Source organism: Chanos chanos, chromosome 13, assembly GCF_902362185.1.
Source record: "Chanos chanos chromosome 13, fChaCha1.1, whole genome shotgun sequence".
In the NCBI taxonomy this organism is placed as follows: domain Eukaryota; kingdom Metazoa; phylum Chordata; class Actinopteri; order Gonorynchiformes; family Chanidae; genus Chanos; species Chanos chanos.
In genome coordinates this window covers 12,891,678-12,963,766 of record NC_044507.1, presented here as the reverse complement: position 1 = coordinate 12,963,766, position 72,089 = coordinate 12,891,678, and the positions used below count along the sequence as shown (strand labels likewise).

At 40.3% G+C, this 72,089-nt stretch overlaps 1 protein-coding gene across 1 annotated transcript; it reads left to right on the top strand.

The window, feature by feature from the left end:
* Positions 1-16,701: 16,701 nt before the first annotated feature.
* On the top strand, positions 16,702-62,369 carry LOC115826964 (shisa family member 6). Its single transcript, XM_030790918.1, has 8 exons — positions 16,702-17,249; positions 22,815-22,969; positions 29,677-29,769; positions 30,977-31,045; positions 55,645-55,707; positions 56,835-56,855; positions 57,941-58,066; positions 61,750-62,369. The coding sequence occupies exons 1-8, from the start codon at positions 16,702-16,704 to the stop codon at positions 62,367-62,369; spliced, it is 1,695 nt and encodes a 564-aa protein (XP_030646778.1).
* The last annotated feature ends 9,720 nt before the right edge of the window (positions 62,370-72,089 follow it).

Below are 72,089 nucleotides of genomic sequence, written 5' to 3'. Positions count from 1 at the left end.
AGGCGCATACACCACTTTAACACATTTGTGTTGTGAGCAGGCTAATTGTGATTGTAGGAAGCACACACATGTGTGTGCAAACCTCCACACACACACTCACACTCACACACACACACACACACACACACACACACACACACACACACACACACACACACACACACAGACACCCACAGGCACAAAACAAAACTCATTTACACTACCTGGATGGTGGACAGTAGAAACAGTGTGCTTTATTAGCATTCTTCGACAGTTCCCTGTCTTTTGTAAAGATGTGTGTCTGAACAATGGTGGATGGTGTTATTATGCAGAAACCTTGAAGCCCTATGTCTTGAATGAGTGTGTGGTAAAGCTGTGGTTCCCTGTATGGAGTTAAACAGAGTCATTGTATTAGCTGCAGTAGTTGAGCCAACACTGCTCAAAAGCCTTAATTAAATGGAGTATCGGACCCATTCCAGCACATTGTCTTTGTCCGTTCTTTTTTTTTTCCCCAATGTTCTTTTGTCATTCATCAGCAATAGTTTTTTTTTTTTTTTTTGAAGTTTCCATGTAACCAGCAGGGACTGTGAGCAGAGTTTTGTGAAGAAGAGATTTGTTTTATGTGTATGTGTGTGTTTAAAAGTGAAGTTTATGAAATAAACAAATAGTCACATGCACACATATGCACACACACACACACACACACACACACGCAGTCAGACAGACTGAGAGGGAATCATTCATTATAAACTATTGTCATGCAAGTTCATTCTCACCTTCCATTATTTAACGTAAGGTGCTCTGTCATCTGTCAATGAATAAATCAAGCTGCTGTTTAATGGTGGGTTTGTGAGGCTGTCAGAGGGCCCCTGTCTCTTTTACCACAGTGGTGATCTTCCAAACACAGCAGTCAGTGATGCACAAGAGCTCATTGTTTAAATATGAATCTCAGTCTGCTTCTCCAAACTCTGCACCCAGCAGAGGGACTTTACTGAAGACACTGTGGTGTCATAAAGTGCTGGTACATGAATGAGGCATCATGTGTGAATGCAAGACTGATGTATTGAATTTTCCCCTGATGCCACTCTGCAGTATTAAAAGGACCAGATGAAGGCCATGTAGAGCCCTGTATGTGTGTGTGTGTGTGTATGAACATGCAAGTCATTGAGGCAGGAAAAATGAATAGTTGGATGTGGTTGAAAGATAGTAACATTTGTGAGAATATTAACTAGCTATATGTAATCATGCAAAAGCTGTGTGTGTGTGTGTGTGTGTGTGTGCTTGTGCGCCTGTGCATTTGTGTTTGTGTTTGTGTGTGTGTGTGTGTGTGTGTGTGTGAGTGTGTGCCTCTCTCTCTCTCTCTCTCTCTCTCTCTCATACACACACACACACACACACACACACACACACACTCACAGTGAAAAATTACCAGTGCCCGACCACAATACATCTAATCTCACCTTGTATTGTACAGCACTGGAGGAGAGTTAAGTTATGAAAGCCTAGTCTGCTGATAATTATATTATATTAACCCTGCAGACTTTCATTAACCTTATAAGCAGGTGTTGGCACAGACATTTTAATATCCTCTTCCATTTTTCCTGCATTGGTACTGGACAATTACAGCTACCAAATTACTAGTTATGAGGGATCAAATGACAGAAAGGACCAGTCTCTGCAATTTTGGTGTTTGTTCACACGAAACAAACTAAGAGCTACAGAGAGAGAGAGAGAGAGAGAGAGAGAGAGAGAGAGAGAGAGAGAAAATGGAGGATGAACTGAATGTGTCTGTCCTGGTTCTGCCAGCTACCAGTGATGAGAAGCCACATTAATCAACCAAGTCCAGCAGACAGGGGAAGAGGCCAAAATTAACACCTCCCTAAATTTAGCCCTGCTGCAGCTAGTGTGAGGCTACCTCCCACTTACCCCCTTTCACAGGACTACCCTGCCCCAATTTTCATCTCTCTCTTTCACGCACACTCTCTCACTCTCATTCTCTCTCTCTTTTTTTTTTTTTTTCCCCTCGGCGTTTGTGTACCCGTCTGTCAAAATCTCAGCCGTGTAACTGAGCCTGTGCCTTATCCGTCCTCTCTACACGCTTTGAGACGTTTTCATCTGTTACTGTTAATGTTAAGTCAAATGGAATTTCATGAGCTGGTTAATATTCCGACAATTCCCAGATAAGAAAAATACATAATTCTGGAGAGTGCATGTCAACTGGAAGCGAGAGGTTACCGCTGGATTGGCTGATTGCAGCTGGTTAGATAAGCACGAAAGCTGCCATGCAGTAGACGACCAGTGTTCTCACAAAGACACAATGAAGCTGACAGCATTGATTTAGTATTGATTCAGGAAGGCAGACAGCAAAGATCTCTACTGTGACTTCTCTCTTAACAGGGAGTGTGTTGAAGAAGGCAGATAATATTGTTAGAGAGAGAGAGAGAGAGAGAAGGAGAGAGAGACAGAGGGAGAGAGAGAGAGAGAGAGGGAGTGAGACAGCCAGATAACGACATTGGGAAAAGAATGGAGGAGAGGATTTCTACGCTGCAGTCATGATATTTCTCCTTTTCTCGTCCACACGTTCTATGCCCCCTTCTCCGGCGTTCATATTAGAAGTTATTCAGTCACGGTAGATTGAGAATGTGTCTGTCTCCCTACGGGTTGCTCTTGCTCTCAGATAGATAGGGAAAGAAAATGTGGCCGTTTATCAGCTTGGCTGATCTCTGAAATGAGAACATAGCGCCAGGTGCTCGAGCAGCGTGAGAGGATTATGGCTGTAAATCGGCCAGAGTTGTGGACCTGAATCAAATCTGCTCTGTACTGGCCCCGGAGCAGGGAGGCTGTAAGGACTCATGTATGCGGCATGTCATCTGTGAACCTCGTGCTTGACAGATATTCTCTCCATTCGTGGACAGCAACATTCTATCAACCGCACGACTCCGACATTCATCCATGAGAACTAACAGCTGAGTGAAATGAGAGCTAATCCTAAACTGCTAATTTTACATGCCAGGGTTATGCGAGATCTTTTTATCTGTAGCAATACCCCCATCAAACACAAGGGACACCACAAAACAGTGCAATTTAGCCATCAGTGCAATGACAGGATCTTTCTTATTGTCTAATATAGAGCTAATTCTTATTCTCCCCAAAACCTCACTTGATGGTGGACCACGCTGTCTTGGCTTTAACATAAAGGAAGTGACAGTCTGGCTGATTAATTTATAACTGTAATGTCAAGTGCAAATGCAGAATCATACATTACCTTCATGGAGACAAGAATAATAGTGTCTGGTTGTGGGGTATAAATTATATTTGCTTGGATACAAAGGTAGATGGATCACCACTGTTCTCCAACAGTAAATTAAAATGCAGTAGATCTTGCCTCGCAAGTGCCTCCTCTGCAAAAACCTGTGATTAGAGCAGTCAGCAGGACGGAATTATAAATCGCCCTCTTGGGTGTTTTGTTAAGACTCATTAAGGGTTTTCTATAGAGTCCAGGGCCCAGTGTAGACCCGTGCCCCTGAAAAGTAGAGAAAACAAATATTGTGCCCCATCCATTTTTCTCCCCCCCTCATCTAACCAGGTCTTATATTAATGAGAGTGGGGGTGTGGAGCAATCAGTGCAGCAGTGACGCTAGCCACAAGCTGAAAGCTATTAGAAAGTGTGTTGCACAGCAATTAGGAAGAGAGTGGAACAGACAGATGATTGTGGCTCTGTTGGGTTTCAGTGAGACTGTACTCTGGATGTGCTGGGGAATGATTTAGGATGCTTATAATGAAGCCCAGCTTTGAGTTTCCTCCTGAGAAACCTGTCTGGTTGTTGCCAAGTCCTTTCAGCGGAGTTTTAGCGGGTGTGCTGGGAATCTCCTTCCAGGTGGCAGTGTAATGATGAAAGTCTGATCGGTGAGTTTGGGGGAACAAATGTAAGACAGCAAAAGTCAATAAGACATCCTGTTACATTTGGTAGGGGCTGACAAGAAATGATCTCCGACTTTCACGCCACTGTCGCTAATGATCCACGTGTGTTCTTTTTTTTGTTGTTGTTGTTGTTTGTTTTGTTCTTTTGTACAGTCGGCTGAAGATGAAGCACCACAGTTTGAACCACCACTAGCCCCTTTGGCCAGATCCATTATTTCAAGTCACAGGGAACGTGGTTTTATTGCAGTCTTTTACGAGCTTATTAACAACGGCTCGCTGTATTCCCTCTTCCTTTGAACCCAGTTCTCCTCAAAGCCATCACAAATCTGAAAGGTGTCAGCAGGTCACGGCACTCCGTGGGAAGGAAAAGTGAACACTCCCCATGTCATCACTAATGGCCAACAAACATGGATTTCAGCTCTGAGCATTACAGTAAAGGAGGGCCACCATTAGCTTCATGACTGACAGCTGTCTTGAAGCCTCTACTAAACGGCATTTGTAACTTTCGTACTATATTCAAAATGTATATATATATATATATACACACATATATATATACACACCTGCCTGGATGTGGAGGGTTTATGAAAATTGATGCGGACTCAGGAGGAGTTGCTTTATATTATCATGTCATTATTATATTATGTCTTGATGTCAGTCGTTCAAATGAAATCCTCTATTTCCATTAGGTTGTAAATGCAAACATTTAGCATGAATCACAATGCTAAAAAACAACTTTTGAATTGTTGGAAAAAAGTCTGAGAATAAAGTTTGTTTGTTTTTTTACCTTTTTTCTAAAAGCTTCTTTTTTTAAAGGCTAGGTTGCTCACGTTTGGGGGGTTTTTTCTCGCTAAGACAAAGCCGTGGACCTGAGGAGACATGGCTTCTCCCTCAGTGTGAATGAAATACATTTCCCCCCAGCACCAGGGGAGGAAACTGAAGGAGGGAGCTTGACCTCCAGTGATCCTTAATGGCTGTGTCATTCATTTAAAAACGTCTCACAGATAATTTTTATTCAATACTCTTCCCACTCGTCTCAATATTCTTCCCACTTGCCACGCTACTTGCTCCTGGCGATTTCATTTCCTTACCATCCGACTGTCACCAGTGAACTGTAACACTGAAACATTGCAATTTGTGCATTGAGAAACATGCAAGAGCTGCCTGCCCTCTCTGCGGGCCATTTCTCTCTCCTTTTTCATCTTCCCTGCGTGTGTGTGTGTGTGTGTGTGTCTGTGTTTATGTGTATGGCTGTAGATCAGTGGATGGGTATGTGAGTATATATACAATATGTTACTGTTCAGAGTTTGTCCTCTCTCTGTGCATTGTATCCTCTGTACTGTGTGTCTATGTGACTGTGTCCTCTCTATGTGAGAGTTTGTGATTGTGTATTCTGTATGTGTGTATATAGGTACTGTGTGTCTATGTGACTGTGTCCTCTCTATGTGAGAGTTTGTGACTGTGTATTCTGTATGTGTGTATATAGGTACTGTGTGTCTATGTGACTGTGTCCTCTCTATGTGGGAGTTTGTGATTGTGTATTCTGTATGTGTGTATATAGGTATTTGTCTCCTCTCTACATGTGTAGGTGCATTTTGTCCTGTGTTGATTGTTTAACCCTAATATCTCACGTTTGTGCAAACAGCACGCAATATGTTTGCGCCTGTGTGTGTGTGCGTGTGTGTGTGCGCACGCACGCGTGTGTTTATGTGTAGATGTGTGTGCATGATTTTTCTTTGTGTTTGAATGCTCAGAATTAAAGGAGAGAGCCCAGAGATAAGAGTACAGAGGGTCACAGCTCTACAGATTGCATCACAGAGCAGCCTTTCAAAAGGAGGACCAATAGAATAAAAATGTGCATCTGATAAAAGGCAGAGAATCCGACATCTATATGGCTTATCTTAAGAACGGAGATAAAGGGATACCAATGCTAAATGCAGACACAGCCAAATATATAACCTTCATATTATTATACACTGAGAAGCATAAGACTGTGTAGAATCTCACACACACACACACACACACACACACACACACACACACACGCACATTGTTGATTTACTTCAGACTTCAGTTTGTATGATTAGAGTAATATTTATTATTAGAGTAATATTAGAATACGATTTGCATTTTCATTAGCATTAGAAAACACCAAATGCACCTTCAAGGATTTTGTCTTTCTCCATGATTTATGTGATCGACCGAACGTGAACTGGGCTGAAGAAATATGGGTAATCTCCGGTGAATGGTCTTGGTGAACACAGAGAAAACAGTCTTTCTCTGAATGAAAGCCATCAGAGACTGGAACAAAAAGCAAGGCGATTCTATCCTTTAACAGAAGCTCCATGGTTGACACACAGGATTGAGTAACTGCCAGTCAATATCCTGAGAAATCCTGACCAATCCTGTCACTGAGTGATGAATGACGGTCCAATCAGGGGACGTAACCCTTTGACCTCCGTTCTTTCACTACCCCCCACCCTCACCCCCACCCCCACTCCCACAATCCTCCTCTCCTTTCCTCTCCTCTCCTTGTCCCCTTAGTTTGCTTTCTCTTTCTGCTTTTCTTTGAAAAGAGAAAAGGCTCCGTCAGAGGAGCCCGAGACGGTTGTCAGCGCTCGGTTACTTTTTTATTGGCCTTCTTCATCCTCTGCCTCACTTAAGCCACACTGAAGAGCATTGGAGAGCCAACAGGGCTTCAATGGCGTACACACTGCCGTGTTGGGGTACCTAGATGAAAAGGAAGAGGCTGATTCTGACTTATTTCCCATGTGGTGTGAGGATTAATGATTTATGGCTCAGCTACTGCTCCTCTCTTCTTGTCCCTCATTTTGAACGAAGGGGAGAAAAGCTCGCTGTTTAACACGAGCGGCCGGGTTTCTGAACGCGGCACTCAAACATTTCTCGAGACGCGAGGAGCGAGCTAGCGAGAGAGCTGTGCTATAGGCAGATGTGACCCATTTCAGCCATCCAGACCAAGGGGTAGGCTCAGAGGAGAAGACAGGCAGTGACAGCTGGAGAAACAGCCCTCAGAGAGATGCAGAAACGATCTGTTGCTGTTGGCTAAATGTAGGGCCTTTTAGTGAAACACCCAGTTCAGTCATCACCAGGCTACCACACTGTAGTCTCCTTTCATGGCGTAATGATGCCTCTTTTTTTTTAATTTGACTTTGAAGGACAAATTGACACGCTTGGAAGCGGATGACACGCAGGTATCTCCTCTGAAGCGTTTCTGTCCTTGATTCTTCTTCGATCTGGGCTCTTTTTATTTTTTTTTTTTTTGTTACCCCCAAATCAGCCACTCGACCGTTAGGTTAGGCAGTATTTAAAATTAATTTCCCACAGAAGCTGATAACCATCCTAATCATTCAGAGTCATTAGTCTCGAATCAATTAGTTTCAAAGGAAGCCGTCCTCTTCTTTTCCTCTCTCCTTGAGCTGTCAGGCAATTCTCTCTCTCTCTCTCTCTCTCTCTCTGCTAATTTTCCCCCTCTTTGTCCCTTTGCAGTGTTCTGCCTTTCATCACAGGTTCATGAAGCATCAGAGATTAGAGCCTTTGAACGACTGGCCCTCTGTGCATGGCTGTTTTGTTTGTGTGCTCTGTTTTTTTTTTTCTTTTTTCTTCTTCTTCTTTTCTCTTCAACCCAACGTTTGAGTTTAAGGTCTGGGAGACGGCAGCATGGAGATGTCAGCTGTGCTGTGAAAACCTCTTAGTGTCTCCTTGTAACTATCATAAGGAAAGACTGTAAAGGTTGTTTATCCGTACTTTCTCTCCATTACTCTTCATTAAGTTTAGTTCTATCTTACTCGGAAAAGAGAAGTGGACACAGAGAAACAGAGAGAGAGAGAGAGAGAGAGAGAGGATGAGAGATGAATGAATAGGTGCCTATATAAAGTGATAAATGGATGCACTCTCTTTCCCTCTGCAGTGGCTGATGCAGGGACACACACTGATACTGATATTGGGGTACTGAAGCATTTTTTTTCTGAACAAAACCACAGTGAAAAACTACAGTCTCTTCTATACATACTGAAAACTCGTCTGTTAAAGCGTAACTGAAATCACAGGTCATTTGTGTAAGTGTGAAACAGAAGCCACAATAATGCCACAGTATATTGCCCTATGAATCACACTTAAATGCGACCCAGGTCCAGTTCTTATTGTGTACAAAATGGATTCTTTCTGTATCCTGTAAAATATTTGACATGTCAAATTTTCATGAGTTCGGTTCCTCTATTTATTTCTCCTGCCATGCGAAAACAAAACGTGTCACTTCCTCTCAAGTAAGACGATCAATACGAATTTTGGCTATGACAGATCTCAGAGGTGTAAGGCAGAATGACTGATAGAGCTCTGTAAACACTGAAATTACACCTCCAGGTACAGTGAGAGAAAATAGCAACGTGTGTTTGATACTTGGTAATACAAGACAAGAAGAGGGTGGAAGATACAGAAAGAGAGAACCTACAAGAGTGTATGACAGTGTTTATAGAGGCTTGGATGGTTTTAGTGCTTTTCTAAACAAACAATGACAATCCAATTTAACAACAATCCATCATAACAACTTTAGAACATCCACTGAAAGAACGTGGGCCTAATGGCTGATTAAAGCAACTTTTTTAACTGGCACTTATGGAATAGTGGTGGTGACATGAGTGAACTGGCAGGTGTTGGAGGAGCGCTACAACATAATGTTAGTGTTCAGATACGTTGCTATTGATTTAAGCAGTAGGGACATCTCTTTCGGCACTGGGAACAGAGCTGTTATCCTGCCAGGATATCTGCTGTGTTTTCTGCTGTGTTTAGCATGTGGTGTGTTTTTCTACAGCACTAGTTTACATTGCCTCCCGCTGAGTGTGTGCCTGAGCGCTGTGTTACCCACACTCTCTAGAACTCAGACGCGTATACACACACACACACACACACACACACACACACACACAAACATGCATGCACGCGCGCGCGCACACACACACACACACACACACACACACACACACATTCACTCACACACACACAAACACGCATGCACGCGCACACACAAACATGCATGCACGCGCGCGCACACACACACACACACACACACACACACACACACATTCACTCACACACACAAATGTGAATACACACTGGTAACCTGAAACACAGGGATCAGAGTGCATATAAAAGCTTGGGATAGGCAGTACCTCTCTCACTCTCTCTCTCACTCTCTCTCTCTCTCTCTCTCTGTGTAATTTGGGTTTGTCAGAGTCCGAGTGGAATTGGGTCGCTGGCGCTAGCTGAGCTACGTGATGTGAGTGGAGAGAAGCTTATTGAGTCTGTGCAACTTTACTTTCCCCCTGTATTTCAGTAAAAATGTAGCCTTATGGAGTCTGTGCAACTTTACTTTCCCCTTGTACTTCAGTAAAAATACAGCCTTATGGAGTCTGTGCAACTTTACTTTCCCCCTGTACTTCAGTAAAAATGCAGCCTTGGAGACTTCTACAGCGTCTAACTTTACAACACATGGGGATGACATGATTCCAGTTTCATTTGATGGTACTGTCACATCCACTGTGGGGAGTCTCTGTGTTGCTGTCTCTATCTAAACTTACCCATTCCAGAAAAGTGTCAGAGCTCTCTGCTTTATGAAACCATTTACTGCTTGACTTAAGGGCAGAGCAGCGCTTGAATTTCAAACCCAAGAGCAGCTGCAGGGAGTCATTTCATTTATAATCAAGAGCTTGATTGCTTTTTGGACTATCAATAATGTCTTCATTGCTCTTTGGTCCAAAGTCTGTTATCACTCATGCTCACAACTCACCAGTCACCCTCAGGTGCAACTTTCAGAAAACACATGCTGTGACTAGGCTGGTCTCAAAGACAAAGAAAATAACAAAACAAAACAAACAAACAAATAAACCAACAAATAAAAAAAACTTGGTAACACCTCTCTTGAAGCTTACAGTTGCCTTTTTTATAAATATATACAATATTTGTATAGTAAAGATGTTGTAATCTGCTCTTTGAGTGTTTCTTAGTAATCACAGACGTGCTGATAATAGCACAAAATCATTAGCTTATAACAAGTATTATGATACACTATGACTGTCTTGAAGTATATTATATACTTTTCCTGCAACTCTTGTCACTGTCTTATTCTTCATAACCAGTTAAGATCACTCTGATCTCTTCCTGACAGACATCTAATATACAAATAACTCCATTAAAATCCTTTCTGCTCTCGCTTTCCCTTTTGAAAATGGTCTGGTCATATTAACAGTCCAGACTCTAATGGGGATCGGTCATCCAAAACCATGACATTTGAGTCCAAATGTTAATTGATTGGCGAAACAGTCAACCTCTACAAAAGCACAAATTGACAACCTCTCTCTCTGGAGATGTTATTTGTTTTGCAGCTCAAACGTGCTTTTCTTTTTTGTTGTTCTTTGTGTTAGCTGAATGCCAGTTCTTTCCATCCTCTGTTTGACTACTTCAGAGAGGTCACAGGGCCCCAGGTAATGTGGGGAAAAAGCAGTGAAATAAAGAGTTGAGTGGTAGCATCACCAACTGGCTAGCCACCTGTGCTAATACTCTGCCTCAGTGCTCACATCTGTATTGATTGTCCACTGAGGGAGAAATAAGCATCTGAGCTGGCGCAGCCGACTGCGTCCCTGTCAAATGTTGTCATCGGTGGAGGAGGGAGCAGAGCAAGTGAAGCTAACACAATGGAAGCAGATTCGGGCACTAATCTTACATGGATGTTTGCTTAATGGGCATTGACCTAGTGAGGCATGGGCTGAAAACCCCCAAGCAGCCTGACTATCACCCTCCATAGACTATCACCTCCCATCACCTCCTATTACTGTAATGTAGTGATATGAGATCATAAAAAAGATACATATATAAATGATAGAGGTCAAATCTGACACTTCTTATGAGAGAGAGAGGGGGGGAGGGGAGAGAGAGACAGAGAGAGAGAGAGAGAGAGAGAGAGAGAGAGAGAGAATGGCTTCTTTGGTATATTTTCCAGTTTTGTTCTGGCTTAGGTTTGTGTTTTTCAGTGTTTAGATACACTTCGGGTGAGATTAGTCTATGACTGCCTCTTTCCACAGATCGAGTGTCTACCCTAATGACCCTGGAGCTCTGTGTTCTGCTGAAGCCTCATGATGCCCCTGAAGCAGTTTAAGGAGGATGTAATGCCAGTTGAAGGCGAAGGATTTTTGGTTACTATTCACAGCAGGAGCAAGTCTATTTTATACATTTTTGAACAGAAAAATGCCATTTAAATACCATCAGATGTGTGCTTGACGCCCTATTTTAGCCACAAAAAGACATTAAACTATGCCCATGCATTGATGACCATTTAAATTGTAGCCTCAAGACTAGACCAGTCACCTTTCAAAAGCCTCCTACATTTTCTGCATAATCTGTAGTCAAAATCATGCTTATGTTCCACATTTACATGCATATCTGGCCTGACCCAGGCTGTTTTGTATGTGGTAATGTGAGAGAGAGAGAGAGAGAGAGAGAGAGGGAGAGGGAGAGAGAGTGTGTAAGGGGAGATGCCCTCAAATAGCTTTTGAATCAGGACTTCTTGTTTTAATTTGAATTTTTCCATGGTCAGAATAACTAAACTGATCGCTGAGCTTTTGATATTAGCTGGCTAACAGTCTCATATGAAACACTTGGATTGTAAGCAAAGATGAGTTCTGTTACTTGAGTCTTTATTCACTGATACTGACCACTCAATGTTTCCACCCACAACTTCTTCAGGAGTGTGAGCAAATGTAATTTTAGTCACTCTGTAAGTCCTTTTTAAGGTATGTTCCATCAGTTTAATGCCTGTGTTTCACTATGTCTGTCCTTTACTTTTACATAGACAGTTAAATGGAGCTCACTAATCCAGTCAGACACTGAATGTTTTGCAATATTTGTATTATGTGAATTTCTGGCCACATAACTGCTCACCAAAAACTACTGTAAGATTCTGGAGTATTCCTTAAGTTTGCCCTTTGTTGGACAAGCCTAGGAGAAAAAAAAAGCCACATTGTGATGAATTAGAGCATTTTCATGATTGGGACCCTCGAGTCTGTTTCATTTTGTTACAGAATGTTTGAGGAGATTTTTTTTTATCACCGTTTGAACTGCGTCACGTCACGTCACATGTAGCTGAAACTTTCCACAATAGCAGAGAATTACTCAGAGCGCAAACTGACGCAGCTCTGCCGACTAAGGGAGAGTTGATGTGTTTCAGAGAGATAAGAGTTTTGCCATTAACCACTAACAGTGAAGCACACGACCGAGTTCTGCTTTTCAGAGAGCTGTCGTACCCCGCCTCAACATGGACGCAGCAGCTTAGACTGAGCTGATAAAAGAGAGTAGTGCTGTAGAGTCTCTACCGTTCTCCACTGCTCTTGCTCTCTCCCTCTCCCTCTCTCTCTCTCTCTCTCTCTCTCTCTCTCTCTGTCTCTGTTTGTCTGTCTCTCTCTGTCTCTCCCTCTCTCTCTCTCTCTCTCTCTCTCTCTCTCTCTCTGTCTCTGTTTGTCTGTCTCTCTCTGCTCTCCCTCTCTGTCTCTCCCTCTCTCTCTGTCTCTCTCTCTCTGTCTCTGTTTGTCTGTCTCTCTCTCTCTGTCTCTGTTTGTCTGTCTCTCTCTGCTCTCCCCTCAGTTCCCAATTCCTCGTCCATATGAATTATACAGACACTCCTGCTTGTTTTAAATCTCATCTGATGCAAGGTTTGGACAAAACCTTGGATCTTTTAAGAAGATGAACTGACCTTGCACCCTTTAAGCAACTGATGGGTCATACTGAAATGTGAAAATGTATTAATGGTTAAGTTCAGGGCTTTCATCGGGGTTTTCATAATAACTTTCTAACTTTTCATAAGACTATTTTAGTGATAGCTCATTGTGTGGTATTTTTTCAGCATTTTTTATAACTTGTGAAAGGATTAAAGAGTTGAAGGCTTGTGCCATCCTTCCAGGAACAACTTTTAATCAAATTTATAGATCAAATTTTTATGTAGATTTTTTTTTTTTCTGTGGACAATAGCCAGCTCTATAACATGTCCATGGTCTAGTTTACCTCAGCACATTCAACACCCAGCTGCAAAGAAAAAATAAACCTACTGAGAAGTCATATGAGAATAGACAAATGCCACACTGTGCAATTACAATTCAGCAACAGATCTGCACAAATGCACCGTATACGTTGTGAGAATCAGTAAATTCTTATGAACCCAGACAAAAGTCACAGGTGGGCAATGGGTAAATGTTCTGTTGTGCCCTTACTCCCTCCTTGACTATAGTTATTGGTTAAACAGCACAAAACACACACATGTTTCCTTTCAGTCTACTACCTGTGATTAAACCATGAATCAGGCATACCATATGAAACTACTATCAAAATCTTCACTCAACAGCTGAATGAATTTGCCTCCCTCCTGTTCTCACATGTAGCACTCAGAGTCAGAGTCAGCACTGTAGAGTAAGAGTCAGCACTGTAGAATCAGATGCTCTATAGTTCACTCATTATATTGGGGGTCTACATTTTGAGAATATAGTTTAGGCGATGATGATGATGATGATGATGATGATGAAATTATTATTGTCATCTGGATATCAGGCTGTTGGTCATAACAATATATCTCACCACCAAGCTACCCTTAAAATGTAATTTCTTGTTACTACTCTTAAAATGAAATTTCTTGTTACTACCCTTAAAATTTCAATTTCTTGTCGCTACCTTGGGTGCTCCAATTCAGTACTTTGGTCCAGAGTCAGCGTGTATTAGTAGGGAGAGTATGCTTGTTACATATACACTGACTATTTGAGCTCTTCCTGTATTAGGAAAAGATATCAGATTTAACCCAGACGTTTCAATTTGCATAACATTATTATTTTTTCTCTTGTGCTGGAAAATACGCCCCCTCAGTGCCAGGGAGCCTGACGCCTCTGTGTTTACCCCTGTTTCTTTCTTCCATCGCTTTTGAAAGGCACACACCTGTTCTGGGATAATGGGGCCAAGAGGAAGGTGGTACAACTAGCATACAGTGTTTTAAGCTCATTCAGGACTGTGGATTTCCTACTTTAGTGAAGCTGTGCTTTGACAGGTCCATTACAACAACCTCCAAAATGGCTCTGTGAGATGTAAACACTATTTTAATTTACTTGAGAACGAGGGCAGGTGTTTTGGCACAGTTAAGAGCTCACTTAGAAAAGAAAAACAGCCTCTTACCTTGAGACAGTCACACAGAGAAATCTTTCAAAATGCACACAATAACATTATTTTTGTGACACCTGTAATCATAACGCGTACGGCAAAGGAACGGCAAACAAATATCCAGCAAAGAAACCTACTCCATTCCGCCATGATTAAAACATTTACAGAATTATAATATGGTATATGTACACAGAACGTGACATCCAAATACACTGATCAAGGTCTTTCGCCTAAAACATACAGCACAAGCTGCAGTGTCTTGAACAGGAAAATTCCTATAGTGTGAATTATTTCTTTTCTTCTGTGGGGCAAATACAGTCTCATTATTCCTGAGCCAATGTCAGCTCTGTCATTACCTGTCAATGCTTTTTGCTGAGGCTGCCTTTCTCTGCTATAAGCTGTTAAACACTAATGGACAATCCTTCTTCCCTTTGTGCTCTTCCATCTAACATGCCATTCTGAGCGACAGGAAGACAGGGGCTAATTTGCAAAATGCTGTGGTCTGTAGCACTCCATGAGGAGACGTATTCATCAAACAAGCTTGTGTCCTTACTTTGCTTGTCATATTTGCTCCCCAGGACCCTGAACACTTTTAAATATTTTTTAACCAATGTAGTCCACAGTGTGTGTGTCTCGTTTATGCCAAAACATTTTGTTCTTTGTCTCTGGGGAACAACTTCTCTTTCTGTGTTTGTCTCTGATTCTTCTGATTCTTCTCTCTCTCTCTCTCTCTCTCTCTCTCTGTCTCTCTCTATCTTTATCTCTCCCCCTCCCTTTAAAGTTTCATCAAAGTTTCACCAAAGTTGAAGTGTATGATGCCTTTCTGATAAATCCTTTTGACCTTTTAATCACAATGTCATAGAAACGCTCTAAGAAACTCTCTCTCTCTCTCTCTCCCCTCAGTGAATTGCTTTTAATAACAACTTTAGTGTTGAAAGCACAGCAGTAAAGGCACTGAGGTGTCTAATCCTAAGATGCAGAACATCTCCTGTCTAATAGACTCTACTACAGGCACTGCATAAACTATGTAAGTCCCATGCACATTTACATCTAGGCTAAGAATAGTGCTGTGTGTATCATCCAGAATATGGCACTAACAGCTCTGCTCACAGAGATGCTCTAAACACACACACACACACACACACACACACACACACACACACACACACACACAGTCAAGCTACTTTACAAACACTGCAGTGCCCTGAGATGGACCTCATTTACTATTCCCAACACATCTGCTGAACTGCTGTCACTTCACTGGGAATCTGAAAAAGGACAAGCATTTGGGGATGAATATATTATTTTATGCGAACTGAGTTTCGTTTTGTGAGTTTTTGTTAATATCAGTGACAACTTGATATGCATACCAAACGCTTTGAACTCGACACTTTCCAAAACTTGCAGCAGGCAATCCCACAATTGGACTGTGTTCTATTTTGTGTAACAAAAAAGCACATCGCTGACGTTTGCCTCTGAAAAGGGGTCGTTTAATGCAGCCATTGAGAAGTCCGCTTTTACTGAGTGTAGCATGCAAGCGTGACCATTCGCTAAGCTGTTGGACACCGATTTGTAATTAACTAAGGTACCTGGTGTATTGGTGACGTAGACGCGGCTGTAGCGCTGGGGGAGTGAGAGCAATGTAGGCGGGTCGGAGCGGGGTCTCTTTCTGCGCTGCGAGCTTCTTTGATTTAAAGGCACTGCTGGATCACTCCGTGTCCGGACAGAAAAGACGAGTAAGTGCTCCGTCTAACACTTTCATGTCATCTCATTCCATGTCATTTCATCTGATTTTAGCAACGGAAATTTCTGTTAGCAGAGAAACTGTCTGAGCTAACATATTACCTAAAATCTGATGTTTAATGTAAAAACATATATGTAGTTAATATAATTGTTGAGAATATTTTTGACGTGACATTTTAATTTGTAGTAGTTCTGAATAGGAAGTTATAAGTAATAAGTAAGTAAAAAATTTAATTTGATGGAAATCATCTCTCATATTGGCTATGAGCGACGGCAGTAGGGCTTTCTTGTTTCGGCCGTTGTCCTTAGTGCGCTGACCATGGTGCTGAATTTGAAACATCTTCCCGGAATGCATTGAAGCGTGGAAATTACTCCTTTATCTTTGATTGGTATCGACTGACGATTGTAACTTACTTATTTCAGAAAAATTACCGTTTTCCCACTGATATATCTCTTTCTAGGAAAACCTTCCTCAAAGATAAAGTGAGAGGAATCCTCGCTGACCACTGAAAAGACTTTTCACGACTTTCCACGGTGATTTCAAACGACACAACTTGTTCAAGTCTGCTTCGCTCTACTGCTATCCGATGGTACCAGACCTGATCTGATCGAGCACTATGTATGTCAAAACGATCCCAGTGTAAAAGAACTGACATTACAAGTGTCCGTCGCGAAGTCAGAGTATGCCATTCTTACCAGCGGACAACAAGGGAAAGGCATTGACAATGAACCTCGACTGGCAGGCGCAGGACTCGGTAAGGTCTGTCATAAAAATATCAGTTTTCCAGTAAACAAATAACAACGACAAAAGTGGGGGGAAGCAATCGCAAGAAGGGACAAACAAAACCTCAGATCATGGGGATACAACATCTGCTGTTGCTGTTGATATACTTGGACCCGTTGAATGTACTGAGTGCAGCTACGGGCAAGAAAAACAAACAACTACCGAGGAGACCTCCATCGAGGGTAAAAGAAGTCAACAGCACTATGGCACCAACGGTCGTTCCAAGAAGGATCACTCAAGTCCAAGCGCCAGTTGTGGGAGATCATGACACTTGTCTGGGCTACTACGACGTGAGCGGCAGTTTCGACAAAGAATTCGCCTGCAACAATACAGACCACCGGTACTGCTGTGGAAGTTGTTTCTTGCGCTTCTGCTGTCCCGTCAAAGCCAAACGCTTAGATCAAAAAGCTTGCACGAATTACAACACACCGGACTGGATCAAAACGCAGCCGCCTTCTCCGGCGCCAACAGGTGAAACTTATGATCCTGCCTTGGATCAAACGAACACGACTGTGTACATCACCTGTGGCGTTATAGCTTTCATCATCGCCCTAGGAATTTCTGCAAAAGTTGCGTACGACAAAGCAACTCGACCACCACAGGAGATGAATGTCCACAGGTGAGTATAGAACATATTTCATTCTTTGTACTGAGCGAACTATAAAAATGTCAGTTATCCATGCAAAGGTTTACCGTATGAAGTGAACGCGCCATGTTAATAAGTCTGGCTTTTATTTTAGTTTGCCGATTAATGCTCAAGGCTTTTCAAGATTTTTAGTGTCCCCAAAAAAGTAATTTGAAAGATTGAAAAGACCAACTATGTGAAAGTAAAACTTTAAAACTTTCAAGATTACTTGGAACTTAAATGGGCCGTGGGAACAAGTTATCCACAAATTATTATATTATATTATATTATATTATATTATATTATATTATAAGCATATAACTGGTAGAATATTCCACCTAAGTGATCATGTTTGTTTTCATGTTTTTTGCAAATAAGATTTACTTAAAATTTGTAACCATCAGGGTGACAAACAGGCAGAAATTGGTGCATATTTCTCACTATCAGCACATTAAAGATATTTTTTATCTTTGGCCCTGAGTATCAGTTCTGCCATTACCTTTGTTCTTAATCCGTGCTGCTGAAAAAATGCATTCCCCATGGCCTGCTAGACATAATGAAAACATTTAGGTATGCTATATTACACAACCTTGAATTAAAGTCATATGAACCTGTGTCAGTATACGATGGTGCAAAATATTTCCCAAGGGGCCATTACATAAGCCTCCATGTGAGGGGACAGGTGTGAATCTTTCCTGTGGTCAGGTCTAGGGACACTGAAGGAGAACCCATGCTACGTCAAGGGCAGGAAAAGGGGAGGGAAAGATATTTCATCAGTATGGAAGTGCATTCATCTTATTCCATAGGGACTCTACTTATATCCTCAGAAGTCTCTCTCTCTCTCTCTCTCTCTCTCTCTCTCTCTCTCTCTCTCTCTCTCTCTCTTTGTCTCCCAGTCTCTCTGTGGCATCTTTTAAAGAGATATCAAGCGTTCATGGTAGACAAGCCACATGTCAATCAATCTTTCTCTATTAGTCCATTACAGCACAGGGGCACTGTTTTCTGTAAGTGCAGGTAAGAGCTTGATTAAACAACATGGAGAGGCTAAATTTGTCTTCATAGAGAGTGCTTCATGTTGTTACAGTTCCCGTTCCACATGGCAAACAGAGATATAGATGAAAAGGCAAAATGAACAGAGATATAGATGAAAAGATGAACAGCTGATGATCCCTTGAACGTTTCCTGAGCAGATCCTAATATAGGGCCCTTCCTATGAACCAGGCTAATTCTCCTTATATGTAATGGCTGTTTGTTCGGTGCGGCTCATCATAAAAGACTGGCTATTGAAGGTATATATGGAGTATATAGAGAGAGCTAAACTGAGAATTGTGCTGTTTTGCATTGGTGAGAGATAGGCCTGGATGAGCTTTGGGATGAGCTATATTTGTCATACCAGTGGCCATTTTCCAAAGAACCTCTGTGAGAATGGCACTGATTGAGTTCACATGGGGTATTTAGAGTGAGAGAACTAATAGACATTTGCACAATATATGGCTTATGGTTATGACTGTTATGAATTGCTTTGGTTCTACTGCATTGAAGAATTGTCAGGTTTTCTTAAATACCACTAATTGTGGCCAAGAGTTCTTCCATAGTAAACAAATTACCTACAGTAGCCTTTTGCTAAGAGGAGACTTCATACAATAATTAGGTGATTAATGTTGAAAAAAAAAGAAATTACACCAATACACAAAGGTACTTTCATCTCAGTCATGTCGGTAAAGAAAAACTAAGCCAATCTAATGGAGATGTTTCTGTCTCACAGAAAGGTTATGAACTGCTTAAACCTTAAAGACAGTTTAGTTGCAGAAGAGCTTTAGACATGTCACATTTATATTTCTGATCTTTAACAGCACCATAAGGCATCTTGAGGAATGTCTAGGGCTGTAATTGAGTCTCATGGTCTAGTGATGATGACATAACCATGCATGTGTCTCAGCTGGAACGTCTCTGCTGAGTGTCCTGAGTACAACTCGTCTCTGATCAGATAGCTTTTCCCCGATGGCTCGCTCTGTGCTGCGGAACCAGAGGCTCCTGCTGTGTCTCGGCGAGCTCCTCATCTTTGTTTAAATATTGATCCGCATTTGATATTTCAAACATATTCCGAGGTGTACAGCGTGTGAACTGCCTTTGGGAAATGAAGTGAAACAAGGATTCTGGAGAGCTGCTTTGTGGCTATGCCTGTGGTAAAAGAGAGAGAGAGAGAGAGAGAGTGCAAAAAAAAGATCTAATCAAATAAAGCGGAGTTCCATTTTGTGCAGAAAAAGAAAGACAGAAGATTTAGAAAGCTTTAGAAATGATTTAACGGCTTTGTGACTCAGTGAGTTCACAAGAAACCACTGGAGGTCTTGAGACTTGTTTGTTTGGGATAATGTGAGAATGTCATTTTGAAATTGTTCTGTTAGGGACTTGCCTGTTCATTACCTCCATTAAATTTGGAGAGATTACACAGCTCTCAGTGGTACCTTGATCAATGACTAATCAGTGCAGATGAAAGAGTGTGTCCTATGCTTGCTGTCATTTAACCTTTGAACCTTGCCCAAATATGAGATGGATTATTATATTTCTAATTCAGAGACCTTCAAATAGAGTAAAGAACTGTTACTGCGTGCCACTGAGCTATGATAGCTACATAATGTGCATTTCAGACGTCACAAAGTAGCACACAATTATCTTACAGCCACAAAAAGTTCAAACAGAAAGTCAGACAATTTCAACTCAGTGACTTCAGCTCTGTTCTGTAGCCTATCCAGTCAGCTCTTAACACATTTTGGCTTTACATATTCAGAGGATTTCTCTGTGCTGACTTGAGGGAACCATTTTGTTCAAACCTTCACATTCCTGTCACTGCCAAACAAAAGAGGGCATGACGGGGTATGGTGACAGAGAGAGCACGGGATGACTTTAAAAAGAATGTCCATGGTGACATCTAGAAGGGCTTCTGGAAATTTCTTCCTCACACTTTTAGGAGGCCCAGAGTCATCAGAATGAGCTTCACTGCAGAAATGTTGGGTGAAAGCTCCAGACATCAACTGACAAGCATGAGAGCCAAGTTTGACTGGAACATGGGATTATATGCCTGCTTGGCAACCAACACTCCTAAAAGTCTTTTTTTTTTGGTACATTTTATGACTCTCTTGAGTACTGGAGTAGCTCTAGTCTTTCAGTACTTGGAGTAAAGGACCCATAAGTAGGGAAGAGAATACTGAGATGTTGGCAGACCTCTACTGGCTCATCTGTGACCTTCAAAAAGACATGAGAAAACTCGGATGAAAGCCGCAGTTGGTCATCTGAGTAGTCTGTATTGATCAGAACAAATTCAGATGCAATTTGAGCTCAGCCTGACGCAAGAGCAGAGTGCTTTACTTAGACAGGGCATTCGCTTATATCTGCTTTCAAATATGGGAAATTTACTGGCCTGCTGCTTTTGACTCTCAGCTAATTATATCATTCTTTAAAGACATGAGAATACTAAAATAAAACAGCTGCAGTGGCCTGGCACAGTGTCTTTCCTCCGTCTATGGAGGATTTAAGGAAAGTACTCAAGGGATGAGTGGTGTGCCAAAATTGGGCAAATATTTACACTTTTACTCTGATTATTGATGAGTCGCCTGCACAGATGTTAGGAATCCTTTTGTTCAAACCTGAGGATCAGGACAAACCTTTGAGGATTAAATATACTGTCCTAAGCATACCGTACAGTATTTTGCTCACATGTCAGTATGTACTGTCATTTATAACTAGCAGTATGGTGTCTTAGCTCATTGTAAGGTTACATCTAAGAGTGATTCTCATGTGAATGTTATCTTGGCTAAAATAGTCTCATTGACATGGTGCAAGTTGAGTTGCTCATCATACTGATATGTAATAAAAGCGTTAAAGAGGTTGGCATGGTGTACAATCTATTCATTGGTGAGCTACTGTTTCTGCCATTTTGCCATCTACTTCAGGTTTCTCAAATTCATTTTTCTGTGAAGGAACCTGCTTTTGGGAATTTACACAATTCTGTTCCTTTTAGTACTTTTTCATATTTGATTCTCTGTGCTGATTTGGTTTCATTTTAATAACAAATGAAAGTCTCCTGAAAGTGACCTCTGTCACTAATAAAAAACATTTTTACACTTTTTATTTAATACACACTCAACTTAGGATGAAGTTCAGCTTCATTAAAAAACAAAAACAAAAAAAAAAACATATTCAAAGACATGAATACAAAGCACTTGCAAGTTTGTGAAATAACTAAAGTAGCATGTTTGAGTGATAGCTGTTTGATCACCATCCTACATGGCTGACAGCATCATTAAATATGTGCAAAACAATCACATTAATGAATATTTCAACATGATAATGTGAATATGCTTTGGTGTGAAAAGCAGCATGCTTCATGAAACAGCATTAAGTATTGTCATTTACATCAAAACATTAGAAATTTCCAGAGCTTGTAAATCTCAGCTTCATATAAAAGTGTAATAATAACCGTGGTATAAAAAAAAAATTCCAGGATAGATCTCTTGTAAATCTGTGGTCCAGAACGGAGTATCCCAGAACTCTCATGCTTGTTAGAGTCTTGCTGGTTCCTTTCTGTACAGTGTTGGGTGTAGTAAGTTGCTCTCTCCATGTAAGACTCAGCATCCAACTGGGGCAGTGGAAACCAGGTCGCCTCTGTCTGTGCAGATGATATGTTAAAAAAGGACTTATCCTGCAAGGGAAAGGCTATTAATATATTTTCCCAAAGTCACACGCAAGCTCTTATGGAAAGATATGGACCTCATGGTTGTGTGAGTACATTGACATTGACACACTTAAGATGCCATTTGGTTACCTTTGATCAGCCAAAATGATCTCTGCTCTGTCCAGGGGCTGGAGCGCAAGTGTTGTCACTTGGTGTTGTATAGATATTTCCCTAAAAACAGAACTCAGTTTCCTGATATTAATGAGTCTAAAACCATAACAATTTTACGTAACATAAACATACTTTTAAGTGGTAGATAAGTTACCTCTGGCCACAAAACAATATTTTTTGGAAAAAAGGCAGATGCTCACAAAAGTTTTTTTTTTTCAGTGCTCTTGACAAACACAGCCAATTGTTTGTCTGTGTTTGCCTGACCAGTTTTTGACTTTGTCCTTGAGCAGCTGGTGTTGAGGTTAATTTCCACAACTCTTGATCACCATCCCTTTGGAAGTTATAACACGTACAGCTTTGTAGCCTGAAAGAGGCTGGAAATCCCATTTGAGAAACATAGGCAGGAGTAAGGAAGTGTTAAAGCATGTTGCATCGAAACATTGACAAGTTGCATTTCTTTGCCTCCGTGGCACTGGGATTTAAAGTCCATATGTACCCAGAGTGAGTCAGTGCTGAAGTTCTGAGAATGTGCAACCTGATATATAATCACTGCATCCTGTATAGAGTACTTGGCCCTGTTACCCATTCAAAAACACACATCTGTGACTGTACCAAAGCCAATCAGATTTTGAGTGGGATGGAAGGTGAATGCATTTGTTTGTACTACCAAAGATCCACTGTGAATTTTTTTTTATGTGTGTGTGTTATGTTTCCAGAGCTCTGGCAGACATTCTGCGACAGCAAGGTCCCATTCCAATATCACAGTATGAACATGAAAACATCTCAGTGATGAATGGCTCTCCAAAGGACAACACTCCCATCCGAACCTCCAAGAACCACTACACCCCTGTCCACAACAAAGCCAACCACGGTGAGAGACCTTCAGATTCTCGCCCTCATCTCTCTCTGCTCAGAGCTCTCTTGTGAAGATGAGACAGTTCTGAACATTTCTTTAAATGTCAGATCTCTCGACACCATACTGCAATGCACCAAGGGATCTCCTCGGATTGATAGAGGTCTGGATTTCATCCGACAGTCATATCAAAGAGATTGGGGTTACTATGGTAACAGGGCGTATGATAAATGGCAAGTCCGAGTTAAGGGTTCTGAGTCTCTGTCAACTCCACCACAAATAAAACACATCTGGATTTGGCCAGAGCACAAACAAACAAACAAACAAACAAACAGTCCCATTGTGCATGACTGAGATTTTGCTTCTTCTTTCCCTGGGAGAAGCTGCACATTATAATATATTATATTTCATGAACAGAAAACACATCGTCATAGTCTCATGGAGGAAACTTGAAGTTTTATGTCTGTATTCAGCTCACCAGGCTGTGAGCTAAAGATTAACATTAATCTCATTTTTCATTGTACTGCAACCAGCATGATACACTTCAGTATATGCCACAGTATTTCTTATGAGTAGTAACATTCAATTTAATCTAACATTTAAACTGCACTATTTTATCATTAATTAAATGCAAATATCTTCATTTGGCACTTTCCCATGTAACTCAGTGCCATTCGGGTTGCCAATTACTGATGATCCCAATGTTATAAATAAAAAGCATGTAAGTCAATGAACTAAAAGAAAAGAATAAAGGAAAGGAGAGTAATACCAGGAGTAACTTCACATGGGAGACAATAGAATGTTTTTTAAAGCAAAATCATCTGGCTTCATGTACCTGTGGTAACTACCACAGTGCTTCTATATGAATCTCAGAATGTCTTCTCCAACAGTTATGGTTCTCCTAATCCATGATGAAGCATGATATCAAGTTTGGAGGAGAATTTTTTTTTTTTTTTTACAGCTTCATAGCTTCACACAAAGATACACATTATTTTAAAGAGTTGCGTTCATGTAGAGCAGCAATGGGACCTCAGTGTTGGCTGATGTTGTCATCTGAGCTAGGTTTCAGGGTTTTTCATAAGAACCTGCCTTAATTCCTTCCTGCCGTGAATGCCCATTTGTGAATTCCTCCTGAAGTTAAATCGAATACCAAACACCCAGCACCGTTCTCCAGCTCTTTGTGGCACTAATGGCTTTGGCTGCATAGTTGTTACACACTGCTTTGGGTAAACTCTTCTCAGTATGGGTAAAGTGCTTTAGGTCTTCTCTGAGTAAACTATCTTGTTGATGCAGTCAGTCCTTCAGACAAGTTTTGGCTAAAGATTTCCAGTACCTGTAGGGCTTCAGCTCATAAAAGTGTTTTAGCTTGGGACAAAGGCTTTGATGAATATGGCTGTACATCAGACAAAGGTAGTGAGTGGCAAACAAGGACAAAGATTTTTCTTAAGCTCTAACGTCTCTGATATCTCAGACAGAGCACAGAGGCTGAGATCTGTTGGAGCATATTTTGAGGGCACATCAGAGATTACGGTAATTTTACAGAGAGTGGGTCTCATCTGAATCCTCCTCTGAGTCGCACAAGGGTCCCGTAAGCCGACTCAGCATCCGTTCCAAAAACCTGGGGCACAAATTGCTCTCCAAAAAAGAGAGAGAGAGAGACAGGGAAGGAGGGAGAGAGAAAACTGAAAGAGAGAGAAAGAGAGAGAGAGAGGGAGAGAGAAGGAGAAGAGATAGAAAGAGAGAGAGAGAGCGAGAGAGAGAGAGAAAAACACGTGCTTAAGTCCACTGATAGTTCTGTCTTTCTACGCCGTTCTTTCCTTCTTTTATGCGTTCTCCAGATCCCAGCTCGTGGGGATGAGCTTGCCTGCTAAGTGCCCTACTCTGGTGTCCCAGATTCAGGGCATTATGTTTCAGTCTCATGTCATATAGACCCCTGCCCCCCCCCCTTCACCACCCACCCACACCCATCTCACAGGGAGTCAGTCAGAAGGGAGCAGCTGGGTAGTTTTTATGTACTCCAGGCTGGCTCTCTACCTTTTCTGAACCAACATGCTAGTATGTTTTTTAGCTCAGCGTGGAGGGAAAAGAGTGATGGAGGAGAAAGCAGCTGTATTTGTCCTAGGTGGTGCTCTGAGTGCTTGACTCCTTTATGGGCTGAATGCACTTTCACACGTTCACAAGGTATGGCGGGTCGCAGAGTTTAAAGAAATGCGGAAAGCAAGAGAGTGTTAGAGCTCTCCATAGAAAAAAGCTGAAAACGGCAGACGGATGAGCAATTCATCTTTGAAAAACAGTCGAACCCAGAATATTATGACACCTAAACCCTACATTTAAAAAGAAAATATGCTGACTAATATGAATAGAGGGGATCTAGCTGTTTTCATTGAAGAGGTAATGAAGTGACAGATTGAACCCCAGAATGCTCAGTGTTCATGAAATCAGTCAAGGTTTTGATTGTCAAAAATCTATGTCATTTCCATCAGTTATTTTCCTTTTTGATCTCCGATCCTACACAGTTTCCTGGCTGAGGAATGTCTTTGATTTTCTGTGGAGCTTCCTCACCCCTTAACACACACACACACACACACACACACACACACACACACACACAGACAGGTTTATGGGGGCTCACACACCATCGGTACTCAGGTTTCTGCTCATGAGTCATTATGTAGTGTCTGCATCCCTGCTGTGACCCTCAGTTTGCCTGAACTCTAAAGTGCTTTGCCCCCTAGCTTCTTCACTGGGCCGTGCATGTCTGTCACTGATGAACCTTTTGTGTGGGTTCATTCTGTTCAGTGTAATGGCTTAGTATGCACTCTCTCCCCTCTCTATGTCCCTGTCTCATTACCCTCTCATAGGTATGAGACGCAGTGTCTTTTAGATACCGTCCAGTGTGTTGGGACTGAACTGGTTTGTGTGGATATATCTTTTAGCCACGACTTTGGTCTTTTGCATGTATTCATTCGCTTAATTACGGCATAAAAGGGACTTGTTTGCAAATGTGGCATTGGAATTGTTTGATGTATTTTGAATTTTTTGCTGTATGGGGAATATTGACTATTCCGTTGTTGATTAAATCATTTGTGATTCATATTTTAATCATTGGTGTTACCTTTAATGATTCAAAGCAAAGTGCAGTTAAATTGACAAATTATGTATATAGCAATCTAAGCTATATTCATGATCATTAAAATCTGAAACAAGTGTTTGGGTTTTTTCCGTTGTTTTTTTTTTTTTTTTTTAGCTTGATTGCCATTCAAGCAAAACAAGCAGTTATAGATAAAATACAATGGCATTTAATCATAATAATCAGTTAAAACGATACAGGTGTAATTACAACTGATGCACATGTAATCAAGGGACAACACTGCATAGATTTAAATGAATAATTGTAAAATGAAGAAATCATATGCATTGAATTACTCTACTATACACAAGGCTCGCCAGCAAATGATGAGGGGAGCTAGTAATGATAACAGAATAATAAGAGTTGAGAATGGCGAGAAATCTCTATTGTGAAGAAAATCTCTTAGTCATAACAGTTTTGACTGTCTAGGGAATGTATTATAACTACAGTTAAAAAGAATTTATCAGAGGGGCCAAATGACTCTCTGTGCCAAGCGCTTTAGAGAAAAGGCGGGTTGAAATATCGTTCTGCACCAGTTAATGACGGATGAGTCTTGGCCAGGAGAAGATAAAGGTTGGCTCCAAGTCTAGAGAGGGTGAAGAGGTTAGCAATGAAAATGTATGCAGTGAATGGCATCCCATGTTGGCTAAAATCTCAGAAAGTTTCTTCCTCTGTGGTCAAAGAAGAACCATAATTTGATTGTGTTTGAGGTCAGTGGGGGATCAGGCAAAAGCCATGGGGTCAGGTCTGGTTGTGATCCTTAATTGGAGAAGTACACAGCTGTATCTGGTCGCACTCAAGTTCTGTGACACACGAAAATGCCACTGACTGAGATTAATTGGGGAAAACTGCAGGTGAAAACGTAAAAAAATCTGAAACAGGTTTGTTTTATCTTGATGTGTATCTCTACTGCTTCATATTATTTAAGATACTTGGAGCAAAGATGACTGGCTGCTAGAAGTTAGAGTAGGTGAGTCACTACCCTTCCTGTAGGTGCTGACCTTTTGATCATTATAGGGTTCTGGTTCCAATTAGTTGTCCAGAAGTCACACAACTTTCTACTTCCCCCCTCATGAGGATTGCATTATTGATGTCAGACGGTGTATACCCTACAGGTGTGTAGCTGTGGATATCACAACACTTTTCTATTGATTGAAGCTACTCGGTGAAAGTAATCTTTGTTTAATTGTATGACGATGCTAACCTGAGAGTACGTGGTCTGTGCTAACAAAAACAAGACTACATACCTGATCTCTTACAGTCTTAACCTCTGCAAAAGTTCATTTTTTTTCTCGCAACTGCATATTGGCATTTTATGGCCTTTAACTCCTACAATGTTATTTTGAATTCCTTTAGCAGGTGTGCAAGACCAGATGAATGTGGTTACAGCAAAGGTATTGGATAAGCATGACATCTTAATCCTCTGTAGTCATTAAACATTTATTTGTATCTGAGAAGAAAGTCTCAAAGTCACACCGCTGGGTTGAAATGTTTGGGTAATGAGTTTACCATTTCCTGTGGGCATGGGAGAAAGAAACAGGCTGCGTTTGAGAGCTCTTGTCTGTGTCAAACTCCAGCGTAATGAAGACTTTGGCTAATAGTCCCAGGTGCTCTTTCTCATTATTAGAAAGTAAAATGCGTTTCGATCACTGGCAGCCGGGCTCTGAGGTCTGAGAGAAAGCTGTTGACTTTGAAGAGGCTCTGCTTAGGGCAAAGGCCTTTTAATTGTTGGCCAGATGAGTCAGGAAGGGACCAGATTTAAATAGCTTTTCCTGGGCGCTCAGTATTCCTTTCAGAACCACTGGAGGAATCAACAATACCCAAACCACTCGCCACCAATGAAAAAAAACACTCCCTGTGTTAGTAAGGTAACAAGTGAAAAAGAATGATGCAGTTAAGACTGCCACTTTGTAAGAATTCAATTCCTGTGTGGTGAGCCAGTTGAATGAGAACACATTTGAAAATTGTAATGATGATTACTCCTGTAGTTTGTTACATAAATCTAAACATAAATATTCAGTGTGGGAAGAGGTATTGTTCAACTAGGGCTTACAAAACATGATGAGGTTATTCAGAAATTTAAAAAAATATGTAGAAAATACAGAAATATATAATTAATTGTTACAGAGAAATTGTCGAATTTGACAGTAAATCTCAAGACAGAATGTCTCCTGAAGACTGTGGCCACACGTTTGACATCTCTCTCTCTCTTTGTCTCTCTCTCTCTCATTCCCTCTCTCTCTCTCTCTCTAAACTCAGTCTTCTCCTCTCTGCTCCTGTTAGACAGGTGTTTGATTGGCAGGGTAAATGCAGGATGTCAGGTTTCTGGCAGACACAGACACAGGCTCTACTGAGTGCTTTTGCTCTCTCTATCACAGGGTCAACCTCAACTGCAAACAACTGTTCCTCAGAGCAAACACTATTACACCGTCATCCTCATGCCAAGGAATCTGAGTACAGCGGTTTGTTTGTATGTATGTGTGTGTGTGTGTTTGTGTGTGTGCAGGCATTTATTTGTGTCTGTCTGTCTGTTTATATGTCTACTATTGTATAGTGAAATGGAAAACTGAACATTTCAGCTGTATTGATTGTATTAGAGAGTCTGTTATATAATAGAAAGACGTGATACAAATATACCTTTTTCCTTTATCAAGTCGTGTTAGAAAGGGGGCATATGGTGAAATATAAAGAGATGTGTTATGAGAGGTGAAAGAATATTCTAGAAAAGAGTGTGCAAGGACATACAGGTGTGACGTTATGGCCAGAGAGCAGCAGGACATTGGTACAGGTTTAATCTTGCACAGAAACTGGTCCACGGCTCAGCACCAGGAGCCCTGCAGTATGGTGTTTTGCTTAGCTTGGCTGAAAAATCGGCTCTCAGTGAACCTGGGGTCAAGTGCCTGATCCAGGGAGAGACATTACCATCCAATTAGATTTGCAAAGTTTGGCATAGCAAAGAAGGAGGGCAGAGATACTTGACCCGGACAGGCATCCTCTTTCAGATGGGGAGAAAAATAAGTGTGAAACTCAGAGACCAGTTAGCTGGGTAATTGTAGGTGGGAGTATGACCTCCAAGGCAGAGCTGGAGGCCTGGGTCCACATCACAGCACATAAATACTTAATGTGAAACCTCGCTTGCCCTCTGTGTCATTGCCCCTTAAAGGAGTCATCTCTCTCGGCCTCGGATAGAATGACTCCACCGTGTACATCAAAATAGGGGACAAATCGAACTGCAATGGGACAAAAGTCAGTCTCCCATGAGCGTTGGTGAGGATGAATGGAAAGAGGGAGAATATGATTTGTCTTGGGTTTTGACGTGTCGGGAGTTAGCGTGATGAGGGAAATGGCAGGTTTTCAACATTGAAGAGACACTGTGTCCTATTCCTTTTTTTTTTTTTCTTTTGTATTGTTTTGTGAACGATGAGCTGTTACGGTGTCTAAACATTCTTACATAAGGTTGTAAGTACGTATGGTGCAAGATTGCGAATGTGATTTTCGCTTTTCGAACTTAAATGTTTCCATTGAAGTACTCCGTGTACTTTTTCTTGGTAATCTACTGTATCTGAGTTGGTGATTTTTTTTTTCTGTCTCTTAGGGCATTATGGGAAGGAAAACTTCCGTAGCGGCCAAGACATGCACAACTTTATCTCGTCTGGGTTTGTGACGCTGGGAAGAGGACATCTCAAAGGTAGAACCTATTGAATTCCTCTTAAAATAAATAAAAAAATACATCTTGTTGCATCCCGATTAAACAGAAACCAAAAGGTCACTTTGAATAAATCTACCGCTGTTATGGTAAATCTCTGCTTAAGAAAAATCAAGTCGGAATATTAACGCTTTCATAATTACATTGTTACACACTGTTGAACGCACTGAAGCAAACAAAATTATTCTTGCTTCTGGCCGGTTCCTTGGTTTGGACACCTGAGATGATCAAGACGTTGAAAAAGAGAAAGAGAAAAGAAAAGAAGTCTTAAACGTTCCACAACGATTTTCTCCTGCCCACTGAAAAGCTGTGTGGGAAGGGGAGAGAGAGGTGTTGACAGTGCAATAATGTTTCCTGAAGCTAATTAACAGGGAGAAACAGCTTGTCTGGGTTTTTACAACGCCGCTGTTGAACAGTGACGGGGGATTACTGCATTGTTGTCTTTGTTTGTCCTGCCTGATTCACAGAGAGCTTGAATAAAAACTGTCTGTGCTTCAGATGCTTCACAACACAATTGTCTCCGCACCTCCTATTGCTGTTACAATGTATGATGAAGTGATTAACCAAACATTCTGTAGCTGTCCATTCAACCAATCAGAGGGCTTTTTTTTTTTTTTTTTCTTCAAAGCTAGGAAAATGAAAGCTAATGACAGACAGAAAAAAGATCTGTGATGTCATCAACCACGCACTCGGCATGTTATGACATTAGATTATTTGATCATTTTAATGGAGAATGGTTTCGTGATCACGGTACAATTTAAATTTGCAGAAAAATGGGGTTATTAAAAATAACATGAATGGAATTTATTAATACTAATTAGATTGTATTCAGTCTTATAGATGTGTTGCGGTGAAGTCACTCAGTAAGTTGCTGCCTCAGAATTGCCTCAGTTTTTTTTTTGTTTTTTTTCCCCTCATGTTCTTATCTACTCATTTAATCAAGTCCCTGTGGTTTGTGTAAAGTGGTTTTAATCCATGAACAGCTAAAATCCACATTTGCTTAATTTCTTTTTTAGTTGCTCCTCATTGACTAAAACAGTGAGCTAAACAGGTCCACAGACACCCAATGCCAGAGAGAATAGGAGAACAGGGCCAGCTTGCTTTAAATTCAGATACTTAGTTGATATTCTAAACATTGTAAAGCTTAGCGGCTAACTGTCTGGCTGTTTTTTTTTGTGTGTGTTTGCAGCACAGCACTCTGTAGACGATTTAGGGCAGATGTCTTGGCAAGGAGAACTGGATGTACCTATGTCCTACAGTACGTATTTCCATACTGCAATAGAGTTAAGAGTAGAGTGCCTCTTTTAAGTCTCTTACTGACAGCAACAGACACACGCATACACGTATACACAAACATGCGCGCACGCACACACACACACGCGCACGCACACGCACACACACACACACACACATACGCACAAATGCTGTATGTTACAAAAAATAGTCATCTTTTCTTTCCTGTTTGTTTCACTTTGGTTGTTGGCGTATACAATCTGTGCATCTGTATGTATTCACAGGCAAATTTCAAACTAGCCATAACAGCATCTGATTTAAATGTTTTTTTTTAAAGGCTCAAAAAAACCAAACAAACTGTCACTTACACCATCAGGAGAGTAAATGTTTGTGTGTGTGTATGTGTGTGTGTGTGTGTGTGTGTGTGTGTGCGTGCACGCAACCTAAAGTAATTAGAAGGTGACGGAAAAACACTCCTTTACACAGGGGCAAGGCGCAGTCATTAAACAGTAAGAAATATAATGGACACGACTTCAGAATAAATAAATAAAACGACTCCACAAGCCTTCACAGGACAAGAGGTCTTGTCAGAATCACCGAAACTGTCACTAGCAGTGTACACTGAAATGTATGAGAAAGAGACTGAGAGAAGTGACAGCCCATCAGGAGCTATCCACATGATAGTCATACACTTCCCACAAGTAAGTGCCAGGAGGCAGCCTCAAGTCTCCACACATCAGCCCTTACCTGTCCATCTGTTGCCGCGGTGATGGATGAGGCAGGTCAGCTGAGGAGATTTAGCGACAGTCAGCCACCACAGATTTATTTGACGGCTCGGCCAAGCAACTGCCACCTTTTAAAGGCAGGGTTGGAATTTACTCCATTAATCTTAGGGGACAAGCGTGACATTGATCAACACTCTCCTTTTTTTTTTGGCAGCCCTCACATCTCTCTGACAGCCCATTTACTTTCCCTTTAGAGCAATATTTAGCAGATAAGGAAAAAGGTATCTCGGTGACGGGAAAGCATAACGTTTAACCTGTCTTCACTGTGACCAGTGTTAACAGATATTTGGACCATGAAATGAGAGGTCAAAGTATGAAATGGTGTTTACATAGAGTGACTGTGCTGTAAAAGTCAGCTCGGGATAGCAAAGTCTTTTAAACATACTTGAACGGACGAAAGCATAAATTATAACTTTAAGGAATGTTTTCGTTCTTTTCTCTGGAGCTTTCTTTGTTTCCTTCCGTGCCCTTAGCTCTAGTCATGTCCGCTCATGTGAATTCTGATAATTATTTCTCATCACACTCTTAAAGAGTGTCATTCCCGAGGGAAACTGCATCACCTTGCCACTCATCCTAAACCTTCCCCCGCCCAAGTCAGTTAAAGGACGCTACAACCTTGTCATCTTGAGACATACCGCACAGCTGATATTAAATAACACTTTCTTGCCTTACCCTCCCATTCTCTCGTTTAGCTCTCCTCAGTTTGATGAAGCCTAAGCTTATTGTGGTACATCCCTTTAAATCAAAGAACGGCAAATCATCCAGGGTGAAGTCCCAATGTAAATGTTACGCGCTTGACTCCGATCGCCTGGGTCTCGTCAAGACGTGGACCGGGTTAAATCAGTTGTGTTTGTGCAGGACTGGAGCCAAAGCCTGTGATTTGTAAAAGTGTGGGTTGCCTCGATCGGTTTGAAAAATGCTCAAACGAAAAGAAAAAAAGGTCAACGACAACATCTTCTTCCTCGTTCTGACCCTTACCTACCCCACTGAAACCAAGGGGCGCTCAACTCTGGAATATGCTGTAGCGCCCCCAGAATGAGAATGACGGAGTCTCTTGACCCGAGCGTTTTAATATCACTGGGTTTGAGCCTTTGTCTAATGGGAGGCTGTGTCATTTTTTTTTTTTTTTCCGCCCAAATCCTAATGAAAAGAGCATCACAGTGTGAACAAGAGCTGCTAATCAAATGAGTGCGGCCATCCTGAACAAGCTCCCAGTTCTCCCCTCAGACACGCATCGAACTCTCTTTATTTCTGTGAGCTTGCTCGAGTTATTTCAGTTCATTTTCGAAGTTTCCAGCTTTATGTGTATTCTGACATACAGACAGATGAATATATAGACCAAGGAATTAGTGAGTTTTACAGAAATGTAGAAGTTCCTTTGTGAGAATAAAAGGCAAAGAGATGGTAAAATGTACGTTAAGTATTCTCTTATGGATGACCGATCTGATATCGAATCTACATTTGTAGACATGTATGCCTCTATATTCTGAATATAGTCTCTTTACTCTATTGGTCTTCAGGCATCATTAATCTGGACAGATTTAACACATTATGGCACATTGATGATGAATCAAATAATACCCTGAATCGTATCTCACAGCACTAAGAAAAGCTCTTCTATTCTATTTAAGTCTATTTAATTCTCTGAAGTTTCTTTCATTTCTCTGTAATTTCATATCATATCTGTTCTTCTTTGTTTCTCTCTTTTCTTTAATTCTGAATTCCTATTTTAGCTCCCTTTTTTCCTTTTTTCATGTTCTCTTGTTTTACACTTTTTCCTCTCTCTGTCTAGCTTTGTAGAGAACATGACTAACATGACTGCCCTTGTGTGTTTAATATGCCACGCTGAAAGCCTCAGTGAGAACTGACTGATCTCTGCCACTGTTGCCAATTAAAAAGCTTGTTAATGAGGGTAATTAAAAGGTCTGTGTGTTTCTAATACACACACAGACATGAGTTCAGCCAGTGAAACATAGCATATCTTATGCAGATCTTAAGCGCTCACACACACACACACACCCTAATGCACTACTCGCTTGTATTTATTCAGATAACTCAAATTCCATGGGTTGGCCATGGAATTATGATGTGAGTATGTGTGTGTGTGTGTGTGTATGTGGGTGTGTGTGAGTGTGTGTGTGCATGTGTGTCTGAAATGGTTATACGTTGTTGAATGAATCTAGAAAATGAATGGTGTGTCTTAAGGAGGTTTACACTGGCACTGGACAAGCTATAAGTATACTCTCACAATAGAACTGTACCTTAAACTGAAAATCTGATAGAATTTTCCCATCTGTGTGCTGTAGAATGGGACTCTGTTGCTGCAAATCTATCAGGATAGGCAGATAACAGCATGTGGTTCATAAACTGCAACATCCTCTTCGTGTTTTTAAAGTGTCACAGGGTCTCATAAGGTCACGACCTCCTCTGGTTTTCCCTCATTGCGAGGGTGCGGGAGAGTCAGAGAGCAGCGGCCAAAGAGAGACTCAAAACTGCCCCTGCAAAGGAACAAAATCAAAGTCCTCTCCTTTCTTCTTTCCTTAATAAGAGAATTACAAAAATGAATTGTGACATTCAATCATTTCTGAGAAAAGCAACCTCTGCTTTGTTATTGGTGACCTGAACAGATTCCATTTCTCACTTCCCTTTCATGAGAATCTCTGTCTTTGTTCATGACACCTTGGCTCTTCCTTTCACATGATTCTCCTGTACTTCAGGCCTTGAGGAAGGGAAGAAATAATGACCGTCAGCTGTGACTGGAGACTGTTCCATAGGCGAGCATACTTTTCACTGTGACCATTGGCAGAGAATGGCCTCAGTACCTCTCTCACCGAACTGCTATGAATTATACAGAGGAAGAACATACATATAAATGCAGGGTGTTTCTTTTCAATGTCGAACAGGTCACTGCTTTAATAATTAATCCAAATTTTATACAAACTGCACACAGATACTGTACACAAACGCACTGGCACAAGCAGAAACACACTCACTTGTGTGTGCACACACACGCACGCACAAGCACGGAGTCAGTGTTCCATGTCTTTTTTATTAAGGGGAATAAATTGCTCTCCCCTCTCTGCAGTGCTTCAGTATGCGCCATATGCTTGTTAATAACAAACATGAATAATTCATAAACTGTATTTTCTATTGGTTATGAACCAGACTAAAGTTTTTAAACGAGTGTGTAGACTGTCGCCATAGCATAAAGTTGTGACCTGAACTTCTGCAAAACTATACAAAGAAATGCAACTGACACATTGTTTTAATAATTTCGGACTATATTGAGTGACTATTGCTGAATTTCCAGATTAACCAACAGACACTTGTTCTGTTAGATTAGATGTCATGGAATACTTAAACCAGTGTTCCATTGCGACGTTAACAGTTTCTAACAACAAAATGCTGGCTTAGCCACACACAGTCCAGTGTTAAATTGAAAGCAATAACAATGAGGTAGTCCACTGTGACACATGAAATCCGGTTAGGGTGGAGATTAGCATTATCTCCACTCCACATGTCAATATCCGTTTTGAGAGCGGGGGCAAGGACAAGCAGAAGCCCAGGCGCAGAAGCACCTCTGTCAGCATCACGGCAACAAGGCCGCTCACTGACCACCACTCACTGAACGCCCGATAAACACAACTGCAGCAGAATACAGAGCAGTCTCCTGCTGGGCAAATCACCCACTGCAGAGCGAGCCGGAGACGAGAGCCCATAACTTTTATTTTACAAACTCAAACTTTTTAAACTCAAACCAAAGACGACAGGAGTGGCTCCAGAGTTAAAAAAAAAAAAATGTTATAAACTACATTAATCTCCAGAAACTGAGAGTTGAGTTAAGGGTAAGAGCAGGGTATAGAATATGATGACTTGATCGCGGCTTAGAGAGGGGGTTATTCTGCAGGGGAAGAATGAAGCCCTAATGATTATGAAAGAGCTGTGATTAACAGAGATGCACACCTAAACATGCATGTGTTTTCTCAAACCAACAATTATGTGCCTATATACACATACACTTGATGTGCTTCACCCACACACACACACACACACACACACACGTACACACAGAGCAAGCCCATCAGAACCAGCGGTAGCGTCAATGAGGAAAGCAATGGACTGTATGTGAATGAATTTTGGTGCACTCTCATTGCGTAGGTAATGGCGACGAGTGCGTTAATGGGTCTCACTGTAACACACTGTTTCACGTCTGCTGCACAAATGACTTGTAATTGCAATTTGGTGAAACAGCGTTGGAAGATACAGTGGATGACCCACAAAAACGGATGATAACCTGCGGGAGTCCTTCTCACGCAGGCTCTGAATTGGCAATCACCTTCAGTGACATACATGCAGAGATCTCCCACACGGGAGGCCAAAAAGTACTCTCTCTTTCTCTCTTCCACTCTGTCTCCTCGGCACAGCGTGTCTGAGTGAGCCGAATCAGCCTCGAATTCCACAAATGAACAAACAAGGGAGGAAAAAAGTATAACGTTTGAGTGAAAGAGGTGTAATTCTGGAATGTTTACAACATTTTTACTGAACTCATGCGTTCACCGGGCAATGAGTAGCTCGTTTTCGCCTGGAGGGCTTACTGTGAAACAGTGGCGCTTTGAAGATACGCTGTGCATTTAAGCTGTTTGTTCTTGTACCAATCCTCCATGGACATAGTTTATGCTTACATGATGCAGATTCAGTACAGGCAGCTCCAATGTGCAGAAAAAAAGAAAGAAGAAAAAATTAAGAGAGTGAGAAACCAGTTTTAGAGGAGTGGAAAGAAACAGCTGTGGCTACTGTGTGGCAGTGAGAGTGTGAGAGATGGATTTGGATTGGCTAAAGGGGGGGGCTGGGGGGGGGGGCAAGAGCCATAGTTTGGTGGTCCCCCGGTGTGTGTGTCTTTCAGCAGAAAGCCATCCTGGGCTACAGTGAAACAGCAGTGGACACACACGTTGAGGCAGATGCTGGCAGTGCTTTGGACCACGGTGGTTCCACGGGGTCCAATCTATTCGTAATGCGACCCATCAATCAGAACTGCTTCCCCTGCTGGGTCGGCCACTTTTCATTCTGGAAATTTCCACTCATTAGACAGAGACAACAGCCAGGGGCCTAGGAGCATGTGAGAAGTCTCCTTTGCTAATTTGTCACATAAGTACCTCCTTTCAGGAGGCAACACATGCTATGCCTAAAACTATTTCTCAACTCAAGAGCTTGGAACACAAAACTAGTCATATTTGTCCCGGCTCAGTGGTGACAAAACTAATTCAGTCAATCTAAGGCTGTTGATTAGTTTACAAATTGAAAAATATTTGACAGTGGTAAGCTACAACAAAAATATTCAGTCTATTGGAACTTGAGAAAAAAGATTTCTGAAAGATGGGGTTTCTTTAAAAAAAAAAAAAAAAAAAAAAAAACTTACATATTTACTGTAAAAATGTATAATGCATTCTGTTTCTGACAAATATCGGTGCCAGCACTTTAGGTATTAATACAAAGCAAAGCAAAGAAACTTGAGGCAAATGGCGAGATCATTTTTCTGTTATCGTATATAAATCCAATGTGCTTGTCATCCTCATATTGTGGTCGACGCTCTCGGCTGTGTGTGTACGTCTGCTGTAACGTCCCCCAGTGTGGTGACTCTATCTTGCCAGATCTTGCCCACGGCTAGAGGAGTCTCCACAGGGAAGAAATCACAGCCCCAGGCTAGACCCATTCTTTATATCCCTCCCAAACCCCAGACAACAGTTCAGACAAAATGGACTGTGGATGCTGCCAACTGTGAAATTAATTGAACTTGTGATCTGGAGGCAGGGACCAGGAGACACTCTAAGAATGTGTGTGTGTGTGTGTGTGTGTGTGTGTGTGTGTGTGTGTGTCTGTGTGTGTGTGTGTGTGTGTGTGTGTGTGTGTGTGTGGCCTGTGCTTACTTTAGCCAGAGACAGAAGAAGAACCTTGGGGCATTGAAACCAGGTCGCTCGTTACAGAAAGATGGCCTTGGATATCATTCATTTGTGTCTTTAATAGAGCGAGAGTGACATTTCAAGACTATCATAGACCTTTATCATTTCAGTAAAGTGGCATTTTGACATGTTACAATCTAAGAAATATTTTCCCCAATATTCCACCATTGTTTCAATATCGACAATATCTATTTAAGACGTACAAGTTTTCATGCAATATCCTGTTTAAAAAGTCAAGAAAGCTGATGCAGGATTCCAGTGCTAGACATTGTGGCGTATGCTCTGACCAACAGTATACAAACAGAGCATTTAGAATTGGAATGTTCAAGTGTGAAGTCTTTTAAAGAACACTCAGGTGTGCATTGTTCAGACAGGGAATGAAAATGGAAGGATACACCCTACTGACTGCAGATAGCTTCACACAGAGCAGAGAGAAGTAGCATCACAAGTGTATCTTTGCTTGGAGCATTTTGTGTCCCTTTAAGGTTCTGATGCAGGCTCTGCCCCCATGCTCACAATCTGTGTGCCCCACATACAATCAGAGCCTTGCAAAACCTTCAACCGGGTCACAATGCAGCAAGAGCATCACGACATCACATCCAAGACTCTGAACTACAACAAAACACCGTGCAATGTGGCTACAAATGGCCTTCACAGTGTTTCCATGTTTTGTGGTATAAAATTATGTGTGCCACAGGATGGTTTTTGTTTACTGTTAAACTCTTCTTTTTTTTTTAAATGCAGTTAGTTTTTAGTTTCATGGCTTCAAAATGTGAACTCAGTTCAGCATTGGTCTCATGGTTAATTGTTCTAATTCGCACACTAATGGAATAATAATAACTTTCTAGACCTCTGACTCCTGTTTAAGTGAATAAATTAATAAAAAAGAAAAATTACCAAGCAAACCACTAAATCTGCATAATTAATTTCAAAATTCATAGAACATCTTTATGTCAGACTACAGACCGGGAACTTAGCCTAACAGTCATTTATTTATCACTCTTAACACATAACTATTCGGTTGAATACTGGATGCAAACACCACAACCTTCAGAATCTCTGTTATGTGTATTGCAAGAAGCTATTGCTTCTTCTTACCTTAATCAAGTGAAACCTTAGAGCTTTGAAGCTGTATCCCTCTGAAAATGGTAGATATACATCATAGTGCAACTAAACAAGTCAGGCCCCCTAAGCATTGTGTCCATGATTGACTGTAAATACCTGTTTTATCATTTGCAATTTACCTATGAGAGCGACGGGAGAGGGTGAATGAAGAGAGAAATGAATTAGAGATGAAGGAGAGAATAGAAGGTGTCAGAGGGGGTTGTGGTGAGGGAATATTGACATTAAATGCTGTCAGCTCTTCTGGTCACTCACAGAAACATAACATGCAACTGTGGTGTTAGTCTCCCACAGATGGGCAAGATTTGCCCTGCCCAAATACAGGCATTCCATTTCTTTTACAGTTTCTTACCTGCATGCCTCACGCTGCATTTTGCAAATTTATGAGCGAACAAAGAACCCTCTATGAGCCCTAGGTCTTTATGACACAGATTGTTTTTGTTTGAATGTGCAGAGGTGGTTGTGTCAGCCCTGTTACGACCGGTAAGTTCAGTAATCACATTGCCAAAACCCAAATCTACTTAACCCATCACACATTACTGAGGAATGTGACTCCTCCAGATTCTCAGAATGATACCTCCCCACCTCCTCATACCCCTCAGCACCACCGTTGTCTCTGCAGAGCTTTTTGCATACTTAATCACCACACATTATATTCATCCACTTTGTCATCCTACACGGTTTTCTAATCACGTTTGGAACATTGAAGGGACTTTGTTTACATGTTTCTCTCTCCCTCTGTGTGTGTGAGTGTGTGTGTGCGCATTTTCAGACTGGTATATTTACGTACTGTAGTATTTTCGTCCTATTGAAAACTGCGGGGATGGGGGGACTATAAAATTACTAGCTCAAATGTAATACACAGTAATGTTAAGTGTCCTCCTCAGGCCTGGCTTTTGTATCTAAGAATAATAGCAGAGCTGTGGGAAATACCAATTATATTGGGACCCTGGAAATGAGAATGTGTCCTATCTTCTATTCCCTGCCATTCTTAAACTCCAGTTACTCCCAGTTCATCCACTCAGCTGGGAAAAATGAAACCCCCGGGGTCCTCATATAGCTGACCACACACATAAACACAGTGAAATTGGTCCTTAAGCACCGATAATTGTCAAGCATGCAAGAGAAAAGGGCAAATTATCAAAGCTGCACACCCCTGCACAAACACATCTCTCCAGGTGATTAATCTCAATTGCTCTAATTCTGTAGTGTGCGAGGTGAGCTTCTTATCTGAGAAGGTCTAGCAGTTAGACATACATGGTAAAAAAAAATCCTGGAATAATAGAGTGTGAATGTACTTGTGCCTTGTGTTGTGGCTGAGATGCCTACATTTTAAATGGATTGAATGTTAGTATGATGTTTGAAGGAAAATATTTGATGTGACTATGGGGCAGTTTAAGGCATAGCAGAATACATTTTTGATCAAGGTAGTTTTTCTGGCATGCTAACACAAGGAGAAGACAGTAAAAATGAACAGAAAGTGCTACTACAAGATAGCAGAATGAACTGGATGGCTGGCCTTGGAATGAGATAATAGACTGTCACTGGATTCTTCACACATATATAAAATTCACTGGTGCTTGGGCACATGTGCAGTGTTACTTGGCAGACATGCAGGCTAATGTGCACCATTTTAAGCAGCTGTTGTAACGTGCACACTCATGTTATATCTACACAACGCTGTGAACCCAAAGTTTCTTCAAAAGTTTAAATGTTAAAATCAAAAACTTTAGTAAAGCACACAAAATGTCATTAAGAGCTGTGTGCTTGTATTCTCTGCCAGTGAATTCACTTAGAGGTTTGTTATCTAACAACCATGAGCAAATCTGTTAATGACGCTGGAAAAAAAGCTGTTGATGACGTTAAGGCAACTTTCTGTTGAAGATTTCTTCCCTGTTTCAAGCCTTCTAAGAGAAATTTACATAAGGTTTAAATTTATACATTAGACTGGAAGATTCAACCAATTTGACATCTAATTTTTCTGCTCATCCAAAATGTCCAAAATCATATATACATTTATGTAAATGCATACATACAGCTTGCCCTCTGGTTACACATTCATGTATATTTTGCGCATTAGATTACTCTAAGCCATGCATAAAAATTCTGTAGGTCATGCTGAAATCTTATAAATATTCAAAATTAGTAACGAGGCCCATGATTAGTCAGGGCTTTTATTTTGTATTTGTCAAGGGACCAGTCATTGAGTGAGCATGTTCTGCAGATTCCAATATAAGTTGCAATTAAATGTGTTGACATGTACAACTGTTAAGTATCATTAGCAGTGTTAACTACTAGTAGTAGCAAACTTTCGGTAGCCTTTTGAAAATGTGTTCAGTCGTAGCAGGACATTAAAGCCAAAGAACTGTGAAAAAAAACAAGAGAAAAGGGAGAGTGCAATTTGAAAATTAGGTCTGTATTTTCATTTGTGCTGTAAAATTTAGGTCTACATTTTTCCCTCGAATATTGTAGAGAAAACTATGTCCCATTAACTACCCATTCATTCCCGGTTATGGGCACTTTATTGCGAAATATTACATGCGTGTCAATTAAGATGACTGAATATTTGATCCATAGTATCTTGCTACTGTTTCCCTGCTGTTATAACTCAATAGTGACAGTTACCGTGGCAATGAAAGTGTCAGAGGCACAGAAAAATGAAAGAAGCGGAGCAGAGAGCATGCCAATGTGCAGCACTGCGGCCAGACCCAGATAAGAAGAACAGAGAGAAAGCATGAGAGAGAGAGAGAGAGAGAGAGAGAGAGAGAGAGGGAGGGAGAGAGAGAGGAAGAGAGAGAGAGAGAGAGAGGGAGGGAGGGAGAGAGAGAGGAAGAGAGAGAGAGAGAGAGGGAGGGAGAGAGAGAGAGAGGAAGAGAGGGAGAGAGAGAGGAAGAGACAGAGAGAGAGAGAGAGAGAAAGAGAGAGGAAGAGAGGGAGAGAGAGAGAGAGGAGAGGAGGAACAAAATTACTTGTGAGCATTGGCTTATTTTACACCTGACCCCATTATTCAGAGTGAACACAGAGGTTGAATTGTGTTTCACTCCTCTCTTTTCACTGATGGTTTTCATCTGACAATTTATATGCTCTTTTACAACCGGCTACTCCCAAGACTTATAATAAAGTCAGGTTAGGCCATTAATTAATTCAGAATTCATGCACTTATTGTATTTGGTCTCATGAATGTCCAATAGAGTCAGTGCGATCAACACAAGTTTTTCCCACCGTGCCAGAAAGCAGTCGCAAACCATCCACTTCTGCCTGTTTGAGTTTACTGAGGGGAATAAAGAGAATGACATGATTGTTCAAACTGCAGACAGTTTGATTTGGAGGTCTGAAATTCTGTCAGCGATAGGGCAGATGTTCAGTCCTAATAGAGTTTAACTGTAAATGAATCATATTGTGTAAATTAAATCAGTTTCTGTTGATGCTATCACACGTATTTAAATTCACTAAGCGCCAAGCATTGACTATCAAACAGTTTAAACATTCAAATATCATTTTATTGGATTTCATTTCCTTCTTGTCTGTAACAAACTGGGCTTTGAACTTGGTGCCTTTTTTTTTTTTTTTTGGTTTCATGCATGTATGTATGTGTACATAATTTGAACATATTCAAGGTGAATCAAGGTAAAAGGCAAAGGAATTGCTTTATGAAGTGCTGGCCTCTACTTAAACTGGAGGCAGAGCACCCAGAAAACATTTATCCTGGGGCAAGTGGGGTTACATTCTGTGACTGCACCAGCCGTCTCAATATCAATGCTGCAATCTTGTACAACCCTTGTATGAGGTTTCCATAGTAACATGCTTTAGTAAATAGTGCTCTTTGCTCTTTGGGACAGGTGGACATCAATTCCAAAGGGGTTTAGGTGTGCATGCTCAGAAATGTGTGTGATCAATTTGGAGCTATATGCATTGAACTGATGTTCAAGTGGCCTGAATCCAGTGACACTTCAATTGCTTTGAATGGTAAGAGCATTGTGGGTAGTGTGGTCTGGAGCGCTATCCAAATTGAATGGGAGTAAATTATATATTTCTTTTCAAGGCTGCTGACAAAGATGGATGCGCTGTGGGTAACATTCACCTTTTCCCTGCCTGAAAAATAATTACACTGCCATTCGAAAGCAGACTGTCTGAATCATTGCTTGGGAAATTCGTCAAGGTTTCATCGAGAGAGGAGGATACGTCTCTTTGACTAAGCCACGAAGAGCCACAAAAGGCTAGAATTCTCATTCGTAACCTGAGGAAATGTCTTAAATAAAGTTTAAGCATGCAGATTCCATCACATTTTATACATTTTATTTTTTCTTTTGTCTTCAGTTGTTCATCATGCATTTATGTTATTAAATTTGCGCTACGAGATCCTCCGTCTGCAGCTAAAACCCCCCCCCAAAAAACACTCCCTTTAATTAATGATCATCGTGTCCCATTGTGTAGCGCTGTGAGCTCCCTATTTACAGTCATCTCAGCTAACAGGCTCTACACGCTGAGGTGAGCATGAATGTGAATGCGTATACATTGATTTGGGGTGAGGGTATACCAGGTGACGTTGCGGGATGGGTGGGCCTCTGTTTTATGGACACGGGATCGGTTTAGCATAACCCCAGACTCCCTTCCCTCCTTTCGGCAAGGCCGGTGGGAAAATAAGTCAACACGATATTGCATCAGGTAAATGCAAGCCATTTACTTGGCCCTGCACACACAGCGGGGAGCATCATGACTCATATTAGATTAGAACAGACTTCCTCACAAATCCCAAGAGAAGCAGTTGTCTAGTGGCAGTCAAGGGATACTGGATAATGGAGACGGATATGCTGTATCTCTCAGAGCAACATAAAATTTCTATTCTACTCTCCTAAACTACATACACTCATACTTGCACACGCTCCCACATAACGGAACTCACCGTGACGTTGATAACACGCACTGCAATATGCCCCACTGATTTTCATTCATGATGTGTCTTGCCCCTCTAATCTTTACTCCTCTTCATTAATGTAATGGATGGTGCACAGCTTAGACTCCATACATCTTTGAATAAGACATCGATATTCATTCTTGTTCAGCTGAATGCAGAACTCGCTTATCTAGGCGTTATAAAATGTAAACTCTGTTGCTGAGTGATAACGTTAGCACTGCCTAACGCTGGGTCTGTTCTGAGTAACATGTGCCTGGATCCGATTGACCCCCTGGAGACCAGGTAGAATGTGTCCAACCCTCCGACCCTCTGTCCTCTAATGCCTTCGCATTATATAAGCGTTGCCCTGACATATCAGGCATTTCGGCTGCTGCTAACCTACCCAAGTCTTCTCAAGCTGCCCTAGTTAAAGAGGGTATTTTAAGACTTCCCAGTCGGGTTAATTTGCCCTCTAACTGTGGTCTGTCTCTTTCTCAAGAACAGGCATCCACCTCAAGATGAGGAAAGTTCGCTAAGATTATTTGACTGACTTTTTTCCTCTGTTTCATGGTTGCAAGTTGCTTTTTATTACACAGGGAGCGAAAGGACACAGTAAGAAGTATTGGATGAAATGTGGTTTTGCTGAATCCTGTGATGCATTGATTAATGGTTGTGAGAGTAGGATTTGGTAAGAACTGCTAAATAGAACAGGCCGAGATAAGAGAAGCCCAGAGAGCTCTGTGTGAGTGAATAAAACTGATACAGTTTCCAATATGACCGGCAGTGTCTGAAGAGCATGTCTAGTGTTTCTTTCAGATATCACTCTCTTATGTACAGGTCTCATGTATGAAGGGTTATTATTTCCTATCTATCTATCTATCTATCTATCTATCTATCTATCTATCTATCTATCTATCTATCTATCTATCTATCTATCTATCTATCTATCTATCTACCCTCCCTTATTTCTTTCTTTCTTTCAGAAAGTAATTGGCTGATTAATTGTTCTGAGTGTTTGATGAGTGTTTTTTGATAGGAATGCAAAACAAACAATATCAAACAGACACAAATGTAATTACAGTGGCATGGCACCCCAGAGCCTATCAGTGCTACTGTTTCCAAGTTACTTTTCAGTGTTTTGATGAATTTCAGACAAATGTAATTTTTGTAATCCCTTGCATCCTCAACTTGCTCATTTTAATAGTTTTTTTTTTTTTTTTTTGTTAACCAAACTCATGGTTTAATTCGATTAGTTTTGACACAACTTGAAATTGTTTCTCCCGCTGTGCTCTGATATTTATGTCTCTCGATGTGAGTTTCAAAACCTCATCACTTTTTTCTCCAATTGCCACTCTGAAGGATGAGCTAGTCTCTGATTGTATTACTTATATTGCCAGCTCAAAATGAAGGACATATTTTCACTTTCTCTCCCATTTCTTGGTTTAATAATGTGCTAATGTGATAACACATTGTCAATGGAGCAGCAAGGAAGTGTCTGTCTCTTTTTAAAGCAAACCATTATCTCTTGTGTGATTCAGATTAGTATACGTTACTGTAGTGATGAGTCAGTTGAGACCTTTTGTAATTGCATTCAGCTCTTTGTCTCTCATTGTATAGATTTGCTGATGTGTCATCTGTTTTAACAGATTTTTTGAAAAGAAAAGAAAAGAAAAGAAATAACAACAAAGGTTTTTTTTTCTGAAATGATGGATTGTAATTTACGTGAACTGAATGCATGAATTTAAAATGTTCTCTTTTTTTGGATTGTATAGCTGGTACACAGTGTTTTCTTTCCAGGCCAGCCCATGCTTTCTCTATAGGCTCTCTGTAGACTCTGAATTGGGTAGCTATGCTTGGGGTCACAGACCACAGTGTGCTTGGCTGGTCAGCAAACCCAACAATATGGAAACATCAGGTTCCTAATGAACCAATGAGGGATTAACAAGAAGATAAGGCTCTTGGGAGCTTGTTTTTGTCTTTCTTTTCCTTTCTTTCTTTCTTTCATTGCATTTTCCATACATTGGCACCATCCTTGGTGATGGCGTATGCTGTAGTCGATCTTTCTTCAAGCTGTAAAACCCCATAGAATGTTACAATTATCACTCAGCTCTTTGAGCTACAATTTTCTCATTTTCTAAATTCTCTTTCTCCCATAGTCTACCTTTCATCTAAGCTGGAAAGCCATCCCTGTTTAGTATAGAGAGATGCTTTTTTGTTTTTTGGATGTCAGTATGTTTTCATACGCAGAATGACTTTTGATTATACCATATTATGGTATTACAGACATACATTAGGCCTGGTTGTTATGTGTGATGGGTTCTCTTGCTTTTAATGCATCCTACATTTTTTTTAAGGAATGTCACTGAAAATTGTATGTGCAGACAGGGAGAAACGACCTGATCTTGCAGCTAATTAAGAGTTGAGAAGACAGGGAAAGAGTGTGGAAAAGGGAAAGTGTGTGTGTGTGTGTGTGTGTGTGTGTGAGAGAGAGAGAGAGAGAGAAAGAGAGGGGCAGAGATAAAGAGAGAGAGAAAAAGAAAGCATACTGTGGTGGTATATTCTGAAGTACAGTGTGAGCTCTCTGATGGAAGGTATAAAGGTTTCTGCTGGGTGTGTTTTTCTGATGCATTGTTGTGCAGTTTGTCAATGCATCCCCAGTAGGAAACCAGTCCGTTACACAGACAACAATCCAATTCATTCTATTTATCACCTTCCAACAAGAGCCCAGAACAGTTCCGTTCCAACTGAGATCAAAGATAGGTAAGTAGAAACACACACCCCCTCCCTCCCCCAAAACCCCACAAAGATTTGCTGGACACAGAGGAACCACTCCTCTTGTGCAAGTGATATTTCCTCATGTGGAAAGTCTTTGCAAACAGACATTGTAATACACAGCATGGCATGCTTCTCAAGACAGGGCTCAAAGATCAGGCTTGATCTGAAGCTAAAAGGCATTTCAAAAATGTACACCAAGTATTTGACTATTCCTGTTATACGCTTTGATTTTCCCCAGAGTTGTCACAACAGGTATTTGACTTTTGAAGAGGAGCAGAATAAGTCTTAGGGTGGTCCAATGAATGCCAATAAAAAGGGATACACACTGAGAAGAGAAGAAGCTGAGTTATATTGATTCCTTTCCAAGCATAAACATAGCTGGCATCTGAAAGCTGAATCATGAATATAAATCATTTTCAGGTACAGGAACTCAAAATGTGTGAATATGAAAGAATAACAGCAGACAGCTGTGAACTGAGAAAAACAGAGAGTGTCTGTGTGTGTGTGTGTCAGATAGAGAGAGAGAAAAAAAGAAAGAAAGACTGTTAAATGGCAATGTATTGATGTAAACTGGAGATGAGAACATTTAAAGCTGGAGTGTGTTGACAGTCTGTCGTGCTTGTTTTTCTTTGGTTTCCTTTTAATATTTTTTTTTAATCTGTTTTTCTCCTCTCTGCTTTTCTCTACAATATTTTTTTGTTTGCCCTTAATCTTCTTTTTGTTCCTCTCTCTTGACCCTTGACCTTAATTTCTAAACCCAAATGCTCCTTGCTGATCATGTGCTTGGCGACAATATTAGTCATGATTAACTTTTGTCTTATTTTATGGACAAATTACTCATCCTTGACCACATTTTTCTTTTCAAACCTCTATTGACAAGACAGTGTAGTTATTGTCTCTGATCATGCCTCTTATTAGCATCTTCATCATCTCCTCCCCTCATCTCCCTTTTTTTTCTAATCCTTCTCATTTCACCATATTAAACATTGTTCCCTTCCTGCATATTGCATTCCTAGAAGGATTTAACGACCCCCCCCCCCCCCCCCCCCCCGACCGCCCACCCTTTATTTGTGGCCTCTCATCTTATTTCATTGTATTATTAGTGTAATTTTAAACTTCATAGCAAAACCGAAACTTTTAATTCAGTCGGAGGGGTCTGAACATTACCACTGTCTTGTAAAATAAGGGTAATAACACTTTAAAAAATATTACAGTAACCACCAAGTGTGGCTAGTTAAGACTGTCTCATAAAATGCAGAGCTGAATATTTCACATGAGATTTATGGATCCCAGTTACACTATTCCCCTCTGGTATTTGGATCCCCTCTGATGCATGCGTTAGCCAGGGTCACTATCTGTCAATCATCCCCTATGATCAGCCATTCATAGCCACATATAGTTAAAGGTATCATTGCATGATCCTTCCAACAGATTAAATGTTGATTTATGATTCTAGGATCACTGCACTCAGTTTCATGTGTCAAAAGTAGTGTGTCCTTACCTTACTCACATCATATGGGTTGTGCAAGATACAAAAGGTGAGTGAAATTATGGAAGTAAATCTCTTTTTTTTTAAAATGTCTTTTCAAGAAGTTCCATAATCCAATCGAAAATACACTAAAATAATAATGGTAGCGTCTTACCGTATCTCTCTGTTCTCACTTCATTTCTCTGTTTCTTCCTCTCTTTTTCTTAAGAAAATGAATCATAGGCATTTATTATTGAGCTCAAAGCATGAAAATGCATGAGGAGCTCTATCAGGTAGGGACTGTATTACTGAGCTTGTTTGATTAGCATAGTTTGGCTACAGTGGTTTAATTAGCTCGTAAAGCTAATGGTCGTCTCTGAGCAAAAAAAAAATTCTGCCAGGAACCCCTAGTCATCCACATAAAGATCCCCACCGCCCCTTAACAAGTCCATTTGGGCTCCGCTTCCTAAAACTGCCACTATTTGATCTTGTTAGCATAATTATGGCACCAGTCATAACATTGATAAACATAGTGTATGGAAACTCCAAGAATGGTTTTAGCGAAACAAGTCAAGCAATTGGATTCTAATCATCCCGGCAGGACACGAAGGAACAAGGCAGCTGTGCCCGCTGGGCGACCCGATGTGGCACAACCGAGGAAACAGCGTATGGCACCAATTATTTTCCATGTTTGCGTTTATAATAGCGCCTGTTTTAGCTGTCTCTCACATGAGTCCCTCTCAAACGCTACCATTGTATACAGATTGTAATTAATGTGAGCATTACTGCATCAGAGTGCATGTTGCCTCCTCTGTTTACTGAGTGTACTTAGAAGGACACCCATCATTATGGGTAGAGGCACAGGCTGAGGAAGTTAATCAGTAGCGCTCTTAGCTTTTTTCAGGCAACGGCACAGTTGAAACCCTCCCTATCGCTGTTTGTCCGCTGGGTTTCAGGGTGCTGCTCAGGCTGCCTGCTCACCCTGCGGAGGGTGATAGCACTGTATAAATCAAAAGGCTCACGATAAGTGCCTCAAAGTGCTGATCAACCTTTGCTGCCAGTCCCTCATATCAGTTGCTCAAAGGCAATTAATTGGCTCTATCCGTCCATGTTGTCTGGTGTGGTGTGGTGTTGGGTGGTATCACCTGATTAAGGTACCTCCAGTAAATCACAGATACACAGTGACAGTTTGAACCTGGAGCTTTCTAGGACGGAAAAGCGAGGAGAGGCTCGAGTTCTGGGCAAACCGACAAAAGCCTGGCGCAAACGTCAGTCTGTCGCAGAGGAGATAAAATTACTGAGAAGAGAGGAGGCATTTACTTCACTAATTTGAATGATTTGAATGAACGCATTTTAATGCGTCAGGAAATGGGCTCCTTGGGTGGGGAATTGACAGAGGAGTTGATGGACTGAAACTGTTGGGCTGAGACCAGTCGTCTACTTCTGTACATCCTGAGTGTTTTAAAAATAACACGTGGTTTTTCTTAGCTCACCTCAGATTCTGTGAGTAATTATTAGGTTGCTTGACAGTAATGACACGTCTTGCTCTTTTATCATAAAGCTCTGAGGGTGAGCTAAGTTAATTTTACAAAGTAGGTTACTTCCTTTGCGGTCTTCTATATAGCGAGACCTCTAAACAAGTGAATTTCGTCCATTTTGTATGACTTATTGAGAGATGGAAGCATTGTTAATTAACATCACTTAACTTGTCAGAATGCCTCCGACATTAACATAAGACAATTGAGTATTTGTGGGGGAAAAAGAGGCAGATTCAGCCAGTGAATCAAGGTAGAATTTACAAGCTGTAGAACATTCGAGGTGTTCTGGAAGGTGGCCCATTGTTCTGTCAGACAAGTGTTGCTTGCCACCGCTGGTGCTGGGCATATAGCTTCTCCTAGCTCATATCATGACTCTATCTTATTTAGAGTAGAGGGACAGTGGGATCTAAGTATGAAAACAGCATGGATAATGAGAAAACTACAGCTCATTTCCTTTCAAGGCAAATATGTTATATATTCATATGAATCTACAGGATCTACTACTCATATGAATCATTTTAAGAAACTGAAACTAGTTATGTAATTTCTGAATATGGACTACATGTACAGAGTGTATGGAGTACTGAGTGAAATAAGAGAAAGGAAAATGTGTTACATATGTAAAACTTTACTCATTGGAAGGTTTTTTTGTTTCTTTATGTACTCCTCAACTTTTTCTTATCTGACCACATTTGTTTTTTTATGTTATGTAAATTAAATGTGATTACTCTTTGAAAGAAGGAAAAGAAAGTGAGAAATGCAAATCTTTAGATTAAGTATCCTAGACATTTGTGACTAAATGTCAGGGTACAGTCAAACTTTATTATTAATTGCAAACTAATTAACAGATTCCAGGCATAATTTTCCAGTTTGCAGCATCTCCTCAAAGGCTGACATTTCTTCTTCATTAAACAGTTTCATCACATTTCCCTATTAATAGTTCTCTTATGCTAAAAAAAAACAAAAAGAAAAAAACACAGACATAATTGGAGGGGAAACATGCAAAGTGATTAATCAAACAAAATGAGAAAAAAAAGTTTAAGAAAGACTTAATTTTTCACTTTATCTCGTACAGACTTTAATTCTGACTGACAAAAAAAAACAAGGCACAGAAATGTTTGGCTGCAGCTTTCAGGAGAGGGTTTTGGTCCTTTTCTTTTCACAGTGTTTATTTACTTGATTTCTAAAAGCATTCAATGGAATTCACTGCTTGGTTTCTCTGTGTAATGCTGCTGCTATACCCCAGGGACATAAACGGTGAGACAAGTTAGTTCAGCTCCATTGGCTCAGGCTGAGAGCTTATAAAACGGCTGTTTAGATATTATAAAAGATAATCCACGTTTGAAAGTCCCATGTATCTTACGATTCTTCCTGTGCATCTCTAGTGCATTGTCCATGGGGTTTTGATTTTGGTGCCTGAAAGAATAAAACAGTTCTTCAGTGCAAAGACTCAGAAAACCAGTGCCGGGTCATTCGAATGAGACTTCCTAAACAAAATTTCAAATTCATTTGAGTGGTGAAATGTTTTATTTTTATTGAATTTCTTTTTCTTGTTATTCTGATGCTTTTTTTGAAACTCATAAGTTTGTTTTGTATAATGTATGTTTTTTCCCCCAATTGTATCCCTGGAATCTTCCCCCCCTGACAGCAGCTCAGTCCAACCTTTCCGGCACTTTCCAAGATGCCTCAGGCATGTCACACACACTCCTGTCGTGGGCATTAGAGAGAACCTTTTCTTAGGCAGGGATAAAGGCAGCTTTGTGTGATGTTACTTCTTTCGAATTGAAGAAGACATCAGATAAATCTGTGCTTATCCTTGTTAGCAAGTCAGTGACTCCAGAGGCTCCACGTCCTTCCTGCCAAGACCAGCCGACTTCAGTTCACCAAAGGAGGTTTGGGTGACGTTGGCCAAATATCTTATGGCTGTGTAGAGCTTGTCACAAGGATTAAGGTATTCATGAAACCTGTAGGAATGTTCATTATGCTGTAAAAAGAAAAAATAATAATAGACAAATTGATGTATTATATTGTTAGAATTGCGTTTTTATACGATAGATTTATTTTACACACATTTTCAGTTTAATAGAGCTGGTCATCATATATTTTTTAAACATATATATTTTCTTACTTTTAACTGTTGCTATTAATGCTCTCTGTGAATTTGTTGAAAGCTGTCAGTTGTGTTATGTTTTTACAGTATATTTTACATTGGGTAGATTCTCACCCCCGGAGAATGCGAGAGATTTGATCACCAGCGCTGCGAATGGGCTGCCTGTGAAGTGCTCTGTGTCCCTCCAGATTCCTCAATGTAGGACAGACACTTTTATAAACCTGCCTGAACGGAAGCCCTCGCGTCTAAATCACTGACTCTTAAAGCGCCATTCACTGGTGTTTAATAAAACCATTTGATGTTTTTTTTAGTGATCCAAATATGTTACCTTTGTATAATGATCATTGCTTTTTTTTTTTTTTTTTATTAATCATGTTTTGATTTTCTTTTCCATAGGGATTACTGGTCAGACCTAAAGAGAACTGGGGAATGGGGGTGGTGTGAAGAATAGTTCTGACTATAAAATCTTTCCCTCTCACAGTGCAAAAGTAGAAAATGCGTGATGGTGTAAAATCCAGTCTGTCAAAATGTCAATCACAACTAAATCCATGTGACATGACCCAGATCTCAGTGAGGGGAGTAAATGCTCATTAAAACATGATGAGCATATTAATTGGGTCAGCTAGAGTGCCTTTTAAAAATTGCTTTGCGTTGGAATTTCGCTGTTTGACGAAAATCCTTGCGACTGCTTTCAGGCAGCCATAAACATAAGCCTATGTAGTCTGATGAATGCTCTGGCTGGGTTGTTTACCTTTCCCATATGGGCTCTGTTGCTAATGACAACAGTGGTAATTCCAAGGCAGCTTGTCATCCAGAATACCATGATTCCATCCAATTGTTCAGTGTGAGAACTAATCACTTATTCAATTATGCGCACTATCATTATCATAAAGAACTTACATTTATTTATATTTAACTTATATTGGCTATAAAACAACATGGTCTTGGCACTGAGGATGGCAGCGCTAATTTCTTTTCTTGTTCAGCACTAATTTTCCGTTCTAAAAAAAAACAAAAAAAACAAAAACAAAACACACAGCACAAAACAAAAAACAAAAAAAACCAACAGCACATAAAATAACCCCAGCTATTTAAAAAACAGCTCTGAACTTCACGCTGCCAAGCTAATCATAGGGCATTGGGAAGCAGCATGGTGTTGAGTTGCTAAACTGAATTCTGCCCCAAATGAGCTGGATAAAGTTGGCAGTGTGGTACCTCTGCCCCCTGTCTGGCTCACAGGCCACGTGTTGTGACAGACAGAATCTGTGCAGCGTCTCAGAGATCACACTGTGTGTAATGAATGTTTTGTGTTTTGGTAGTATTGAATGTTTAGTTATTGTGCTTATGGGTAAGTGTTAAGGGAAAGGCATATTTTCTGCCTTTGAACAAAACAGATTGCAGTCTACGGTGTGAAAGCAAAACAATACCGAAGACCATACAAAAGTGACACAGGAAAAAATATGAAAGTCAGACGAAAAAAGATATCACAGCTAAAAACATGGGAAATTGAAGGAGAGGCATTGATGATATCAGAGACATTTTCAAGTATATATTTTTTTTGGCCAGGATATTGCTTTAGCCTCCACAATTGCATTACCTTAGCTCTAATTTGATTTTAAACCAATTTGGGATATTTCAGACATCCTGAATCACAGTGGAGAGTGCACCCTAAGCAAGCAGGTAACATATGGGTTTAAGCTTTTATTATATTTCTCAAAAAAAAAAAAAAAAAAAAATCTGTCGCGGGCCTCATTGATAGAAGAATACCACAGGCTAGACTAGCAGATATTTCACCCTTTGTACACAATAGATTTTCACCTAGCAAAGTGTGACTGAAAACCTTTCAAAATTCTAGTTACTACATGATTGGTGGGTCTACAACGTAACTGTTCCTCTTGCTCTCATGCACTTTTGGGAGGATGCATGAGTTAAAACCTGGCCATGGAGTGGCAGTGCTGGGGTGATGAATTTGGTTAGGAGGCTGTTATAAGGTGTTCATGTCTGTATGTATCTCTTATTGTCCTGGCTTGGCCCTAACTGTTGTGCGGAAATGAAAGTCCATGAAAGCATGTCGATCTAGTTACATATTTCCGAGGAACAGGAATGTCCCCAAATGTTAAATGTCTCCAAAAATTCAAATCCGAAATATATGTATATAACAGTTATGGTGGGTTAAAAGAATAAAGTAGTTATTCTGACTGATTCTTACCTGCAACTCTTTACAAGCCTGGAAAGAGATCACAGAGAATCTATAGTAGTGAGTAGTGAGCAAAAATATAACACATGCATTTTTATGATAATATTTTGGTGGGTGCAAGAATGTGAATGGAAACATATGAGAACAGTATGCAAAAGTACTCAGCAGTGGGTGTTCTGAGTTTGAATTCTAAACAGTACCATTTTCAGACCAGAGTCCTAATACTTCAGAAGTGTTCTACTCATATTTTCTGGCCCACGACATCCTTATAATTTTCTGATATAATAATTTGTGCCTGTGTTGTTAGTGGCTGGAGCAGGGTGTTTGTGTGTGTGTGTGTGTGAAAGAGAGATAGAGTGTGTGTGTGTGTGTGTGTGTGTGTGTGTGTGTATGTGGGTGTATGTGGGTGTAAAGCTTTTTCCATCAGAGCTCAAAACAGGTTGATTTACCGACGCCATCGGAGGAACAGATAATTGGTCCCTTGATCAAAGCTGGATGATTGAGGAGAGCAGCACAAAGGGTGGCAGGCTGTGGACATGTTTACTGTCTTTCCCAGAAGTTTGGAGGTTTTAGAATATATTGCCATTTAGAGCCGTGTAATTGGCCGATGTTTGCAGCTGTCTTTTGGTCTAATCAGCTATGTTTGTCTGAGAAACAGCTTCTCTGAAACACTGGTACTTAACAAGCTTCACAACGGATTTCACTCCCCAATCTGATTACGTCAATATAAATCTCCCCAAATACAAAACTTGTTTTCTTGTTGACTTGAAGCGTTTTATGATCATATTCAATCCTCTAGTTTAAAAAGATTTGTAAAAGCAGAACTGGTGTGAAAATTCTTTGAGATATCTCCTTTGAAGTGTTGAAGTGAAGTGTCATTGTTTAGTAATGCAGTCACAACAATAACTTCATGGTGATCCAGAAACATTGCTGTCACTCAAAATTTGATGTTCTTGTGTCTAATCAGATTACAGCACTTAGTGTTGCATTTATTTCATTTACAACGTCCTAAATGAACTTGTTAAAATGCAAATCAGGAATGGTTATCAAATATTCATATGCTGGGTTTTAAGCCACGGCAAAGAGCTTCTGTTCTGTATTGGTTAACTAGACATTATTGAATAACAGAGGTTCTCCAAGTCTTTCTCATTACAGAGCATCCCAACACTGTCTCTGTAATAAGAAAAAGTTAAGGAAAGGAACAGATGACTGCACTACAAACAATTCAGCGCTCAGTTCAGTTCAGTTCACTAAAAGAAAGGAAGAAAGAAAGAAAGACTTGAGGAGGTGTCGTTTTTCCATGCAACTCTATACCTCTTGTAATTTTAAAGGCATATATTCCCCCTCCCTCCCCTGATAACTTTCTTTTTTTTCTAACGACGGTGAACAGATCGAAAGAGGCATGGGAATTAAAAATTGTTGGTGGTATGGTACTCTGTTCTGATTGGCTAAAAGAGGCTGTGATTCTCTGGCGTTTTCTCGTTCAAGCAACACACATCAACCCAAATTAGTTTTACAGTGGGGAAAATTTCATCACCTGTACTTGTTCTGTTTATTGTCTGTCATCTACAACAAAGTGTTTTTTTTTTTTTTTTCTTTACGGAAGACTGTCGTGTTGTAAAATGTTTTGATGAATATTTCAGTTAACTGTGAAGCACAAGTGAAGCACAATGCTTTCTCAGCCCGTGGGGTATGTCTCTCTTTTGGGTGTTTGTGTTTTCTTAAAACTTTCTGAATCATATCATTTAACCCTCTCTCTGTCTCTCTCTCTCTGCCAGATAATCACCAACATGACTACACAAGCCACCTGGACCTCACTGGATCCCACACACCGAAAATTGGTAAGAACTCTGCCATCCTTCATGTACTCACCAACACAATGGAGTCCTGGTTCATCTCTATCTATAGGATTTTGCATTGCACAACTCTACCCGAAATCAGTTTATCAGTTTACCATTAGTTTACCAGTTCACCAGTATAGCTTAAATAAATTAAAACTGAAAATGAAAGAAAATTCTGTAAATAGGACCAAGTAATCTATGCCAAGAAATGCCACAGCGCTGTAAAGGCGTCTTGGTGCTCCTAATTGTTCGTAATGTCTTTAAAATAATTGGATTTGTTTAAGCATGATTATTTTTTTTAAATGTTTTTTTTTTTTATCACTCCTCTATTAAAGTGTCCAAAAAGCTATCAGGGATTTATTCAAAACATGTCAACTCATTTTGTCATTTTCATCAATAACGGTTGAGAGATCAGAAACAGTTGTTCAGTTATGCAGGAGCAATTAAAGACTTTATGGAGAATTCAAACAAAACAAAACAAAAAAAAAAAAAAAACTTGAAGTAGACAAGACATAACTGTGGCAGGATATTAAAAGCCGGGATGGTAAATGGATTGAGTTTGCTTGGATAATGAAAAACAAAATTGGTGTGATAATCAAATCTATAGAGCTCACTCAAGATATTAAAAATCCTCAGTTACTTTCTATTGGTCCCTATCTATTTCTACCCCAAATAAGATTTTCAGTAAATAAGCTATTCAGTGCAAGTCCTGATTAGTCACATCTCTGTCAGAGAAGTAGTGAAGAACTACACTGAAAATGAGTAAACTCCGTCAGCACTTTGTTCTCGGCTATCTCGATCTGCCTTGCTAAATTAATTGGTTCTGAAGCAAGCCAGGGTTCTTATCCCTCTACTGGTTTTCAAACCAAGAGGCCAACTTTTAAAAATCCAAAACAGTGTCGAGAAAAAAAAAACTAAAAAAAAAAAAAAAACCTTCAGACACTTTCAAGAAAATTTCAAGGGGAAAAAAAACCATTCAAAGTGAACTTTGCAGTCTTGAGGAGACACTACATTTTCCCCTTTAGTTACAGTGCACATAATATCACGACTTTAACAAAAGATGGATGGTACTTCAATGTGATCCTGTTTTGTTATTGATTCTATCTTTTCTTGCTTGGGTTTGTTAGGCCACAGAATAGAGAGATATGGTAAGTAATACACATCTACACTTCCAGTAAATGTGTATGCTACATTATTTTCTCCTCTGGCTTGATTTTTGTTGTTGTTGTTGTTGTTGTTGTTATTGTTGTTGTTGTTGAGGGTAAGAGACGGTGATGTGGTGTAGTGTTATCTGGGGTCGAGGCTGTTTGGGGGATGCTTTTTCTCCTAGATGCTCAGACTGAATGCACCAGGCCCAGTGTGTCGTTGTTCTGTGAACTCTCACTTTTTTTTCCCCCCCGTCTTTCTCACCTTTCACACTCTCTCTTTCTCAGTCTCTGCCTTTTCCTTTCTCTTCTTTTCTTGTCAAGTGCAGGAATCACCTCTCATTGCATTCCTCCTTCCCTTCATTCTCTCTCTCTGTTTGTTCACTGTGCTTTCTCTTTCTCTCCTCACTCGCTGTATTCATTATGTCGTTTCTCTCTCCACATGTATGAACACTTGCAGTGTGTGCCATATGGTCACTGGTGTTGTGTGTGTGTGTGTGTGTGTGTGTGGGAGGGGGGGTATGTGTGTATGTGTGTATGTGTGTGTGTGTGCTGATATGTGTTGAGCTGGCATTGTCATAAAAGCTCCACATGTAAACCAGCCTCTGGCCTCATCGATGGCTTGGCATTGTTCTGTCCTGCTGCTGCTCCTACTCCATCCCTTATTTTCTCATGGAAGCGCGACGCCAGTGGAGAGAGAGAGAGAGAGAGAGAGAGAGAGGGAGAGAAAGGGGGAGAGAGAGAGAGAGAGAGAGACAGACAGAAAGACAGACAGACAGACAGAGAGAGGACTGTACTGTCTCAGCTCAAGCCAAGCCGCTGAGGCAGAAGTGACTACATTTTGTCCACTTCATTTGGTGGCCCTCCCTCCCTATATGCCCCCCTCCCCTCCTGTCCCCACCTTTGGTTTTGTTGTGTCCTTGTGTTCTGTTGTGAATGAACTTTTACTCCTCTCTGAGTTATTATGGGTGTGGATCACTGGATGCCTTGATGTAGTCTCTTGCTGACTGCAGGCTTGATTAGTCTTCACTGCTCTCTCTCTCTCTCTCTCTCTTTCTTTCTTTCTTTTTCGTTGTCTCATCCTACAGAGAAGCCACGCATGAACAACATCCTGACGTCTCAGACGGAGCCGTACGATCTCTCCTTTTCGAGATCATTCCAGAACCTCACAAACCTTCCTCCATCCTACGAGCTGGCCATGAAAGCTGACTTAAGTAAATACTCCTCTCTCAAGAAATTAAGTAGGTTTTTTCTTCATTACATATGCCATGCCATTCCCCCCCTAAGCACTGCAGATTGGAAAAGAGACCTGAGAAAAGGTTACCTCGGAAACGTTGCATCAGCTTGACGTCTGTATAAGACGGGCAGAGCGATGCAACCAAATCCCTGTGCATGTTTTTTTTTTTTTTTCTCTTTTTTTTCCCAGTAGTGGTGCTGTATGCAAAATGTCATCATACCGAAGTCGCAGGCAAAGTCAATGTGGTCATTAACGTAGCTGGGTCATTGAGCAGCTAATAAAAAGAACACACCGTAGTATGTTTGTGAGTGTGTTGCCAAATAACAGCATTATCAGTGTCTAAATGTGAGATGATCCAGCTTCACTCTTCCATGTCCTGTATCACCAGCTCTGAACGACATCTAAATGAACATTTAATACAGTCCCATCTGGGTCTCCATTTCACGTAGCTCATGAACATTAACGGCATTTTAAACTAGCAACAGCTTAATATCCAAAAAAAAAAAAAAAAAACCCTGAAATGCGAGACAGAGATACTCTTAACAGCATGTCATTAACTTTGTTTTCTGCACGTTGCTTTTGTCTTGTCCATACCTGAAGCTCCTGAGCTCCACAGTTTTGCACTGGTTGGGAATGCTTATTTTGCTTTCGAAATCCCGAGCGCTCAAAACCGCATCCCCTATCTGAATGTTGTTGGTTTAAAATATTTCTTTGAGCAGTTAAAAGGTCAGGGTAATATTGATAAACTCCAACATGCATACACTTATCTTAAAAGCACATCTCTCTTCTTGATACTTGGGTTTTATTATGTGGTTGTCAAGTACTGACTTTCTGATGGTCAATACTTTATGGGTCATGAGAGGGAATGAAGCCAGTGCCCAAATCTAAGCGTTGCTGAACCTCCTGTTAGTTTGAAAGCAACACAGAGATAGTATATGAGGACCAATGCTGTCCCACTGAGCATCTATGCAACCTTACAAATCAATATTTTATTCCTTATTAAAGATTCATATTTCCATTCGACAGTAGTCGTAACTTTCTGAGACATCGCATGACCCTGTGTGTTTTGGTTACATTAGCAAATTTATTGTTGTGAGGATAGAGACATAAGCAGAAATTTATGTAATGGCTTTGCTAAAGGTTTGTGTTTGGGACTGTGAGCTGGCTGTGTAAACATGGTTTATAGCAAGCCAAGCCGATGCAAACACAGCTGAAGAGAAAGAACACAAACAAACAAAACTGAGAGAGATGAGCTTTACCTAAAGTAATGCTGTAGGTGGTACACTCATTGAGAACTTGTGTTCTGACCCTGTTTATAATCGATGCAGTTACAGCAGTGAGGGAGGATTTTGGAAGGAAGCCAACGATGTAAAATAATCAGAAGCATCTTTGTTTTCTTCAGGAAACCATCTGGAGTGGGCGATAAATAGATAGATAGATGGATAGAGAGAAAGAGAGCAAGAGAAAGGGTGAGTATACAGGAAGAGAGAAACTAGAAGAGAAACTAGACTAGGGAAAGGTAGACTAGGATAGAGAAAAAAGAGGAGAGAGAGAGAGAGAGAGAGAGAGAGAGAGAGAGAGAGAGAGTAGAAAGACAGCTGACTGAAATGCCATTCCAAGCATCACACAGTAACTCTTTCACAGTTTATGTACTACTGCTCTCTTCAATCTCAGTTGTCCTTTGGTCTGACTCTATGCCCATTATGGAGGCTACAGCACCAAAATGACCTCTTTCAGCTCCTCCTGGGTGACAAGATGGACTGGGGTAGCTTCTCCTATCTGGCCATAGCTTCCTCTTGGTTCCTTAATCAGCATAAAAAGGATTAAAAGTCGTCTAAGAACAACAGAGCCTCTCTAATCCCTCCCAATGCTAAGAGAAGCAAAATTATATTATTGTGTTGCCCTTTCTCTTGCTGCTCATCTTATCTAAATCCCCTCTAAAGATCACTTTGGAATTGATGTTTCACTAGTGAGGCATTACGTGGAGGCTGGCTGGGCTTGGCAGAGTGAAGAACTGGGATCAATAGCTGCCACAGATGCTGCCCAATCTAATACACGTGGTGCTGGAGGAAGGAGAAAGGGCCCTTAATTGGCTGCTCTGATGCACGGAGGGTACTGCTAATAGGTTATTAGATGTCTCTCCACGTGTTTTTAATTATTTCTAGACATTTTATGTAAATTTAAGGCTAATTCTTGTCAGGAGGCGATACAGCTAGAAAGCATAACGGACAGTGGTGACTGTCGCCGCGGTTACCATTTACCATGACGAAAACAACGTGAAAGATACTTTTGAGACATTAAATACAGGTTAGTTTGTTCAATTTGAATTATCCTACCCGTAACAAAACTAAAACCAATTAGTTTTCCAAAACAAACAGAAGTATTGCACAATGATAAAAAATGGTCGTTAAAATATCACTAGGAATTAACCTAGTTCACGTCAGTGATTCAATACGGCATTTTCTGTTTTGTCATAGCAATGCCACATTAATATGAAAATCCGTCACGCTGCGGAGTTCTGTAAAGTGCGACAATCATTATGAAAGCTCATTCCTCTCCCTCACCTTTACCCATCTAATTAAGCCCTGGAGCTTTTCTGTGGTCACTCACCAGACCTGAGCCTGTAGGCAATTTCTAGTGACATTTGCCATCATAATGTCAGTTGCAGCATTCATATGCCACTAGAGTTAATGCCAAAAGTCTGACTTTTGCCCAGTGATTATTGAGCTTTGCTTATGAACTGAATGACCCAGAACCTGACCTTTATACACACTACCTTTGATATGAATCATTAGAAACTCAAAATTAATGTTAATACGAAAGCCATAACCTCCAAGCCTCAGAATATGTGATATGCTCTTGACTTCTCAGTGCCAAATTTAAACTGTTTTATAACCATACGTTTTCTAATCATATTAAGTAAATCATACTAAATAATATTATTTTACAAAGAGGTAAGCTAGTTATGATCTACTTACAGCAGTAAGCTTAGCTTTAGATTGCATAGGAGACTGTGTCAGTTTGTTTGCGTCTGGGCAAGTGTTTTCCAAAGAAGCTTCATTAGCGAGCCTCTTCACGCCCCTCAGCTGGAAGTCTCAGACTTTTAGTTTGTCTACTTTAAGAGAGCAGCCATGCAGAGTGTGGAAGACCAATTAAACATTGTCGAGTTGGTGCTGGTGTTGGAGTTGGACGCCATTATGAAAGTGGCCTTTGGTTCGGCATGAGTAATCACTCACACATTGTGACTGCGATGCCACTGAAGTATCCCTCCGTTATTACCCAGCCCTGCCACTGCCAGGAATACTGCCTGCTACACGAGGCTGCACCGAGTTGATTGTCACAACCGAGCTGTTTAGCTTCAGTGACTTGACAATCTTTTCTACACCTCTCCAAAAATCCCTTGCTCTGCTCTAGCAAGACAAATCGACGTGCCAGTCTGGCCTCACTTGTCTCAGTTCTGAATAGGAGTGAAGCTGAGTCACTGGCTGCATTCCCTACATTGATTTCAGTGAGTTAAAGTTATTATGCACCAATGTGTTAGCCTGATAAGGAGCTTTATTGTCTCTTCACTCTTTGTAAGCAGAGAGATAGAGACGCAGGACAGAGGGGATGAGTGCTGCATCTAATATTCCCTGCATAACACCTTTCCTCTCCTTATAGCTGATAAGGATGTGGATGAGTACTACGCAAGGAGGAGACATATGCCAGACATGACTTCGCGGGGGAACCTCCCAACTCACCTGGTGAAGATAAACCAGGAGCCCCAGGGGCCAACAGTACAGTCACGTCAGAAACCCCGACGCGTTCAGAGAGCCATGTCTCAGGATCACGTTCTGTCTCCCGCCCGGGCTCCCAAACGCGATTACGGCCTGTCGTCCTACGGAGGCGGGATGTCACCCTATCACGGACGCATTCTCTCCGAGGAACAGCTTCTGTCTGCTGACCGGCTGCACTCACAGGACCCTCTGCTCTCACCAGAGAAGATGCTGTCACTCAAACGCTCCAACTTCCGTGAAAAGGCCATGTCTCGGGCGCTTTCGCACACAGACATGTTTGTGCCCACCACGCCTGTCATGGACCGTCACTACAAGATGACCAAAATGCACTCCCATCCCAGTGCCTCCAACGACAACAACTACAACACGCTGACCGTCAACCACTCAGCAAACAAGAGGCAGGCGTTCGCCTCAAGACGGACGCACACCGTGGACCACCTACAGTATATTCCCGGCCATCCCCACCACTACCACACAGCCAGTAAGACCGAAGTAACTGTTTAATCCCAACGAGGGAGGAAAGGAGAGAGAGAGAGAGAGAGAGAGGGGAGAGAAAGAGATGATAAAGTCAGAGAGAAGTACAGAGCGACAGAGCTCAACATCAGTAAAAAAAAAAAAAAACAGCTTCTACAGCGAAGGCTGGTTGAGAACTAGTCCAGAGAACTTCAGCGTCCCACTTCAGAAAGGTCTCCTTTTTAAAGTGTTCAACCTTGAACCCGTTCTTGCTTTCTGTACAAGCTTTCGACTTCATCTGGATCTGGGTCATCTCAAGTAGGATTCCTTCCTTTTCAAACCAACCCATCCTCTTCACACATAGGGCAAACATAAGGGCTTTGCAAACTGACACAGATGGAGTGACAGATGACAGAAACTGACAGACATCAGAGAGAATTTTTAAAATGGGGTGGAGTTGGTAATGAACTGCATTAACTTTATAAATATATAAATAGATGAATTATTTGTATTTCTAGTCCTTGTTATAGCTTTAGAGATTCTTCTTGATCACAGACTCGTATTAGCACTTTTTCTGGTGCCTCTGAAAAAAACAAAAACAAAACTCCATTTCAGTAATGAAGTGGTTTGTGGGTTAAAAAGCACAATCAACTGAAGATTCTTTTCCTTTGTCTTGTATTCTTTTCCTTTCTTTTTTCTTTTGATAAGGCCAACACATATCAGCTTCTTAGTGGAATATTGACTGTTTCCTTTGCATAGGTGATTGTAAATAGGCTATGTTAGCAGCAGTAAGCAAGTGATCTGGCCTTATGGAACTATGAATTGTTTTATTTCGTTGTTGTTGTTGTTGTTTTTTCATTGTTGTTTATCGAGTTTTATGTTGTGGAATCGCAACAATGATCCCACTGTTCACAAGGAATCAACCCATTGAACATATACTTGATGCTACAGATATATACAATAATATATGTTTGGTTTTGTTTGTTTGTTTTTCAGTTGTTGTTTTTTTAATTGTGCTTGTAGAATGATTGTGAATAAATAAGGTTGAATTGACCTTACGCCATGAGTTGGCTGGCAGTGCTCTTCCAACAATGTCATTAAGAGATTTTTTGCAATAGGTCAATTTTTGTTTTTTTCTTCTTTTTTTGTTGTTGTTGTTTTTTTTTGTTTTTTTTGGTTTGTTTGTTTCATTTCCCCTTGCTTGCACCAATATTCATGTACAAAGGGACGGCTATGTGAGTTTTGGTTTAGGAAAGCTCTTCATCTCAATGTTTCAGTGACTCCATGTTGTATATTTATGGATTCGTATGTCAAATTTGGATGATACTTGTTGTTGTGTGCTGGTTACATTGGTCCAGCTGTCTTTACTTATCTAAAACAATCAACAAAGAAGACATTGACTCAGTAACCACTAGATGAGCAAGGATTAAAACTGTGAATTGTTTGTCCAGTAGGTTTCATTAAAGCAATGCCTTATTATGTTGAATCCCATTATAATGTTCTTTTTGCTTACTTTGACCTCACTTACTATTAAGTGCCCTCAACAACTGTGTATTTACACTGAAACTCCAATAGTACTCTGTAACTTCTGTTTAGTTGTGCATTTGCAATATGTGCAATTGCCAGTATGTAATTTGTTTATTACATGAATTATACGCAGCATAGTAATTTAACTATATATTCTCAACCATACACTGGTTTAACTATATATATATAAATATACCTATTCAAATGTATATCACATAAAGGGGTTACACTGTACTTACAAATGTAGTTATTTTATAAATATACAGTTTTTATAGAGACTTAATGTAAAGAGGGTCCCTTGATTTATTAAGATGTCTTCTCCCACTGTTTAGAAGCCTTGCAATGTCTTATAATATTGGAGATGTATTGGTGTACCAGCAATTGTAATAACAATGTCAGAAATATACCTCAGATTTCTATAGAGGTTGACATTTCATAGAGTGGCAATCAAAAAGTACTTTGAAGAAAAAATAATAGTAACAGGAAGGATAAAGGATGATAAATGTGGGTTTACTAAAAATGTTTAGAAAATGTCAAAAATCTATTTTTGCAAAGGCACTAATTTGTATAAAATCCAGTGCTGACTATTAGAAGCTTGATCTCTTAAACATGTAGAGATACAGTAGAGTGTGTGTGCGTGTATGTGTGTGTGTGTGTGTGTGTGTGTGTGTGTGTGTGTGTCTGTGTGTGTGTGTGTTGGGCTCTTTTGTCAACAATAACTCAGATATCTTCTTTTAATATATCAGAAACTGAAATATGTAAGAAATGGGTCCAGTAAAAAAAAAAAAAAAGATTGTTTGCTAAAGTAATGTACACAGAAAACTGAGATCATTTCTGTTTTCAAAGTAGTTATGCAGTGCAATGAGAACATTTGAATTTTTGTGTCATTGATTCTATGTAAAGGTAATGTAAAGTCCTCGTAACATATATGATACCTCATCGTGCTTCAAACCAGGATCGCTAAAGTTGATCAATAACATTGTCTCTCGACGGATATGAGTGCTTATCTCAGTCAAAATACACGTTCTGGATGTCATCATCATTATCACACTCATGTTGTGCATTGTAGGATACAAGAGATTTATGATAGCCACATTTCCAATAAAGAGTGATCAATATTTATATTTGTTGGTAGATCCCAGTTTAATAAGATCACTCCTCAATCAATCATTATTCTAGTGATTCTGGTCATTTGATATGGCTAGTGCATATTATTCTCTTATTTGCCTTTCACTAGGCAAAGTACAGGATCTAACAGCTTCCGAGAGAACATTTAGAAGTTAACATTTTTGTTAACTATGAAAAGTTTAAAAAAGCTATTGTGGCACTCTGAGGCTTTATTTCGTGACACTGGTGGGCTTCCAGAAGAAATAGATGACGTGTAGTGTCATATGCCTGGCTAAGAATGTGAATATTGATGCAGAAAAAGAGAGGGAGAGAGAGAAATTCAGTCCATTTTAACTCATACTCCAACTAGTTAATATCTTTTTAGATGTTTCTTTAATATTCAAGGATTTTTTTTCCTGTTTTAAATGGCTTGAAACACAGCACATGTGCTTTTGTCAGTCATTTCTTTGACTTTTTTTTTCTTTTTTTTTTTTTGTTTGGTCTTGCATGCATAGTAGTTTTTCTTTTGACTGGCCCAAAACTATTTGATCAAGCATTATGTTCATTTTTTTTTTTTCAAATTGAATATACAGGTACCAAGGGTTTCTGGCATTTTCTGTTTGCAAAAGAATGGGCCATCACTTTGGATGAAACATAAAAAAACATCAGTTGCTTCAAAACATAAAAGCCATTCGTCCCTGTGATTTTTCTTCTTTTTTTTTTAACATTTATGATAAATAAGCACTCTGCTGTGTGTAAACTAGATCAAAATTGATCCATTTTAGGGTTTCTGTTGTTTTTTTTTTTTTATTTTAGCTTGTAATATGACATGTTTTGTAAATAAAACACGACTTAACCATCTTCAAAGGTAAACGGAAAACTACCAACAACATCATATTAAATTCAACACATGGGCATTTCATACGTCACTGGGATTCAGTTGAGTTATTCTTGGAGAACAAAAATCCTTCTCTTTTCTTTCCCTGCCTTTGTTTAAAGTTTCTTTTGTCTTTGAGATAGCATAATCTGCAGTGAGTCTTTTCTCAAGGCCCTGTACTGACAGGGCTTTACAATTATATTGGAATAATGGTGACACCAATTATGTTCCTACCTGAGAAATCCAGTGACAGCCATCCACACACTCCGAATACTCTCACTGAAAACACGACAAGTCCGTATGTAGTAGGGTGCAAGCAAAAGATAAGTCGAAGGCTTCAGTGAATGTACATATACATTGTTCTGTATTCAAATCCACACAGATGTAACAGGTTTACACTCGGGTTTGTGGCTTTTGAATCATACTGTGACACGGCACCAAAGTGTTCAAGGTGGCGGAGAACAAATGGAAAGGAACAGGCTTCCACTAACACCTCCTTCATTCAGCATAACCAATAGAAATGAATGTTTACACACACTCCTATACTGATAATACTAATAAATGTCATATACATACAAAGAGTACATTCAATTTTGGCATAACATATTTGACAAAGGTCTTTGATGTTACCGTATTAGGATAGAACATCTAAGTAAAGTATTTTGGGGCCAAACTCTTCTCACACAAAATGTGAATTAAGTTAACAAAGAACTTAATATGTCAGAGCTTAACAATAATATGTCTTTCAGCTGTTGCATTCCAAACATATTCCCATTAAAACCATCATGAATCAATGTCATACAAGTCACAGTTTTAATGAAAGGTGTGCATGTTGAAACATACTTTGATTCTGAGTGGTCCCTTAAAATTGGTGGAGACATCTTCCCAATCCCTCTTATAATGAGCCTTGTGAATGGTTGCCTAACTATTGTGACAGGGGCTATAGACAAGTCAGTCAAGCAACTTGTAAACTAGTGTTCAAACTCGATTAGTGATGTCAGCAGTCTTGTTCATCTTTACCTCAACACACCACATTATTATAAATGAGTGGTTTTGGTCATGCATACTAAATGCTCTAATAGGTATTCCAGTTATGTGTATACTCGTGATATATCCAAGCTAAAGCTGCATTGTACTAAATAAATAAGTAGACAGACAAATAAATAATAAAAGACAGCTCAATGGGACTGTTAAGCCTGGGGAGGATGGTCAAGTGGGTTTGCGTCTTGATCCAGTGATAGATTCATTTGAATAAAAATACAGTCCTAAGGCAGAGATATACAACTGTTTCACTCAATCGTGGAATGAAAAACCAATTACAGATCATCTACACACACACAAACACACTCACTCTCACACACACACACATACACACACACACACACATACACTCACGCACACGCACACACACACACACACACACACACACACACATACACTCACACACACACACACACACACACACACACACACATACACTCACACACACACACACTCATCACACACACACACACACACACACACACCTTAGAAGGGAAGTGAAAGTAAATGAAACTTAAGAGGTAATTACTATAGTATCAGCAGTTCCCCCTACCTGAACCACTGGCTTGCCTAATAAAGGACAGTTCATTCAATCCATCCTGTGATTTCTTTGCTGAAGTTCTGTAAACTTTGCTAACAAACTTAGGTATCTAACTTGCCAATAGTGGCAACTAACCATCACCCGTTTGGTTCAGCAACAGACAAAGAGGAATCAATGAGAAGAGATGTAGCCCACCAATGCACAAAACCTCTAATCTTAACCACAAGAGATATTACATAGCAACTGAGGTAGAACACACTAATACACATATCAACAATATTTTGGTTGCTTCTGACAATATAAGTGACAGAGTGACAATATTCATGACATAGTGTTGACTGACATATGTGATTGCTTTAATATACAACGAGTGTGTTCAACTATCTGTAGAGACAAATTCCAGCATTACACAACTAATAATAAAAAAGCACTGGAAATGATCTGACTTTATTTCTTCCCAATGGAAAAAATCAGGAAAACAGCTGAAATGAGGTTGCACTCCCTTGATCCTTTGGCAAGGCCTAATGTAGCTTTTTTTGAAAAAGTGAAAGAGCAAACTTCAGTTTAATTACACAAATTAAATAGATTTAAAATGCCTGAATACCAGCACTGATGAAACAAAATGTTTAGACGCAACAAAGTGTTCATTTATTAATAAAAGAATGTATCACTTCAATGTGACTCTAATTACTTGATCTATTGGACTGTCAGAATAATTATATTAGCTATTTCAATACAACATAAACCTAGAGAATATTCTAGGGAATATCATCACAATTATCGGCAACAGTAATATCCAGAACGGAATAACACATTTCTAAACAGGAAACCTGGCTTTAAAAGTAATCATTAGTGAGTACTGCCTGTTAGATATCTGTATTTGCATTTCTTTCTCTCATTGTCAGTGAGCCACTTTAATCATTTCAAGTGGAGATGGATAATTGTGTATGAATAATGCTCTTGATCATGTCATTATCTTTTTATCAAAAGTTGAAAGAACTGTGAACAAAACAAAACAGTAACTTCAGTAATGGACACACAGAGTGTTTTAAGAGAGCAGTGCCGGGAGAGACTGTTGCTGCCTTCTCTTAAAACACAGTGTGGTATGATGACAGTGCTCCTTGAACTTAAGGCTCTCTCCCTAACAAGACTGAATGTTTCGTTTTTCATTACTTTGAAGACACGCATTATTACCTACTGTTTCAATACAGTTCTGACTATTTCAAACCCTCTTTAAATTCATAGAGGCCTTACTGGGAGATAACATTCCTAACTACAGGAAAACAATAGCTTGCGGTTCCACTTCTTTACGAACTGTAAATAGTGAGAAGATATGGCTTCCATTTGACTGTATCTATTTGCATTTAGATGGAAAAAATGCATGGCAGGTTAGGCTTTGTGAGATGAGTGAGGACTCTGGAGCACTGGACAGAGAGTACCTGGCAGTAGAACAAGGGTTTGTGTAAATGTTTTTGTGTGTGTGTGTGGGTGTGGGTGTGGGTGTGGGTGTGTGTGTGTGCCAGTGAGAGAGAGAGAGAGAGAGAGAGAGAGAGAGAGAGAGAGAGAGAGAGAGAGGGAGGGAGAGAGAGAGACAGAGAGAGAAGTAGGGTAATTTGTCATGGCTAATGGATAGCTTCAAAGTACATAAATAATCCGTGAAAGTTTTTAGAGGTGCTGTTCAATGCTTAGATACAACACAGAGATAATGCTTCGATAATCATAGAGGTACCACATAGGTTTCTTCACTGCAGTCATTTCTCTCTCTCTCTGTATCCTTGTTACTCTGCATAATCATATCATTTTAATTATTTTTTTTTAAATGAAATCTCAGCTAAACTGAGGCCCACTAGGAGTGTTGGCTGATATGATATGATGTCACTGTTGTACCTGATGATGCATTTTCAGTCCAATCTCACACCCAAACACACACACGCACATTCACACACACTCACACAAACACACACACACACACACACACTAAAGGAAATAATTAACCGAGTGAAATTTACATGTATATCTTTTATGGTTTAAACACCTGGAGATCCTGGAGACAGGAAGTAGATCTTGCAGTAATTTTTAACCTTACATATTTATCTCCAGACTATTTTCTGTTTTCTAAGAAATACCAAGCATGTTTTGAAGGATTTTTATGTAATTATCTTTCTTCACTGATTTGAATGTGGAAAAAAGGCGTGCCAGTCAATGTATAATTGACAGTTTGAGACATGAAGATGTCACATGAGACCAGCAACAGCAAAATTAACTTTGGAACATTCTTCCATGACAATCACATCTGCAGAGTAGGTGTGACCTCTGAGTGCTCTGATGGTAGGGTTAGCCTAGCACTGGGGTCCGTCCATGCCGGTCGCAGCAGCCTGCTTCACATTTAGTCCATACCGGCTTTTATGATTAATGCATTAGCTAAGTGAACTTTTGAACCATCAATCAGTAGGAGGTCTCTTGGGTTGTTTGTCCAAGGGAAATAGGGATTTTTTTTCTTTTTCTTTTCTTTTTTTCTTTTTTTTTCTTTTACGTTCTTACTAGCCCTTGCTTGGTGTACTCCTCTGAGAGGATTCAGCTTAGCTGCCCCGATTAAATCTCCCTGCCTTAGAGAGGGAAGCGTTTAAGTAAAGAGAACTCTTTCAAAGGGGGAAAATAAACAAGCTTTTTTTTTCCCTCAGAAATGATTTAATGTGGAGTAAATGCTCAGAAATCCAGACAAATCCAGTCGATTTTAATTGTTCTAATCTTTTACAGTGTGCAACATGAGGGCAAACATTGGACGAAGAATCTTAGCACTGTTACAACTCGAGCAGAAAATGTGTCTACACGCTGTTTTATTTAGCGCAGAATTTTTAGGTCATTATTTCTCTCTCTCTCTCTCTCTCTCGCTCTCTCTCTCTCTCTCTCTCTCTCTCTCTCTGCCTCTCTCAAGTAGAGGATCTCATAATGGCAACTGAATCTCAAAACAAAGTGCAAATTTTTTAATTAATACAAACTGTACCAGAGAGTAATGCAATACAGCAGTCATTGTGTTGTATTGTGCCACTCTTAGGTGGATGTCGCACAAACACACCAAGAGGATATGCATGTTCCTCATAGAACTGCTGTAATAAGCATTGTGCTATGTATCTCTTGACATTCTTTCACAGGATGTGATCTTGACCTTCTTACAGTGGAGACAAAGTCATTTTCTCTGATCCATTTTCATTCACCATGGGAAATGAATTGTTTGTTGTGTGCATAATTGCATGCACAAAAGATGCTAGAAATTGACGCTGCAGCGCCACTGGATGTTACAGTATCTGACTTTTTCAATGATTTTCTCAGTGATATTTGATCAGATGGTAAGAACTGTCAATCATCCAGCTGATCATAAGTCCACCCCTCTCTGATGTGGCATGTGGATCCACTGTGTGACGTCTGTTGAAAAGACAAACTCTCTGTCTCTCAGTCCAGTGCCTTTGAGGAGAAGATGAAATGAGTAGGAAGAGAGAGAGAGAGAGAGAAAAAAACGAGGGGGGCGGGGGGGAAAGGTGTGTGAGCAGTAAAAGAGGAGGTGGAGAGAAGGAGAAGAAAAGAGAGAAAGAAAGAGAGGAAGGAAGAGAGAGCTGCTATATGCTGCCAAACATTTCCAACATTCATGGCCAGCAGATGGAGGGTGGGAGTCTATTGTGCCTCTGTTTATTTGGTGATAAATGGTTTGGGATTGTCAATAACACGTAGCATGTAGCTGCATACTAATTATGCCAACAATAAACAACAGAATCAATCAAAACTTAAGAGTGTCTCTCTCCAAACGAGGACAACTTAAAAAGCTCAAAATATGAGGCAGACAAGCAGATCAAAACTCAATAAGCAGCTCACTTGGACATTTACTAAAACCAATAAAAGAAAGAAAATTGTTCAAACATCCAACCATGTCAGACACCACATATGTGCTTCTCTTTAAAAAAAAAAAAAAATTAAAAAGAAAAAGAAAAAGAAAAGAAAAGTCTCCCTGATAGGTTTATTTAATCAGGAAAAATCACCGACCCTCTCAGCTATTGAGTCTTACCCCCGCAGTGCCGTCATACCCTAACTTAGTCAAATTCTTTTATTCCCCAATCACTAGCACGATTCTTGTAATTATGGTTATTATTGTAATTATCATCATCTTCATCATCTACTGGGCGGATGCCTCTTGGCTGGTACTGTTGTCATCAGAGTATGAGACTAATGAGTAAAGGCTGTTGGATATTTGCAGCCCTGGGAAAAGTTTTTTAAGGTTTCTCCTAATGAGAAAGCCCAGTGGCTCCACATCCTGAATCAATGCCCAGCCAAAACAATGCCTCTGCACTTTGGTTACTGTAGCGGTTCACCCACAAAGACCCTAAAGAAACTTGCCTACTCTTTTTTTGTGTGCAAGTGTTCTGGTGTCTCCATCCATCGTGTTACCTTTCCTTGGGTCTAATACCTATAACCCTCAGAGAGGATGAACGATCCCCTTCTTAAACTTGTTCACTCGTTCTCCACAGGCTATGAGAGACAATAGCTCAAATGCCCAAGAGATGGGTGAGCATACTCTCTTAACCACTGTTATCATTTAAAGGGGTTTTGAAGTTGTGGTCAGATCAATACTATACACACAGAGAGGATGTGTGTGGGATTTTTTTTTTTTTTGCTGTGGCCTTAATAG

Coding starts and splice junctions, on each gene's coding strand:
- LOC115826964 (XM_030790918.1), top strand. CDS start 16,702: ATGGGGATACAACATCTGCTGTTGCTGTTGATATACTTGGACCCGTTG. Junction 31,046..55,644: donor GGATGTACCTATGTCCTACA/GTACGTATTTCC, acceptor TCTCTCTGCCAG/ATAATCACCAACATGACTAC. Junction 55,708..56,834: donor ATCCCACACACCGAAAATTG/GTAAGAACTCTG, acceptor TGGGTTTGTTAG/GCCACAGAATAGAGAGATAT.